Below are 72,089 nucleotides of genomic sequence, written 5' to 3'. Positions count from 1 at the left end.
TTATGTATTTCATTAGTGACTTTTGCTAAGTAGCTTCCATATTATAGTTTTCTGTTCAACATTATTCTCATTGAAATAATTCTTAATGTATGGATTCTTACAGTTCATCAAAAACTGGTAGTAATATCCCATAGAAAATAAGCAAAAGGAGTTTGCTTTTAAGAAATCCAAGACCAAGGATGAAATTACTTTCTTAATGCTTGTTGTTGGAAAGCAGCCTGAATTTTTCCTAATTCAATTTAGACATGAAACAAGCATTGTTCTGGGCCTAAGTAAAAAATAGCCTGGGTCCAAATGAAAATCGTTTCTTCTAAAACTACTCTTCTATTTTTAAAATGATTTTCCAAGAAGCATAACTGTTTGAGTGAATTTTAAAATGTGCTACTGTATCAGAAGTTCTGGTCATTATTTTAAAATCTCCTTGAAAATTAGACACTTGGAAAGGACCAAATATAATTGTGAAAAATTATAGTTAGGAAATTCTACACAACAAATTCTTCTCTGCAGTCCAGTAAATTAAAACATTTATATTAAATACATAATTGTATTTAATTTCAAAGTCAAAGAGGTAAATAGAGAGACGCCTGGGTGGCTCAGTTGGTTAATCGGTTAAGCCTCTGCCTTCAGCTCAGGTCATAATCCCTGCGTCCTGGGATAAGCTGGGGGGGCTCCTTGCTCATAGGAGAGCCTGTTTCTCCCTCTTCCACTCCCCCTGCTTGTGCTCAAGTGCTCTCTCTCTCTGTCAAATAAATAAATAAAATATTAAAAAAAGAGAGATAAATAGAAATTTAATTTAATATGAGACTTTTAGATCCTACATTTAATAGTCACTGGATTTTAAAAATATGTATTTTCACTATTAAATACTGTGTTTTTAATTTTTAGATTCCCAGGCCCCTCAAATCTTCATCATTTTAAATAAAATATATCAGTGATTTACATTCATGTTTTTCATCAGACATATTTACATGTATTATATTTCTTGTTTCAGGTAAAAGAACACAGCATGTTTGTATTTTTGCTTGGATGGTTCTATCAAAGTACCACAAACTGAGTATGCAGCTTAACAGAAATCGACTATGTCACAGTCCTTGAGACTTAGAAGTCTGAGATCAAGCTACTGACAGTTGATTTCTACCGGTGGCTTATTAGGGAGAATCTCTCCATGCCTCTCTGGTAGCTTCTGGTGGAATGCTGGAATTTTTTGGCATTCCTTGGCTTGTTAATGTATCGTTCTGATATCTGCCTTCATGTTGACATGGTTTGTCCCTGTATGCATGTTTCTCTGTGTCAAAATCTTCCCCTTGTTTGTAAGGTTACAGTCATACTGGATTAGGGCCAATGTTAACGGCTCCTCCTAACTTGATCATTTGCAAAGACCCCATTTTGAAATAAGGTCATAATCACAGTTACTGGGGGTTAGGACTTCACGTCTTTTGAGGGGGGCACAATTCAACCCATAGCAGTATTTAAAAACGACTAATCAAGCAATCAGTTAGGAGCACTGTCTTTAAGAGCTGTAGTAAAAAGAAAAATATATATAAAATGTGACCCTATCACTTAGCACAATTATAATCTGAATTTGAAGAGAGGAATTGTCTGCATGTAAAATGAGAAATCAGGGCATAATGACTTAAAGTCAGTGGGAAAAAAAGTTGGGGGTGGAGTTGCTTCTGTGTCTTTCTACCTGTCTTAGCTTCCATAAACTGATGTTTACTTACAAATGTAATGCAAATAATAAGAGCACCAGCCTTATTGTGCTGCTGTGAAAATCAAATGCATTAAGCATGCAAAGTTTTTAGCAATGTGCCTGGGACATACTAAAAGGTTTACTAAATAATAATAATAATAATAATAATAATAATAATAAAGTAATGTTAAATCAAGAGAAACCCACGAGTACCAAATTTTAGGTGGTTAAGTCATTAAAAATTAGACATCAGTGTACAGTGGCATATTTCACCAAGACTTCATAGTAAAAGGGGTTAGGGTATTAATTGTGTTGATAGTTACTAAAACCAATACAAATTCAGAATCCAACCTCTCTGCCTGGTTTTTCTCACACACTCTGCTTTGCTTTTGAGTGCAGCAACCTATGAATCATCCTTACAAGTTAACAAGGTTTTCTGATAAATCACTGAGGGCATATTCCCTTTGAAATACTGCTGCTCATATATGCAGCTAGTTTATTTGGATCACATAAATTCTTTGGTCTAATTGGATAAAGGGTGAAATATTACTCAAAATCAGAAGAAAAAATGATTTTTTATGCATCAAAGAACAAAATTCAATGTGGTATTCAATATAATGTTGAAACCAATTTTACTGATAATTTGAAAGAATATTGAATGTACTGTAGGTGAAGAACTCATTAATCCATCAGTTCTTTATCAGAGCAATATTATAACTTTCCATCTGTTTAAATTTGTCTTTTACTCAGACATATTATCTAATTAGTTAGCAATTACACTCTGGTCTGTGGTCTCTAAAATGCCATGAAAAAACTTTAAATAATTCAAGTTCAGTTGTAAAATTGCAATAAACCAGGGTAGATTTTAAATTTGAAATTCAATTTCAACCTGGTCACAGACTGTAATAGAGAGCATAATGGAAGTGCTATGGCACCAGAGATGTTTTATTATTTATCATGGAATGTAAATGACATGCTGCACACCATCAACATAAGCAATTCACAGAAACTGTACTATGGGCTTGAGAGTTATTTATTAGAATAGGTGTTGGACCAGCATTGAAGGGTGAGAGTTTGCACTGTTCTATGAAATTTTATTTATTCCTTCTATCCACCAAGGTCACTCCACATGTTCACTGTTTTCAAATGACTTGTTAGTATATAATACACACATTTCACTAAAATGTTGATTTTCCTCCTGCCTCTCCTTTGCACACATCCTTTACGATGAAGTTTCTTTTTTTTTTAAAGATTTTATTTATTTGCGAGAGAGAGAATGAGAGACAGAGAGCATGAGAGGGAGGAGGGTCAGAGGGAGAAGCAGACTCCCCGCTGAGCGGGGAGCCCGATGCAGGACTTGATCCCGGGACTCCAGGATGATGACCTGAGCCGAAGGCAGTTGCTTAACCAACTGAGCCACCCAGGCACCCACGATGAAGTTTCTTACAGTGCTGGAATCAAGTTTGGTGAACCATCCCTGGATCTAGGCCACCACACTGAAGTTTGAAAAGGCACAGTAGTAAGTTTAAATATCTTGTGAGGAGGACTAGAGTTCACTCCAAGTATGACACAGCCTTTGTACATGTATCATTTGTAGTCTGAACAGTAGTATTTCTATAGTCTAGAAATGATTATGCTTGGGGAGGAAACATAGCAATAGAACGCACTAAGAGACTAAAGTACATAACTATAATTGGTATTTCATTCATTTAGAAGTAAAAATAAACTTTTCCACAAATTGCAATTCTTATATTATCTCAATTGGAAGATCTTTCTAATGTTACTACAAAATGGAAAACCAAATAATAATTAGCAGGATTCTTACAAAGCATCAATCTTACAAAGCATCAAGAGTAAGAAGAAACGATTACTTTAGAGAAATATTCCACTCAGGCAATTATGAATCTTGTAAAGGTAGTTCTATCCTTTTTCCTGAGAACACAGTGTCTCTTTACCCTGAATTTTAATGAATAAATTGTTCACTTTTGACCTGAGCCTTCTATTTTCTGATTCATCCTGACAATCTCTTTTAATCACATATTAATTTTTGATTCAGGGTTTAATAGGATAAATTAAATTTCCCCTTGTGATGTTATTATCATACTCTAATTGTACATTTTTAAGATTAAAATTAGGTCACTTTGACTAGAGTTTTGGAAATCCAAGACTTTTAAATTTCTTTAATTTAGTCAATTGGATGTCTAACCACATTGGTGCATGGATTTTAAAAGTTTAAACCTCAGTGGTCATCTCTTACCTATGTAACAATGAAAATATTTGTCTGCAGGACCACAGATTGAGTAAAAACAAAATGTATTAGAAGTCCAAAACCTTAAACATAATGAAAATTTTAATGTGTCCTAGGATACCATAAAAACACAAAAGCCCACCAGAAGATTAAAACAAAGATGAAAGAAATAAGAATTTACAGTGCAAGGCAACACAACCTCTATGATTATAAGATTTAAAATATCCAGGAGTTTATGATAAGTGACAAATTAAATAAACATAATTTCACTTCTGAAATAATATCATAATGGAAATTCAGATTCAGTCATGTTTGGATTAGGAATAGAGAAGTCACTCAGAAAATACATCCACACATCAGAAAATGATTATTATTCCTTAGGATATTATATATTAAATTTGTAAATTACTAGATCTGCCATAGTCTTTAGGACAGATTAAAAAACAAATTCTTACTGCACTGGATAGAAGCAACAGCTAAAACATTTTAATTTTTTTTTTTTTTTTTTTTTTTTTTTTTTTTAAAGATTTTATTTATTTATTTGACAGAGAGAGAGAGACAGCGAGAGCAGGAACACAAGCACGGGGAGTGGGAGAGGTAGAAGCAGGCTTCCTGCGGAGCAAGGAGCCCGATGTGGGACTCGATCCCAGGACCCTGAGATCATGACCTGAGCCGAAGGCAGACGCTTAACGACTGAGCCACCCAGGCGCCCAACATTTTAATTTAAAACCATCTTTTTCATCATTCTTTTGAAAATTTTCTTAATGTTTTAGACAAAAAGACTTCCCACAGTCATCATATACTTTCTTTTTTAAACTAAAGTTAAGCATCAAAAGAATCTCAAATCTTTAGCTTAAATATCAAATTACATATACTATATTTTTTATTACATGCTCATGTCAATGCACATACTTAAAAATATATATAATATTAAAACATATGTTACAGTGAATATGGTAGGCATATGATTATGGAACAGACAAGAAAGTAATAAAAAATCCAAGTGTGGGTTTTTTTTAGATTTATTTATTTATTTATTTGAGATAGAGACAGCATGAGTGAAGGAGTGAGCAAGGGAGGGGCAGAAGGGGAGGAAGAGAGAGAATCTTAAGCAGGGCAGAGCCTGACATGGGGCTCGATCTCATGACCCTGAGATCGTGACCTGAGCCAAAACCAAGAGTCAGACCCTTAAAAGACTGAGCCACCCAGATGCCCCTCATGTGTGTTTTAAGGTAGCATTATATTTAACATAAAGAGAGGGGGCATTCTACTTTAGAGAAAACTGAAAGTAACATTTTATGGCATAGATATTTGATCATTTATAAATAATACCAAATGTAGTAATAGCTGAGGTTTTAAAAAAATTATATTCTTCAATATCTCAAAGCAGTCCTTAAGTCAAGCTCCCTCTTTCTGTGTATATATAAAAAATTTTTGACATAGCAATATATATGTGAATATATATATAACACAGAAACACATATTTATAACATAACTATAAGTGTATGTTAAATATAGTTTATTCTCTAAACATTAATATGGAATAGTGAATTGATTTAAATAGTTCTACCTCCCTACCTCTAATTCCTATGCCCCAATTTGCTGTATAGATAAACCGTGGATGGTAAACCATGAGTCTACTGTTTCGAACTGACAAGGATGCTAAAGACTATTTAAAAGTAGATGCAGTGCAGAAATAATCTTTCTTAATTTGCTCCATCACATAGCAAGTAGGATTAATAAGCTATGAGCCTTTGCATTTATTATAATGCTCTGACATTCCATCTATCACATTTGAGTTTCTTCAGGAAGGTGAAAGCAGCACATCTCCTTCAATTTATCTTGTGATATAGTATAAGATGGCAAGTTACTATTTTGTTCATTAATTTATAGGAGTTAAAATTTCTGTAAATAGAAACTATAATGAATGTTCAAGATCATTTACCATGCTGAAATGAACCTGCATCCCAATAGCTGCTCCTCCTCCAGATATCACTAAAACTTTGAAGATTGATAAGGGAAAATACTTGAAGTTTTTTTTAAAGTATTTTCTTCTCAGGTTAGGGCATACCCATTAATTAAGAGCTATGTACCATGCTCAATATGAAGTAAAAATGAGAAAATGAGTAGTAAAAGAACTTGGTTTCATGTTTAAGTAATTTATTTTGTTTTTATTTCACTTATCTCAAAGTTTAAAAAAAAAACACTATATTCAGAATTAACAAGGAATAGAAACAGAACGATACCAGCTTTTGTTTGTAAACGGATTTCCAAATTTCTTTTTAACTAATTTATGTATCATCAAACACATATTAAGCTTTTATGATGTGTTAGGACAGAATCTGGCCATACACTGACACATGCAGTAAAAAAGTGTAATGCATGCCCGGGAGCCAGAGAGTGACCAGAGGCTGTGAGTGACCCTGTCGTTAAGGTTGTCAGAACAGCTCACATTTGAGCAGAAGCCTGACTGGAGTGAAGGAGTTGGAAATGAGACTGTCTGCCATGAGAGTGTTTTGAACAATAAGAAGGGCAAGGGCAAGGAGGGGGTAGGGGCATAACTGACACATTTGAAGATCAGCAAAAAGCCAATTAGGGCAAGAGTGGGAAGGGATTAGACTAGAGAAGTGGCTTGTGTTTTGTTACCACAAAATAAATTTTCTGTCAGATTTTAGTCAGAATTACTCTGTTTTGGATCAAATAATTTTCCATGTCAGCTAGTTTGGAATGAATAGGATATAGATAAAATATCCGAAAAGTAGATTGTTATAAAATTGCTTAACCCAAACAACCTACCCATTCAGTGACTCTAGGAAGCTTGACAATTGATCTAATAGACAAAAATTAAAAGTGGAGTAGGATCAAATCAGTAAGAAATGAATTTTGCTTCATTCTTGAACTAGTACAGTGTGAAATGTCTGAGTTTGGGGGGGAGATTATAAAATTATAAAAAGTCAAGAGCAATCATCGCACTACCCTCCTTAAAATCCTTCAGGGCTGGCATTCTCCTTTCTCTCAACTCCCTAATCTCATCTCACATCTCTCACACCATTTTTACAAAATGCTAAGCTCAAATATATAAGATATATCAATGTCCTTAAAAAAACGGATTATGAGGAACACCTGTATTTGAATATAGTGATATTTGTTCATTCATTGCTATGAGGGCGATCGCACACCTTTCCAGTAACAGTCTTTGCTTACATGGTAATTGTTTTGTGTTGTGGGATTTTTCCTAGGATTTAAGAGAGTGGGGCTTTGCCCTAGATTGGATACTATCAGGAAGTGGAGATAATGCTATTAATTGGCATCTTAATATTTCTTATCTAGAAAATAGGAAGAACAATATGAGGCTAAAGTTGTCATTGATAAAGAAGCAACAGTAATTTGTATTAGCCAGAAATGGGACTGTTTGGCTATTTTTGTAGTTTGGACAATATTATTTATTTTTCTAAATTTATACATGAATAGGGAGTGGTCTTGCTTTGTCTTGATCCATTGAATTCCCGGAGGGGCCTCGTCTGAATCTGATGTTAAATTTTTTATGAAAAAGAGTGCTATGGTGTACCTGTGGGTGCCATGCAAGTTCTTAGCAACACCAAAGCCTTGTTGAAAGTACGAGGCTAGCTCCGGGCCAGCTCCTGGCTCTCAGATGCTACTTTTCTATTCTTTTATTGTATTTGTCAGGTTTTGGGAAATACAAGTGTCTGGCTTCATGGAAATACTCAACAATTCTTCCCATTTTCTAAGAGACTATTTAAGACCTATAGTAAATGCTTAGAAGAAATCATTGAGGGAGACATTTGGGCCTGGATATTTATTTGGGGAAGGTTTTTTAATTACAGATTTATTTTCTTAAAATTAGTATTGAAAACTCAAATTTTCTATTCTTTTAGTTTTTAAAACTTATGCATTTCAATAAATGTGTCCATTTCTTCTAAATTTTCAAATTATTGGAAAAATTGTTTCAAACACACTATTGTATTTAGTACACATTTGTTATATTTTGGTGATATTTCCTTTAATATTTTATATCATTTTTTTCTTTCTTTTACTTTTTCCTCTGATCATTCTATTAAATAATGTTTTCAGTCTTTTCAAGGAATCAGCTTTGGCAGTGTTGTTACTTCATGATATGTTTGTTTTCTATTTTGTTATTTCCTTCTTCTAAGTTCAGTGGGTGGGTATATTCCCCAGTTTTTTGTTTTCTAACTTCTTGAGATGGCTATCTAGATCATTTTTCAAGCCTTTTGTTTTTTTACATCTTATACATTAAGGCTATACATTTTCCTCTCGGTTTACCACAAGTTTTGATTTAATTTTTAATGTTTAATTCAGAGTAGTTTATAATTGCCATTGGGTTTTCTTCTTTGAGTTATTTAAAAGTGTTCTTAATTTCAAGTATTTGGTGATTATTCATTTAGCATGTAATAAAGATCTGGATTAATTTCTCTATCGCCATTGACCCTTTTGTCTTCAGACTTTAGATTTGTTGAGCCTTATCATCTACTATGTGATCACATGAACATTGCCAGTTGCAGTGTTTTACATATGTCAAATAGAGTTTGATTGTGTTATTCAGAACTTCTATAACTTTGATGGGGTTTTTTTGTATTTGTTCTATCCCTCCAGGTGTGATGTGGATTTTGTTCTTTTTCTACTTTTATTTTTATTGATGTTTTTTCTTAATTATTTTTGAGATTGTGATAAGGTGCATGCAAATTTTAAAATGTTTTCCAGATTGATTGATTCTTTTGCCCTCAAGCAGCTTTCTCTACTTCTGCCATGCCATCACATGGTCTCTCTATTTCTAGAAATACATTGTGTCTTAAAGTCTTTATCAACTTTTCTGCATATAGTGATTTAATGAAGTACATTTCTCTGTCCTTTATTTTCAAACATTCTTTATCTTTACATTTAAGATATGTATCTTGTAAGTAGCATATATTTATTTAATTTATTTATTTATAATTTAAATTCAATTGGCTAACATATAGCACATCATTAGTTCTTGGTGTCGTGTTCAATGATTCATTAGTTGCACATAATCCCAATGCTCATCCCATCACATGCCCTCCTTAATGTCCATCACCCAGTTACCCCCAGCCCCCAACCCCCTCCCTTTCCACAACCCTCACAGTTTGTTTCCTGTAGTCAAGAGTCTCGCATGTTTCTTTTAAACCAATCTGAAAATCTTAGTTTTATAATACCTGTTAGTCCATTTACATTTAAAGCAATGACAAATATAATGGGATTTATATCTATCAATTTACCACTGATTTTTATTTGGAGCCTCTATGTCTCATTTTCTTTTCTCTCTTAACGAGATTAATGGAGTATTTAGTTATTACCAAAATTACCAAATCATGCTTGATTTAGTGAAATCAAATGCATAATAGATTGTGGTTGATAGAGTAAAAGATAGTAATTACCAATTCATTTTCTTCTCTTAAACACACGCCATTCCATACACCTAAGTGTCGGTTTGGCCTGTCCTAGTGACTTAGTTTACCGTGCAATGTGGCGGGAATGACACTGCAGTTTCCAACCTACCTCTCAAGAGCACTGTGAGATTGTACCTTTTTCTCTTAAATCTGGAACACTGACAACACCAAATATTGACAGGATGTAAAGCCACAGGTATTCTCCTTCATCACTGGCGAGAATGGTCCAGCCACTTTGAAAGAGAGTTTGGCGATTTCTTACAAAACTATATCCACTCTTACCCGATGATCCAGTAATTATGTTTCTTGCCAGGGGTTGAGCGATAAAAGGGCAGAACACAGAGGATTTTATTATAGTCTGTATAATATTATAATGATGGGTATGTGTCATTATACACTTGTTGCAACCCATAGAATGTACATTATCAAGAATGAACCCTAAGTTAAATGATGGACTTTGGATAATTATCATATATTAATGTAGGTTCATTAACCATAATAAATATAGGATTCTGGTGAGAAATGTTGATAATGGGGAGGGTATGCATGGGCAGGGGCAGGGAGCATATGAGAACTATCTCTACCTTCTTCTCAATTTTGCTTTGAACTTAAAACTGTTCTAAAAAAAAAAAAAGGTCTTTAAAACTTTTTGGAATGTCTATAAAAGAGAAATGGTTGAAAATTAATGGTGGGTCTTTTTTGGTACAGTAATCAACACAGTTAAAATATAGGAAAAAATTCCCCCCAAAGTAGGACAATCTAGTCCCCTACATATTTTCCATCAGACACTAAATGAATATCTGTCTGTGGTATTGAAAAGGGATCCTATATTTAGTGGCCAGAGGCCAGAGGGGTACCAGCAAAATCCTTAGCAACACAAACAAACCTTCTCAATATTGATTTATCTCTATATAACAAATGTGTAGTATAATTCTTTCAGCTAGAGTTTTTTAATTTTGTCTGGAAGAGATTGGTAAGTAAATAAGAAACCATACCAAAATGCAGAATCATTTCTACAAATGCGTCGCTGAGATATTTTTAACTGTGACATTTTCATTAATCTATGCTATAAATTAAGCAAAGGTGAGGTATAATGAATTTTATACAGCATGATTAAGTACCAGGATTCAGGATTAAACTCATTAAATTAAACTAATAATTTAATAACTGTTAATATAATTTCAAAAGAAAAAACTTAGTAAGATTCACAATTTTAGCAGCACACAATTTAGATAATGTATTTTAATACATTAACATTTTCTTTGTAACAGTTCTAGATAGTCATTTATATACTTTTTCACATAACACACTGTAATTACAGTAGTTCGATTTTTGTCTTCAATCTGTTCTTTCTTGTATTTTCACCAAATATTTTTAATTGAAATATAATATATAGAACATTAGTAATCATTATTATGTAATATTAATAAAGCAAAAAATGTTCATAATGTTTTATCAACTATCTACATTCAATTTTACATTCAGCTTAAGCGTAGGGTGAGTTCCACATTCAGGTTTCTATTTTTACTTATGATTTATATTTGGGATGTAGAAAATCTTAACTCACAACTTTGGATCACTGGTAAAGATAGAAGAGTGAGCTGACACCATCAGGGGCTCTGGATCTTTAAATCAAACTGATAGTAAAATTATGGAGAGATTTGTTCTCTCACTTTCATCAAGTAGTCAATCTTTAATTCAAGCAGTATGATTTACGCTTGAATGTTTTAAGTTGGGAAATAGCAGGTAATGGATTTTTAATTAAATTTTTCTTTGGATCTAGAAAATATTTATTTTCTTATACTTTATTGTAGAAATAGCATATATTTGTTTAAGATGCCTGAGAACATATTTATGAGTATATATATATATATATATATATATTTTTTTTTTTTTTTTTTACCTCCAATGCGGTTAATATCAAGTACTGGAAACATTATGTGTTGTATTTTGGATTACTACCTAGTTTTTAAAAAAAAAAAATCCTGATATCTTATCTTAAAAGTTCAAGTTTTCTAGATATTGAATATATTTCTGAGGTAAGATACCTGAACAAAATTACCTGGAATCACATTACATATATCAATTTTCAGTCACAAACTTCTGGTGTGTGAAATGTAATTTTATTTTTCTCTCTACCTTAGGGTGCTTTCTATCTTGAGCTCCTATTTCTCTTAGTTTGATATTTAAATGATTCACTTTCAGAAAAAACAAAACCAAACAAAACAAAAGCTGATTTCAGTGATCGCAGTAATCTTAGGTTTATAAATGAGTCACATTCAGGTATAAAACTCATGTTTTCTGGACACCTGGGTGGCTCATTCGGTTAAACGGCTGTCTTCGGCTCAGGTCATGATCCTGGGGTCCTGGGATAGACTCACACATTGGGCTCCCTGCTCTGTGGGGAAGCTGCTTCTTCCTCTGCCTCTCTCTCTCTCTCTCTCTGTGTGTCTTTCATGTCTCTCTCTCTCTCTGTCTTCCATGAATAAATAAAAAATTTAAAAAAAAAAAGAGAGAAAGCCAAAACCTGTTATTTAATTAGGACAGGGGTTCCTTTTCCTTGAATAAAATGAAATCAGGAGAAAGGCAATACAGAGCTAGCCTGGCCCTTTCATGATGTCTAGGATCCAACTTCCTCTAGACTTGCCGCTGCACCATTCTTCCTGTGTGGCCTTCCACACTCAAGGCGGCATCCTCATAGCTGAAAATAGCCATTATGATTTTTGCCATAATGTTTGTATTCCAGGCAGAAGAAGAGAAATGTGGAGAGGAGAAAAGAAGACCTTTATATAAATAAATCCTCGTTTTAAAGGACACCTGGAAACCATACCTGACTGCATCTGCTACATACTATTGACCGGAACCTAATCTCAAGGATAACCACATATTCTCAGAATCTCAAAAATCTTGATTTTCCAGCAAGGTACATTGCTGCCACAAATGAAGTTATGGTTCTGCTAGTAAAGACTTTTCTCCTGAACACCATACTTTATATCCATCTGCCTATTTGACATTTATACTTAAGTACAGTAGATATTACCTTTGCACATGTATTTGTAAAACAAATGTTTAGTATTTATTACTTGATTAATATATATCACTTAATATATCCAGAGCAGAATTTGTAATCTTTCCTCCCAGGCTTCTGTATCAAGTGTTTTATATCTCATCAATGGGGAACGCCATTATTCTAGTTGCTGAAATTAAACAATGGGGAGTTATGACTGAATTATTCCTTTCACATGCTACCTTTACTGTGAACCTCTTGTTTGCTTGACCTCAGTATATATCCATATTCTGATCACTTTCATGAACCCTAATGCTAATGCCCTAGCCAAAACTACACCTGGATTTTACAGTAGAATTCTAACTGGTCTATTCTAACTGCTGTATTAACTGGTTTATTATCAATATATCAGCCTAAATGTGTAATCCTTTTAAAGTGCAATTCAGATTATGTCATTACACAATCTCTCTTACTACCCTGCCCTCAATCATTCTGCTCTCAGCACTCTGTCTTCCTCGAAATTCTTTCAATAGGGTTTCAACAGTATCTATAGTGGAAGGTCTTCATACTGGCCAATCCTTCTACTTGAAGTCTTTTTTTTTTCTTCCCCTCAGATAACCCATGGTTTATAGCCCATATTCCTCAAGTCTTGGCTCTGATTTTAATTATCCAGTGAAGCCTTCTCTGACCACCCTAATTTTTTTTTTCAGGAAAAAAACAGAACAATTTTATTCATAGTATATTCATCTAGATTGCTGTACCTTTTTTTCCTGGATCTCATTTTACACTTAGGTTGAACCATATGAAATTAATATTTTCATAGTTCAAAATGAGTCAATTATTGGTAATTTCATATGGCTCAATTTATTTTTTATTTTATTTTTTATTATGTTCAGTTAACCAGCATATAGTATATCATTAGTTTTTGATGCCGTGTTCAATGATTCATTATTTGTGTATAACACCCAGTGTTCATCACAACATGTACCTTTCTTAATACACATCACCCGGTTATTCCACCCCTCCACCCCTCCCTTCTGTAACTCTCAGTTTGTTTTCTGGAGTCCAGAGTCTCTCATGGTTTGTCTCCCTCTCTGATTTCTTTACATTCAGTTTTCCCTCCCTTCCCACATATGAGTGAAACCATATGATAATTGTCTTTCTCTGCTTGACTTATTTCACTTAGCATAATCCCCTCAAGTTCCAACCATGTCGATGCAAATGGTGGGTATTCATCCTTTCTGATGGCTGAATAATATTTCATTGCATATATGAACCACACCTTTATCCATTCATCTATTGAAGGGCATCTCAGCTCCTTCCACAGTTTGGCTATTGTGGACATTGCTGCTATGAACATTGGGGTTCAGGTGCCCCTTCTTTTCACTACATCTGTGTTTTTGGGACAAATACCTAGTAGTGTAATTGCTGGGTCGTAGAGTAGCTCTATTTTTAATGTCTTGAGGAATCCTCTCTAAAAGCAAGAGAAACAAAAGCAAAAATAAACTTTTGGGACTTCATCAATATAAAAAGCTTTTGCACAGCAAAGGAAACAGTCAACAAAACTAAGAGGCAACCCATGGAATGGGAGAAGATATTTGCAAATGACATTATGGATAAAGTGCTGATATCCAAGATCTATAAAGAATTTCTCAAACTGAACACTCGAAAAACAAATAATCCAGTCAAGAAATGGACAGAAGACATGGACACTTCTCCAAAGAAGACATACAAATGGCTGATAGACACATGAAAAAATGTTCAACATCACTAGCCATCAGGGAAATACAAATCAAAACCACAATGAGATACCACCTTACACCAGTTAGAATGGCCAACATTGGGACACCTGGGTGGCTCCATTGGTTAAGCGTCTGCCTTCGGCTCAGGTCATGATCCCAAGGGCCTGGGATCGAGGCCTGCATCAGGCTCCCTGCTCAGTAGGGAGTCTGCTTCTTAGTCTTTCTCTGTCACTCCCCCTGCTTGTGCTCTCTGAAAAATAAATAAATAAATAATCTTAAAAAAAAAAAAAAAAAAAGAATGGCCAAAATTAACAAGACAGGAAACAACAAGTGTTGGCAAGGATGTAGAGAAAGGGGAACGCTCTTACAATGTTGGTGGGAATGCAAGCTGGTACAGCCACTCTGGAAAACAGTATGACATGCTATTTCCCTGAATGACATTTTCAATTCCTCTCCCTTTTTCCCCTTCATTTCACTTATCATTATTCTATACCAAAATTCATTATTTATCCAGTTTCGAGTATGTTTACTATACTGAGAAGTGAGCTTTATGAAGGGAAGGGTTTTGTGTGCTAGAACCTCAGTGCCTATATTGCTTATCTCATAATATGTGTTAATAAAATAGTTAATGAATAAATGGATAAATGAATAAAAGTGAACAGATAAAGAAGAAAGGAATAGTGGATATTGTATAACAGCTACCATTCAATGCAACAGTTGAAAATGTATTTGAGATGCCTGTCAGACATGAAGACGCTAATATTCTAAATATGGGCCTAGACTCAAGGGGAAAATTGGTGTTGGAATATTTTAGTGCGTAAGTGTTATTCAAAGTAGTTGGTTAATAGTAAATGCATGTAGAGTAAGAAAATTTACTTTTAAAAAATCTAAACACATGCAGCGCCCCATAACTCCTGAGAATTCTATTTAAAATCACTTATGTATACAAAGGCAAATATATATAGTTTTGTGTATCCAGGAAAGGAGTTTCAATCAGGTTATATGTAAATTCCCACTCAAGTTTCTAAGTCTGTATCTCCAACAAAGACAAATCATCCTCTACCACCTGGTACTGAGGCAATTCTAATCTCTTAGAGACATGTTTTAAAATTCTTATTATTGACAATGTGTAAAGAATATTTTCTTGGATCTTTTCCAAATCTACAATTATATAGATGTGAAGTAATAATAGAATATTCCAATAGTTGGTGTTTTACCTTTCAAATTCATTCATTTGAAAATGAATATAAAATCAAAGTAACCATTTTTAATTCAGGCTTCTGAAGGAGTAGTCTCACCTTTTCTAAGAAAGTCCTTAGAGTTAGAGGTTTCATAGGCTATGCGACTATGGGCCCACTCTCTAAAGTATTTATTAATAGAAGTATTTTCACTAAGCAGTAGATATAGCCTTTTCTCTGGCCAGTAGGCAATTTTTATTAAAAATAAAATAAAATACAGAACAATTTTCAGGATTTCTGGCATATGCTAGAATAATCTTACTGATTTTACTAAATTTTATTTCTCTTTCCTTCCCCTCAGAAATACAGTCTGATAAACGTTGGTTGGATATTGCTCTGCCTCATATATTTGATTTGGATAAGTCTGTCAGTTGACTTGTGTACTACAACAAATGGCTGCAAGTACTGACTTGGCTGATTCAGAGGTAAATCTTCCACATCTGTGATACTTCCTCATTACAGTTTAAACTGCTGGATTCATTTAATCAAGTTCTTTACTATTTCATCTGCGGTTGTATTAAAGTTATTTCCCTCCCAAGATACTCCTGGTGGGGCTCTGGTAATTTTTCTAATATCATCAATAACAGTTTCTCAAATATAACTAAAGGGACCCAGAATCAGGATCTTTGTTGGATTCCTCTATCCATCACCGGGAGTAGATAGGTATAGTACACTTTCAGGAGTGAAAGCAGAGCAAGAGTGGCAATGGCCCAGAGCAGCTCTAGCTGTATCCTATTAAGCCTGCTTTGTGTATATGTAAATTTAGCTTTGATTGACATTTTAAGAAAGATTTTATTTATTTATTTGACCCACAGAGAGAGAGAGAGAGAGAGAGAGCACAAGCAGGGGGAGTGGCAGGCAGGGGAGAAGTAGGCTCCCTGCTCAGCAGGGAGCCCGATGTGGGGCTCTATCCCAGGACCCTGGGATCATGACCTGAGCTGAAGGCAGATGCCTAACCAACTGACCCACCCAGTGACTTGATATTGGGTTGACATTTTTGATCGACAGCTAGTGGTTATATCACATTTTGGCCTCTGTGCATGTGCCTACCGGTGATGCATTTTGTGATAATTGTATTTATTTATGTATTGTATATTTATGAGTGTCTAATGAGCTTTTGTTGTGACATTAAAGGTAGTTAAGAACAAGTTGTTCCTTTTGTGCATATGCTCAGCTCTTGAAAGTCCACATGTGGCTTTTAAGCCAGCTCTGTGGCCAGGCCTTTCCTGTTCTGTTAGCTCTCAGAGGTGGCTCTGAAGGTGTGGCTGTTAACCTTCAGGGGTGTTAACCAAGGTGTGGCCAGCACCTGCTTTATCCCTCCTAGCTCATGCCTAATTAACTGCCTAACATATCGATTTCAGATTTCTTTATCAGTCAAAAACTGCCCAGATTTATTATTCTTTTTTTTTTAAAGATTTATTTATTTATTTGTTCATGAGCGAGAAAGAGAGAGAAGCAGAGGGAGAAGCAGGCTCCCAAGGAGCAGGAAGCCTGATGCGGGACTCGATCCCAGGACCCTGGGATCATGACCTGAGCCGAAGGCAGACGCTTAACCATCTGAGTCACCCAGGTGCCCCAGATTTATCATTCTTAAGCTGGGAACGTTGAGTATTTTTTTTTTAATTTTTTAGAATACTATCAATAATTTTGAAAACTTAGATTTTTTTTTTCTGGTATCTTGTATGTATATTAAGATCCCAAGTAGCACAGAGAAACATAATTTAGAATGTATAATGGTGACAGGGATGGAAAACTTGTAAGTCATTTAGTTTATTATAGAACTGAATGCAGGCATCATTTCCATAACTTTGCAGACACTAAGCAATCAGCCTTTTTTTTTTTCCCCTGTCATGAGAAACAGATGGTAACAATAGATTTCATGCAATGAAACATCATTGCAAAACGAAGCAAGTTTATCAGGGTAAGAACGTAACAATTGTGTTCATAATCCTGACTGGACAATAAAAAAGTAGGAGCTTGTGGATCCAAACTATTTCCCTCTTATGTGAGTTTCCAATAAACCATTTACTTAAGCTATTTGAACCTAAATCATATGTTTGTGCTATACACTTGCACTTGCTGCTGATACTTGATGTTTCATATTTTTCTACTCCAGTTTAGTTTTGTATCTTGTGTACGTTCATTTTATTATTAGCAATGTAAATGCAGAATTATGCTTAGCCCCCAAATTACCAAAATTCCACCATTATTACCAGTCTTCCATTTGTTTATCCTTTGATTTACTTGTTTCAATAAAATTTATGTATAATGTTTATTAATGCTATACCTTTATTGTTAAATTGATAGCTTTTACGACTATTCAGAATGGAGTTTATTTTCCACTTCTGTTTCAAGTTGGTGATTGCCAGAATAGGAATAAAATAATGATTTCTGTGTCTTTCTCTTGCATCCAGCCACTTTATCAAGTTACTTTATTTATTCCAGTAAATTTTTAAAAGTCTCTTGAAATTTCCATATCTCATTAGCATGCAGAGATATTTTTATTTGTTATTGTATAATTTCCTAACTAAATTCTCAAAAATTCATTTCAATATTGAACTTTCATTTCAATATTAAAAACATGGTAAGAATACATGTCAATGCTTATTCCACATAATCTTGAAAATGATTTCAGAATTTCTCTGGTCATATTTCTTGCTGTTCCTATTGCAAATAGTCTTTATCATTTGATAATCCCTTCTGTTTTACTTTAACTTAGAATTTTTATTAGAATGGCTGTTGACATGATTCAACTTACATTTTAGCACCCATTACCAAAATGATAGTTTTTATTTAATGTGTTAATATAATGAATTTCCCTTCTACATTTCCTAATATTGAAACCTTTTCCTGTTTTTGTACTGTTGATATAAAACTCTGCTTGGTCATAGGGTAGTTCTTTGAATACATGATACTAAATTTTCTGCATATCTAATTGTGGCTGAAAGCCTTCTATATTAGTTTTTCTTGGGGGAGGGAGTTATTAAATAAACTTATTTTTCAAGAATTGAGGAAAGGCTATAATTTTTCTAGTTAAAACTAAAAGTTGGCAATCATTTCCAAAAATCCCTTTACTAATACCAATACTAATGTTTGAGTAAATAGTCCAACCCAACTCTATGTTTCTACATTTGAAACCATATAGTCACATTGCTTCTTTCTATAGGCACAGACCTCTAAATCTGAATACATACATCAAACTGTTTTCTAGTAAATTTTTAGCTGAGCCTGTATATTTGAAATATATTACTATTATTTAATTACCTTTATTCCTTGTATTACAGTTTAAACAGTATATTGATTTTTGGTGTACATAAGTATAGTTTATCAATTAATGAGTTTTATTCTAAAATAATAAAAGGAGCCTTACAAAATAGGTGGTATGAAAAGTAGCTGAAATAAGTTTTTGGGAACAAGGGACTTGAACACATACAAACACACACACAAACACACACAAAACCACACATATATGGTAGTCACATATAGGACTTTTTAAAACAGTTTTAGAATTAATATTATTCTAATGTATACAAATAATTGGGGGAAGTTTTCATTTTTCTATGCTGTGAAATCATTTAAATAATTTTGGGAAAAACCTTCTTTTCTCAGTTTTAAAGCATGTGGTCCTGGTATCTTTGTTTCAGTAAGTCTGTCCAGTCTCTTTTGTTTTATTTGGATGTTAAAGTTTCCGCTTCTTTGGGGATTAATTTTAGTGATTTACATTTTGCTTATAAATATTTATTTTCTCTAGATTTTAAGAGATGTGCCCTGATAATTACATGCAGTATTTTCTTATAATCTTTCTAATGTCAGTTATATCATTGGTTATATTTAATTTCTCTTTAGAAATGAACTTATTTTTATCTTTTATCTCTTTCATTTATCTTTTTAAATATTTTCTGATTTTTTCTTTTCACAGCATTATTTCAAAAGTAATATACAAGAGGAATAGAAATTTCTAGAATGTTAAAGAAATGGTTTTATTACTAGAAAGTCTAATGACAGCCTGCTTAAATTTATTTGCACTCTTTTGTTCAGCAGTTAATAATTTCCCTTTTATCTTCTTTCCATGGAACTTTTGATTTTATATTTCTAGTTCTCAAGGGAAATGCTTTAAGATAACAAAAACTCATAAGTTCAAAAGGAACTGACCACAGGGTCTTTTGTTTTGTTGCTCTAAGCTTCTTTATTCCTGTTTCTCAAAGGCACAGGATAGGGGTGTGTGTGTGTGTGTGTGTGTGTGTGTGTGTGTTTCTTAACTCAGACACTATTTCTTGTGACTTCTAGTGCAGATTGACATTGAAATTCAATAACCATCAGTTAGGTAATCATTTAAGCAACAAAATATAAAATGCTTAATTTGAGGTTTATTTCATCCCATATAATTTCAGAATCTGCTAGCAATTATTATATTCTGAAATTCAGATGAAGGAAAAAAGTTATTTTCAATAATCTTACATTTACATTTAAATCTATCGTGGATAACATGGTTTCATTAAAAATGGCAGTGATTTTAACTTCATTTTTGTTTTTGTTTTTTAATTTCATCAACATGACTAGTACCTTACTTTTGTGTCCTTGCAACCAGATTTGATATAATGGCATAAATGAATGTAAATCCACCATCAGATTTGTTGAAAAAGTGTTTCAGTACATTGGAAACTAATAGAAATTTCCATGATGCGTCTTCTGGGCGACATTTTAAATATTGACAAATAAGGATGAAGTAAAAGAAGGACTTAATTTAGAGCAATTGGATAAGTTGATCAGGGACTGGCAATCATTTTCTGTAAAGAAATATCTGAAAAATATTTTAGGTTTTATGAGTTTTAAGGTCTCTGTTATAACTTCTCAACTCTACTGCTATAGGATGAGGGCAAGTATAGAGATCACTTAAAGAAATGGTGGGCTGTGTTCCAATAAAACTACATAAAGAAACAGACTATGGACCAGAGCAGATGACCTGAACAACGTTATTACTGAAACAAATGAATTGCTGGATTGAAAAGGATATCGAACAAGGACAACACGATGGAATTATAGAGCACCAGTTCCCCAAATTAAGAGAAATCAGAAATCCTGGAGATAAATGTTAACAGAGGTTTTGTTTTTGAGAATTTCTGAAAAAAAGCTATTGTTTTAAATTTCCCTGGACTACTGATCTGTTTTTTTGTTCTATTTCACTTCCTATCTTCTAAAGAAAGTTTTCTATTGTCATCATTATATACTTACCTATTCTCATATTCTCTCCTTGAAATATTTCAATTTTTTTCATTCCATTATGATGAATCTTTCCTTGTGAAAGGCACAATGACCTTCATACTGCAAAATGCAAATGCCATTTCTCTGTCCTTATCAGAATTTTTATTTTAGCAATATTTGACAAGAGAGGTTCATTCCATCTTTATTCAAGCACATTTTCCCCTTCCCCTTGGGACATCCATGCTTCAACATGACTGGACTGTCATTGTCTTTTCTTCATGACTCCTCTGGAACTTCTGAGTGTGGTTGCCTGAGACCTCTTTATATTCCTTATCTTATAAATTATGTTGAAGAAATCCCACCTAATTTCATGGATTTAAAATGCTATATACAATCTTACAAATGCAAATCTTTGCTTACATGGATTTCCTTGCCTTGACTTTACTTTCTACATCTAGTCAATATCTCTGTAACTTAAATTCCTAATAGGCACATTAATATTACATGCTCTAACTATGAAAGTTTACTCCTATGCAGTGCATTCCCACAGACACTCACTCACCTTCCTTGCTGTTCCCTCAGTCTTCCTCACAATAATCTCCACTCCTTAACCAACCAGCCACTCAAACAAAAACATAAAACATATTTTTGATTACCCTATTTTTCTCATACACATACCTGTCCATTAGGTTTGATTAATTTATCATATGCTTTGTGCATATACTATCCTGTCAATAAATATTTGCAGTATTTTGTATAATAATTCTGAAAATTGAGCAATACAAACCAAAAACTCAATTTAATAGATATACTTAAGAAATGCTTTAATCTACAGTATAGACATTATTCACTTAACTTTGTACTTGCCATTTACATATCCTCCTTTTCTCAAAAATAATAAAACTTAATTAATTTTATAGTTAAGAGAGAGAGCTTTTATAGTAACCTGCAGAGCATTTGATTAAGAACACAGATTATGACACAAAATGAGTCTAATTACATGGATTGTTTCAGAAAGAAAATAACCTTAAGCGCTTACATGTCTACACTCAGCTAAGTATAGGAGGAATACTTTGCAATCACTTTAGAATGGACACACATTAGTAGACAAAAAGTTGAAATTAGAAAACCCAGGCTAACCATAGGTATTTTTCTTAATATATATCCTTAATATATTTATGAATACAACAATTTTTAAAGATAGCAAAAACAAATACATTTCTATATATTGGTTGAAATTAATCAAAACCTATGTTAAATACAGTACTAATGACCAGTTTGTCTAATATTGAAAATATTTTCAAAGTATGAGGCAACACTCTGTGAGGTAGAAGATTTGATAATTTATTTTATTTGAACTATTGCTAAAGGCATTTATTGACATTTGAATTGTTGCATAGTCCAATGAACTAATTGGTAGAATAAACTACTTATAGAATGCTGACCTATTATATTTTAATTTTTACATTGAGATTACAATTTTAAAATTTGTTTTTGATTAGTGGTGTTTCAATTTTCTTTCCTATGCAATAAGTTGGGGTTTTTTTTTTTGTTTTTTTAGAAAATACAATATCTCTTTAAAATATTTTTAATTTAAAATATGACCTAACTAATTGAAACAAAGTATAATGTTTCATGATATTTATCTATGCTATATGAAATTATTTTTATTTTGACATAATGAGGGACAAATTAGAAGAGCTTTTTTTGTCTTTAAAATTTTTAAACAATATAAAGATAAAATGTGGGATTTTCATACCAAACATAGAAACACTAAAAAGAAAGTGAAGGATCATGGAAACAACATATGAGGTAAAGACAACAACATTATTTTAAAACTCAGCCCTTTTCTACAAAACTTTTCAAAACTAACTTTTAGTTTAATTTTCTTCCTACTTATTTGCTCTACACATTTCCCCCCAAACTCTCACAGATGCTATCATCTTCCCAATGTTAAAGTATTGTGCTCAATTTAATTCTTTCAAATATTCCTCAGTGCTTTCCCAAGTTTAGCTCAGCTAACTTGTGAATCAATTATCTAATGTTTTCTAATGTGCAAAACAGAGCCTGGAATTGAAACAAGCGATCGCTACACCATAAGGACAAAATTCAGCATTTCTTGAGCTATAAGAGCCCCTTTTTAACCAAATGAAGTTTTTGATTACTTTAATTAGAAAAGTAAGTTGGTCCAAATTTATGTATACCATGCATTTGAAATACAGATGTCTGTTTCTCACCAATGTGGAAAGATTTAGTTTCGTGGAAAGCTCCCATAAAAAAGAGTAAATTCCAAAAAATAGTAATCATTTGATGATTCTGTCTCAAGATTCTCAAATTATCTGAACCTCCCTAGATATTATTAAAAATTAAAAATGTCCTCTCCTCCGGGCAGATGAGCATGAGGCAGCCTCTGCCCCCCACTTTCAGGAGTCTGGCCTCCCCGCTCCCCACACCTTGCCTCCTGCCCTCTTCCAGCATCGCCCCCTAAGCCCGGCTAGGTCTCGCTCTCACCCGCCTCGTTCTCCTCACGCCCGGCCATGCTCTAGCCCTTGGCCTTCTGGCCGCATGGTTGGCGTCCCTGCGGCTTCCTACCGGCGGCGCGCTTCCGAACCATATTGCCCAGCAACAAACTATTAACACTGTAGAAGAGCCCCTGGATCTCATCAGGCTCAGCCTGGATGAGCGAATTTATGTGAAAATGAGAAATGACAGAGAGCTTCAAGGCAGATTACATGCTTATGATCAGCATTTAAATATGATATTGGGAGATGTGGAAGAAACTGTGACTACTATAGAAATTGATGAGGAAACATACGAAGAGATATATATAAATCAACAAAACGTAATATTTCAATGCTTTTTGTCCGGGGAGATGCGGTTGTACTAGTTGCCCCTCCATTAAGAGTTGGCTGAAACTAAGAATTTATCATGTATGGAATATAGGAGCTTTTGTATGATTGCCTCTTTAAATGTAGAAGACACTCAAAAGAGAAACCTGCATAAATTTTGATATTAAGAAATGACCAAGGAGGGCGCCTGGGTGGCTCAGATGGTTAAGCGTCCGCCTTCGGCTCAGGTCATGATCCCAGGGTCCTGGGATCGAGTCCCACATCAGGCTCCCTGCTCCTTGGGAGCCTGCTTCTCCCTCTGCTTCTCTCTCTCTCTCTGTCTCTCATGAATAAATAAATAAAATCTTTAAAAAAAAAAAAAAAGAAATGACCAAGGATTCTTCCACTCCTGAAACGAATTGATTTGTGGATAACTAAAAAATTCTTAAGCTAAAGGGCATTTTAGTTTTTTTCCAACTCTTTCAATAAATGTGATCACCAAGATGCAGAAAAAAAAATTAAAAATGTCACTTTGGAAATACTGCATTTAAGCAATATCAAAATTATAGTCCAGAAAAATTATCAAAGTTCTGTTAGAAAAGTGGGAGAAAGAATGGGAACAAAACAAAAACAAATTATTTCACAGTATTAAAGAGTCTCTCTAGCTCTGTTAACTTTCCTTATTATTTGAAGGAAAGAATCAACCCATTTTAGAAAAAATAAAACATTTTGTAAACTAAGGGTTTAAACAAAAATACTTCCCAAAGACAACAGATTTTGATGTCATAGCTTAGATGAAAAAAATTATTTTTATAAACCAAAGGAATAACTATCAGAAAACATCTTTTCACAACGCATACTGTGGAAGGATAAACACATAGCCTTCTTTAAATGAACCTTCACCACTTCTAAATTACTTTATTTCTAAGGATTTAGCACACAGAAGTTAAGTGTTTACTATGTTCAAGAATGGGAACCAAGTTCAAAGTAAATAGAAATTTCATAGGGGAGAGAAACGAGCAGAGAAAATAAATGATATATGTTGAGATAAAGTCAAACTAAGGGACGCCTGGGTGGCTCAGTTGGGTGGGCATCCACCTTTGGCTCAGGTCATAATCTCAGGCTCCTGGGATGGAGCCCCATGTCGGGCTCCTTGCTCAGCAGGGAGTCTGCTTCTCCTTCTCCCTCCGTGCTCTCTCTCTCTCTCCCTCTCTCTCTCAAATAAATAATGTTTAAAAAAAATCAAACTAAGAAATTGCAGCAGTAATACTAGAAAAATCATGAATAGCCTTTATACACATTCACTCGTTGTTCATATTTGGCCGTCCAAATATAGTATAGTACATATATAACACAAATAGCCCTTCTAGTTGAATCACAGCATAGACCCTTAGGACTTGGGAGCAAATCAGGCCATTTTCTGGAGATAACTACTCTCCTTTTGAGAAACAGCTTTTGTCCTCTGGCCCTTAGTAGAGAATAAAATATTAACTCTGAGCCCCAGTTACCTTGTGATCTGAGCATTATGAATTGGGTGCCATCTGACACAGCTAGCAATAAAGTTTGGGCACGCACAGCAACACTTCATCAAATACAAGGGGGTATAATATAAAACTGGACTACAGCAGCCTCTGAAAGCAGAAGTCAATTACTAAGAAAGTGGCCCAAATGTCCATGTCATTCCTGCTACATTACCTTCTCTCTCCCAACCTGCACATATAGCCTCAAGGAGAATTCCCTACAATCAATTGACTGAGGAAGAGAAAACTTGGCAGGGGTTTCCAGGTAGTCCTGTGGGATATGCTGGTACCACCTGAAAGTGGAGAGCTCTAGCACTATAAACTACTTCTTGTGACATCCCTGAAGGACAGCGAGGAAGGAAAATCCTCCCAGTGGGCAGAACTTTGAGCAGTGCACATGATTTCTTGTTTTACTAGCAAGGAGAAAATAGTCAGATGAGCAATTGCATACTTACTCATGGATTCAGGCCAAATGGTTTGGCTGGATGATCAAGGTCTTGGAAGGAAAATAATCAGAGATGACAAGAAGGTCTAGGGAAGAAGAATCTGGAAACACATCTCAGAATGGGCAAAAAATGAGAAGATATTTGTATGCCACGTCAATGTTCACCAAAGTGTGACCTCAGCAGAGGAGGATTTTAATAATCAATTTCATAGGGTGACCCATTTTGGGTATACAAGTCAGCCTCTTTCCCCAGGCCCTTGTATTATTGCCCAGTGGGCTCAAAAACTAAACGGCCATGAGGGGAGGTTATGTATGTGCTCAGTAACAGACTTCCATTCACAAAGGCTGACCTGACCTGATAGCCACTGCTGAATGACCAATCAGCCAGCAGTAGGGACCAACACTGAGTCCCCATTATGGCACCTTTCTTCAGGGCAATCAGCCAGCTACCAGATTTGCAGGTTAATATCTTTGGATGCTTTCATCATAAAAGAGACTAGTTCAGTCTGGATACAGGTTTATCCTCCGTACATGCAATGCTTCTGTCAAGACTACTGCTTGCTTACATGCAGAATGGCTTACCCACTGTCATAGTAGCACTGCTTCTGCTAAAATAACTCACTTCACAACAAAAAAGTGTGGCAAAAGGCCTATGCTCATGTGATTCCATGGTCTTGCCATGTTGCCCATCATCCTGAATCAGACGGTTTCATGGAATGGTGGAAGGGCCTTTGGAAATCTCAGGGCTAGCATTCCTAGCTTTCTGTGAAAAAGTAACCAATTTAAGCACTAATGTATAGGGGTCATTTTTGGCCCATTTATATAACAACTCCTATCTGAGTTTCCAGGGTGTTGGATTTGCCTTACAGATTTTAAACCTACTAGCACCAATAATCACATCACATTAGCCACATGTGTGTTTCTGTGTGTGTGTGTTCTAAGGCCCTTGTGTCCTATTACCTGCCCTGACTTTAATCACGCATAATAATTTCCCTTGATCCTTTGTCTAAGTGAACTAGCCTTCTTGCAACTTGAAAACGTGCCAAGCCTGATCTTGCCTTAGGATTTTGCACATGCTGTTCCCTCTGCTAGTAATGCTCTTCCTACATATATCAGTATAGATCATGTCCTAACTTCTTTCAGCTCTCCCTTCAGGTCTTACTAAATGTTTGCCTTCTCATGAATCTTCTTTCAACACACTCCCGAACCTTATGCCTTTTCCTTGCTTTATCTTTTCTTCCTTAGCACTTATGTTATCACCATAAAATTTTCTAGTTTATCTCATTTATTATGTGTCTCCCTCATTAGAACACAAGCCCAGGAATCTTTGTATATTTTGTTATTTTCTGCTTCCTAGAGCCTTGAAAGGTGCCTGTTACATAGTTGATCAAAAATATTAATTAAATTGTACATTTTTACAGCACCTTGCTGATTCATCAAGAGTTGGTTATTTACATGTAATTGTAACAAAAAAAAAGAGGGAATTAAGAGGGATGAGTTAGTTGTATGGAAATTATTAAGATGAGAAATCATGGAATCTGTAATAAATGAGAAGAAAAATGTTTGCAGGGAAGGGCTGATAGAGAGTCATAGAACTGAGTTGCTATGAAATCCTTGAATTTTATGTATGAGGAGAACCAAGGTCCACAGTTTTATTGCCTTGCTAAAGTTTATAGATGTAAGTAGGGATAGGGTGGAAAAGTGACTTTTGTATCCTGAATCCTAGGACTAAAACTTAAACTGTACAACCTCTTAGTTTCCATGCTCATTCACCTCTATAAATATGAGAGATATAAAAGAGAGAAGGTGCCAATGAGAAAGAAATTTCATTCAGGATTTTACTCCTAAAAATTAATAATAAAATCAAATTATCTTGCTATCATATGGGCTTAAATAGCAAATTAGATATTTTATATTAACTTTTAAGTCAGCATCAGTTCTTAGAGGATAATGTCCATATGCTTTTATTTATTTAGGATCATAAGACCAAGAATATGGCATTAAAGTTACATAAAAACAAACGAATTGTAGAATTTTTATTTCCTTTTGCCCATGTAGGCAGATGCAATATGACATACATATGCTTCACCTTTATGAGTTCTCTGTATTCTATATGTAATGAAATTTTCTTAAGAAAGAAAGTAAAATTGCAGGATTTTGGAGACGGAGAGTAAGTTCTTTGTCCCTCTTATTTTTTAAAACATACATCCCAGTAGCATCTTAACTGCTTTGGAACAGAGTACCCTCTGTGTGAGGAGGGGTAGAGGGTCGGTGGTAGAGGTCATCTATCATATCCTGGATTTCTGCCTCTCTTCATTAGAAGGCCATATTTTCCTTGAGTGATAAACAGAGGACATTTTGCATATTTTTCACCTTGTCTTTAAACCATTTACATACTCTAAAAAGTAGTGTGATGAAATAGTGGTTTGACAGAGAAGTTCTTTTAAAATTGACAGCTTTTGGGCACCCGGGTGGCTCAGTCAGTTAAGTGTCTGCCTTTGGCTCAGGTCATGATCCCGGGGTCCTGGGATGGAGCCCCACGTTCAATGGGGGGCCTGCTTCTCGCTCTTAAATAAATAAATAAAATCTTTATAAAAAATAAAATAAAATTGACAACTTTTTCTCAATAAGAATATCGGACCATTGGTATAATTTTGGCTCTTATTTTTTCTATTCTACTGTATATTAACATGAAATATTGTTTATTCAAGTGACAGTTCAGTATCCTAAACTTCCTTAATAAACATATGATCACTAGTACCTAAGTGACTTGTAGTAATTCCATCTCTAAAATATGAATGGTTCCATTGTGCACTGAAAGAGTTAATATGTCTTTTCAACTGAGTTACTTACTCCCAGAGAGTAAATTATGGGGTCTATTAACTTCAACAAGATTACAAATGAACAAAAGGAATTGACCTGCCTTGTTTGAAATATATCCTAATCTGTTCCATTTAAGTAGGAAGCATGAAATAGATTTGTGTGTAATTTATAGATCTCAAATTATCTGCATTTAATCAATAGTTATAGAACACCTACTATGTGAAACACATGAGATAGTCGCATTGGAGAATACAAGTATATAAAACACACTGTCATTCTCCTAGATAATTTATACAGTTAGATTTTTTTCAATAATGTCTGGGAGTTTACTAGAAAGGTGTAAGAAAACATTAATTCCAAAAGAAAGAGAAGGGAAAAAGGAAATAGACAATGCTAAAAGCACTGAACTAAGTATTTCAATGAACAAAAACATAATACATTTAAATATCCTCACATTTTATGGTATGCTTATAATTATACAGTACTGTTTAAGTTTGTATACACTACTGTAAAACATTGAACTATATGCATTTTCCTAACATATAAAGCGTACCGATAATGTAATGAGTTTTTTTGGGGGGGACGTGAAGAAGGAAGGAGGTGAGGGGTATAGTATAATGAATTTTTGATGAAATTTATTTTCTCTCAAATCATAATAGTGAATAAACGCTAAGTGAATTTACAACTATTTTAATACACACTAATATTTTAGGCAATTCCCAACTGTGTAGATCCCAATATCTTGAAAAATAGGTAGCAGTTAGGGAAGTTCTATCTGAATTTTTATTCCATCTTTAAAACTGAATTTATACTATGATAGTACATCTCCAAATAAACTATTTTTTCCTTCTGTATCTCTGGTATTAATTTTTAATATATTTTATCATGTGAAACATATTCTAATTTCAACCTTTAATGATTTCAAATATCTTATTCTTTCTAGATATTGAATGTCTTGCATACTATATATCTCCTTTCCCTGAAGTTGAGCGGAGTATACCAGACCACACTGAAATGTACAAATGTAGTTAATTTAAGAAACTGTTTAATTTAGAAGTTTAAAGATCAATAATATTACTAATATTGAATTATAGTTATTTTAGAGCTCCACTTCAGGAAATAATATTAATACAAGTTGGCTGTTGAAACTGTAGGAATTATGGAAATGTTTAAACATATAGAAAAATATTCATAAGTCAACAAACCCAAATTATGAACATTTACACCTTTCGTTCCAAGTCTTTTTTTTTAAAAATTTATTATTAGCATATTTAAGACCACCATAGAGGTTTATAATTTTGTTATATCATTTGATCAGTTTTAATGGTTTCTAGTCATTAGCATGCTATTTCATAATCACCTTAAGTCAATATCCAGCATAGTACTCATTGAGAAAACATTTATATCATCATTTATGTGAGAACCAAGTAAGGGATTATTGCTTTTATCAATATTATATAATATTTGTTTGTAAACTTTGGGTTGAGAAGAATATTACATCCTTCTAGTTCAATTTGGAAATTGCACATTTAGAAATAAATCCATAGAAAGTAATCAGGGATGTGCAAAGATTGGTTTATCATACATACTAATAATTCAATCTAGATGGATTGTCAAAGAACTTGTTTAGTCAGACTATGTAATGACAATTATGCAACATTAAAAGACTAAAGTCTCAGAGCATATATATTAATCTATTATATATTTATGTTTCTATATTAATGTATTGACCTTGAGACATGTGAAATAATGTGATTAGCAGATTATCAATTATAATAAAAATAACAAAGCTTTATTTTTAATTAGTAGCAAATAGTTTGATCAAGACAATAGCTCACAAATTTAACATATTTTAAATATAGTATATTAGAAATAGATTAGTTACTAGGACATGGCAGATGCAATTAGAGGTCTGCTTTCTTTGTGGTATGGTGTATTTCTGTTTCAACTAGATTAGCCATTGGTCACACAATGTACTGTCTTTTCCTGGAATACTGAAAGTCTTGGGAAGTTACACTCAAAAGACAATGCAGGGCATGAGGTCTATTACATAAATGCAGGATTTGCATTAGTAAAATACTGGAGGAAAACTGTAGTAGTCAGCTCTGTGTTATTTGTATTGATGTTTCTTAGGTTTGAGGTGCTTTTTCATATTTAATATCAATAAGAATATGTGTGGGTCTTCTTTGAACTAAGCTATTTCATAATCCTGTTGTGTTCAGGAAATTAGTATTACAGAGAGTACTAAAAATAAAGTTAACTTCTTATGTGCATCTACTAAGTTTTACTTTACAGATTTTACAAAATTAAGTAATATTTTATTTATCTTCATTATTAAATTTGTTTATTCTAAGATTTATTTGGTGTGATTTCATTTTAAAAGAAAAAAATGGACTTTTTTCTGTGATAGTGAGATTTTCAATTTGCACTCATTTGTTCTCATTTTTCTCAGACAATTCCTTTTCCATTATATATTAAATATTGTCATACTTTTTTTTTGAAGAATACTCAATACAGGTACTCAAGTAACTGATCTTCAGCTTCATCATATTCTGTCTATTTTTATCTCCATGTTTTATCTGTTTATTCTGGGAGGGATTTATTTTCTGGCTTAATTTTCTTCAGGCTCCATTATGAACTTCATTCATACAGTGAATTTTATTTCTACATTTCAATTTGCTGCCTACCTTATTTATCTTCCTTTTGATTGATTTTATCCCCTCTCTGTTTTGCTTAGAAATTAACACTTCTGCCACTCAAATTATAATTTTCTATCATTACTTCAAAAATCGGTACTGTGTTTGCCCCCACTATTTGCTGTAAATATGCTTTAAAATTGTATCACTTCTAAATCATTCTATGTTATCTAAGAATGTCCCTCCTTACCCAAGGAACACCTCCAAAGTCTCCATTCTTGTGCTCGCCATGGATAGCCGGTGCCCAGTCCTGTTGCACTTTTCTGTCCATGGAAGTAACACTGTCAGCTCTCCAGGGCTGGAGTCTTCTTTTTCTGAACAAATTACATATTTTTCCTGTCTTATTTCCCAATTTTAAGGATACAGTGTCATAAATATGCTAAAAATATTTGCATCTTTAAAATCTTTACATGTTTAAACATACACATGGGCTGAAATAAGATTTTTCCCCAAATTTGAAAAGTAGATGAAAGGAAAAAGGATTCTACTTAGACACATACACATTTTAAAATATTGCATGTATAAAGAAAGTAACACAAAAACTTTTAAAGTAAAAATTTGAAAAATCACATAAAAGAGAATGGGAATTACAAAGGCAATGAGAACAGTCAATTAAAAAAACTGTAAACGTTGAAACATTCTTACAACCAAATAACAAAATAAATTGTGTACTGAATGATGAGGTTAGAGGCAGAATTTGTATTCCAATCATGAAAGATGATATGTACACTCCACTTTGTGTATAACTTTAAGATAAGATTGAAGTTTAGTTCCCAAATACAGTGCACATATTACACAGCTTACTCTACATGGGGCCCTATATGAAGTTAAGATCTAAGAATTGTTCACAAATCCTCTCCTAATCTCTTGGCATTATAAACTTTCCCTCTTTAATTCCCTGCTCCAATTTAACATCCCTAGTGCTTTCTCGAGCGAAGTCCCCTGAACCTTGACTTGGATAACCATAGTCATCATACCGAAAAAATTATTTTCAGCCTGAATGATTTCAGTGGTTCTGCCACATTCATCAGTCCCCCTGTGCCAGTCTTACTTCCTCTAACATATTTCAAATCACTGGAACATAAGCATTTGATTCAGAAAACAAAACTAATAATAACCAGCAAACTTGCATGAAATCTAAGCATGGCAAAGCAGTTAAAAAATGACAGTTTCTAAAATATATTCTATGAATTTAACACAAATTTCAAAAATTTCTTTAGTACTTTGTTTTGGCATCATTGTTTTTTGTTCTTTGGTGTTTGTTGTCTTTTATACCTAGAGTACCTAGAGTAGATAATCCATTGCCTAAAAATTTAACAAAACCACTCTGTCAAATAGTCATACACTCTAATGACCTCCCTTTGACTGAATTTTTAGAAAAGGCTTTTCTCTAATTAGTGGTAGGTTATTCATTTTTACAATTTTTTCTTGTGTGCAAAGTATAGACAAGAGTACTTTATTAGATACATTTTTATGAGTATTCATTAATTTAACAAGTAATAATTTCAAGGCTTTCCCTTCCTGAAAGGTTTGATGATATAGCAATCCAAAAAAGTACACATTTTAAAATAATTCATAGCATTTTAAAAACAGGAACTATGCCACTTGCTGGGAATATTAATCTGAAGTCTTGTCAGTCACAGATTATTCTCCTCCCTTCATTCCCAATCCTTTCCACTCTTTCTCTTCACTCCCTTCACTTGATTCACAAATGCAGCTTTTCATCACAAACTTGGGAAACTCAATTTAGAAGTTTTTATATAACAGCATTCAAATTCCTAAGCTTCAGTCTGTAACTTATAATTATCTGCCTATTTAGAAAGTATTAACTAACATCAAATTCAAAGTCATCTACATCATACCTGATCGTCACTCCATCAGATTAGACTTTTGTATATGTAAGCTTAATTTTTGTTGACAGGGCTAAATTGGAATTTAACTTGTAGCTGTAGCAGGAGAACATCGAAATGTAAATTTACTTTTTCAATGATAAATTTTGAGAACTTAGCCTGAGAATGTGAATCTAATCAAGGTATCTGTACACACAATTTCCTGTGCAAAACAATCATGGGACTAAATTAGCAAGCATGTAATGCCATCAGGTTGCAAATATCTTTAATACTATGTCTATAGGATTCACATGAAGTAAACTTTGAATAAAGAAACATGATAAGGAGAAACAAATGGATATATGATGCAAGTGTCCTGGAGAAAAAGCAATTTGTTTATTTAGCTATATGTATAATATAAACAATATGCATATATACAGTATCAATCTCCAAATACAAAGCCACCATCAAGTCTGTAACAGATTAAAGAAAATATGATTTGCATTAATAAATGACATTTTCCAAAAATACTAATTTTGGTGTTTAGAAACATCCAAGTAAAATGAAGGGATATGATCCCAATAATGATTATATACTAATGAATTCTCTGATAATTTGCCATTTAAATTTCAGCATACAAATTAATTCAAAATTATGAACTATAACAGAAACAATAACACTAGTTAATATGTTTCTATACCACCCCCAGATGATTAATCTATACAAATTTAGAAATAAAATATTGAGAGGTGCCTGGGTGGCTCAGGTGGTTAAGTGTTGGACTCTTTATTTCGGCTGTGTTCATGATCTCAGGTCGAGAGATCCAGCTCCACATCAGGCTCCATGCCCAGCATGGAGCCTGCTTGAGATTTTCTCTCTCGTCCCTCCCCCCATGCACATGCACTCTCTCTCTCTCTCTCTAATTAAGAGAGAAAGCAAGAAGGGAATATTGAACACATCATGAATGGTTTTGTCTATTGAATATGAGTAAAATTATTTGGACAGAAAATGCATATATGGTTTATTAGTTCCTGGTTTATACTGAAATTATATACTGCATTTCTATTTTAATTTAAATATAGGATCTTGACTTTTATCAGTTTAGAATAAAAATAACCAGCGATTGTTCAATTAAATAAAAATTAACAAACCAAAGAAACTACAAATCTCATTTAATGTCACAATGATTCCTCACAAAATACTAAGCATTTTTAAACTCTTGAACAGGTGATTCCTTTTTTTTTCTTTAAAGATTTTATTTATTTATTTGACAGAGAAACAGCGAGAGAGGAAACACAAGCCGGGGGAGTGGGAGAGAGAGAAGCAGTCTCCCTGCTGAACAGGGAGCCTCATGTGGGGCTCGATCCCAGGACCCTGGGATCATGACCTGAGCTGAAGGCAGTTGCTTAATCGACTGAGCCACCCAGGCATCCCAAACAGGTGATTCCTATAACAAAGATAATTCACACCATTTTATTAAAATATATTTGAGAGTTACACTAAAATTTCCAGCTTTGTATAGTTCTATCTAGCTTAAAATAGAAAAAAATTTCTCTACTAATATCCATTAATTTTCTATAGCTTTTTCAAGAACTAAAATTTAAATTTAGCACACAAAAGATGACAATAAAATCTCCAGAAAATGATAAAAATTGTAAGTACCTCTTATCAAGAACTTTCTTTCACTAGATCTTACACAAGATTTATCAATAATTCTGTTCAACCTATAAAGACAACAGTGGATCAATTTTGAATATTGAAATTATGAAAAGTCTCCTGCCAAGTCAGTTAGTTCGTTAATATCAAAAGAACTCTTTCAAATCATTACCACAGAGAATGTAATGAAAGCAAAGGGCATGGATGAACAATTTACAAGGAAGAAATACAGTTAGGCGAGTGTGTTTATTTGTATTAATGATAAAAAGAGTAAGTGACACGTTAATATTTTGGAAATATTGAAAAACAAATGCTTATAAAATTAGGAAAGATGGTTGATTAGTCTTGAGCATAGCTCTTGGGAGCATATATTTCTAAAGCTTTTAATTTGCGAGTGTACAGAACATTAAAAATTAAAACTCATGAAAAAATTAAGACAAGAATGAAATAATTCTTGTTTGAGTTATTAATCCCAAAGAGATATTTAAAAAAAATAATCTATATTTATAATATTCTTCACAGTAGTATAGAGAATGGTGAAATCTTAAAATAAAATTGTTCAACAATAAAGAACAGAGAGTAAATTATTTCATATCAGTATGGTACTAAATAGAGGTACTATTCATTGTAAACTGTGAGGGTGGAGCTTACCTGGTTTCTCTACTTCTTTTCTTGGTTTTCAAAAATATTTCTCTTACATCTATTTACTAATTTTCTCCTGTGTATGAGCCATACATTCTGGGTTTTTGGCATTTCTCATAAGTGTGTTGTGGTTGAATACTGTACATTTTTTAAAAAAAAGATTTATTTATGAGAGAGAGAGAGAGCATGCAATGGGCGGATAGGGGTAGAGGGAGAGAGTCTTCAAGCAGACTCCCCACTGAGCAGGAAGCCCAAGGGGGGGCCTCCATCTCAGGATCCTGAACCTGACCTCAGCTGAAACCAAAAGTTGGCTGCTTAACCGACTCAGCCACCAGGTGCCCCTACTGCACATTTTAAATAAAGTGGCAAACTGTGCATATCAGATTCTTCCCACCCTTAGGTTTTTTGTTATTGTTGTTGCTATTTGGTATTTATTTGGTTAATAACTTTTCTGCCCTAATTATGTTAAGTTTATTTTTTGTCATGAGCAGTCACTAAAGTCTCAGAGGAGGTTAATGGTCAACTAATGGCTGAACAGATACTCTCTAAATGTGATTTTCTTTCCATGCTTTAAATACATCTTCCGAGCATAAACCAGTATTCATTCTCAGATTTCAGATGACTTTCTCTGTATTCCATCCCAAAATGACTTTATGGAGCACAATTTTCCTTGCCACTGTGATTCCCTCTAGGGCTTTGAAAAGAACTGGATTGCGGAGCGCCTGGTTGGCTCAGTCGTTAACCGTCTGCCTTCGGCTCAGGTCGTGATCCCAGGGTCCTGGGATTGAGCCTTACATCGGGCTCCCCGCAGCCTGCTTCTCTCTTTCCTACTCGCCCTGCTTGTGTTCCCTCTCTCGCTATGTCTCTCTCTGTCAAATAAATAAATAAAATCTTTAAAAAAAAAAAAGAAAAGACCTGGATTGCTAAAAACAGGGTAGAAAATTGAACCAATAGCTTCTGAAGACTGTGCCTCCACCATCCAGGCCCAAGGAACAGAGCAAAAACTGAATCTAGGGCCCAAATGAGGCACGCTCTGGGCCATCCACAGTCGTAGCACCCAGGCATGAGCCTCAGGAGTCCCAGCACCCAGTTTCCCAGAAACCTCCCAGGGCATCCAAATTTCCTGGGAATAGTAGTGGTGGACCCCACTGACTTGTTCCCTTTACAACCTCCCATACCCCCACCCTTCCGCACCCCCCACCCCCCCACCGCCGCATCTAGAATAGTCCTTTGGAAAAAAAAAAAAAATCATACCACTGTCATCTTGATTTAGACTTCAATTGCTTTCCACTAAACTTAGCCAAAATCTCTACCAAAATAAAAATGACCTCTTTGAAGCTTTCAAGTTCTTCCTGTTCCCACTTTAATATGTGTGAATCCCATCTCACTTCCCCTAGATTCTCCTTAATACTGTTCCTAAAACAATCAATACAGTGCCTTTCTTAGTGCATTTCCACTTGATATTCCTTAAGCCCAACATCTTTACCCCACTACCTTCCCCACTGCTGATTCCATTCGTTGACGACTCACGAGGCCTAACTTACTCTGAAAATCCTTCTCTTAATGTGTGAAGGTCTCTTACCAGCAGTTACTTACATACCTACACATAATCCTGCATGATTCTGTGTCTGTATTAATATTAGATAGGTATTAATATGAATATTATTCAAGCACATACTGCTATTTAAAATTATTTTGGTTATCCTTTTACTTTTTCACTTAACTTGCCCTTCTAGTATATGTATGGTTATTTAAGCAGAGAAACTGCTTTTATTCCACTGCTTAATCATTAGAGTCTAGTTCATAGTAAGTATTCAATGATTGTTGGCTAAATAAATTGGAACAAAGTTTATTAGAAAACTACATACTGGAAAGATTTCTGCGTGAAGCACTGGGTGTTATTTGCAAGCAATGACTCATGGAACACTACATCAAAAACTAATGATGTAATGTATGGTGATTACCATAACATAATAATAAAAAATAATTAATTAAAAAAAGAAAGATATTTGTCGATCTAAGTGACTTTACTTGTACGTTTATTTTCCATATATTTATAGCTATGTTTAAAAATCACTATAGATTTATATTGAAGCAAGTGTGATAAGCGGCAGCCTTCTACTCAAAAGTATTTAAAGAAAATATTAAATCCAACGTTGTGTAAATAAGAAATAGTATGTTACAATATGCAGAATTTTTAGAAATTTCAGAAATATAATAAGAATATGGGATGAGATCCATAGATACACATAACTAAAGTAACTACAACCTAGTAAATGTTCTGAAAAGAGAACTATGGAGATGAGAGTTGGTTCCATTGTTAATATTAAAATTTAGTAAGCAACTGTACTTACTGTAATATATCAGTAATATAAAACAATAGGTACAAATGGAGGGAACACAGCACAACATTCTGGTGGTAGTGAAGATGGCACTAGAGATTTTATTTTCTACTCTGTGTTTTGTATTTTAAAATGTTTATCTTTTATAATAATTTATAATTTAAAAATATATTTATTAAATGGTGCTATGTTTAAACAGTTTAAATGACATAAGACAGAAAAAGGGCCCCTTGAACTTGACCAATTCAACAATGTCACTAGTAAACTATGTCCATCAATCCATTTCAATATTATGTGGTATACATGCCCCCAATAAATGACAAGAATAAACAACCTGCAGTCATTTGCCCTATAATGAACAACTCTTTAGCTGAATTAATGTTGTCCTCATAAAACAGGTATCACTCCTACATCCTGATCAAAGAAAAATGAAGAAAATTTAAGGATGCAATGAACCTTCTGCTGTAGTGTATCTTAAGTCTAGAAAACCAGTAAATAAAATTACAGTTAACATTATGTAGAATATTAACATTAAAAGGAAAAAATGGTTGTTTATTAAGCGGTGAATAAAACCATAGTTAATATTATATAGAATATTATAGACTATGATAGGACAGTTAATGCTTTATAAAATAGAGGTAATATGATAGGGAAATTTTTTTTTTTTTTTTTTTGACAGAGAGAGACACAGCGAGAGAGGGAACACAAGCGGGAGAGTGGGAGAGGGAGAAACAGTCTTCCTGCTGAGCAGGGAGCCCGATGCGGCCGGCGCTCGATCCCAAGACCCTGGGACCATGACCTGAGCCGAAGGCAGACACTTAATGACTGAGCCACCCAGGCGTCCCCAGAAAAGATTTTTCTTTATTATTAATACCTGTAAGAGAGCCATTAAAGGTCAAATTCAATCCATTAAAAAAGTAAAACAAATGATCTTTTATCCTTGGATTTTCATTCAAACTTGGCCAACAATAATAAAGCATTAGTGTAATCATCAATAATACAATAAAACAGATACCTGAATTGTTTCAAGGATTATTAAAACCTGAAACGTTTAATATACTACTCCCAAGCTATTTCTCATCAATTCCTTTTTTATTATTTATGATGAATAATTTTTTTTGATGATGCATGAAAAACAAAGTAAAAATGTTTCATTCCATTATCGTAGAGTTTAGATGATTTTAACATAGATTTTTCATATGATTTTGGTATTAAAGAAAAATACTGTTAAGTAAATTTACTTAAATAAAAGTTTTACTAAAGTAAACAATAGTTTATCTGTCCCTCCATTTGAAATGGCTTTTTGTTTTTCCTTATAATGGTCTAAAATTGCTTACCCACCATTCAATTCTGTTTCAAGTTTCAAAGCTACTTTAAATCCTACTTTACTTTGGTATTGATAAGGGAGGAAACTGAACTTTCCTGTCATTTACTTATCTGTTGAGTTTCAAGAATGTAGATATAACAAAAAAATGCATGGATTTATTGGGTTCGTTTGCTAATACTATATCAATAATGACTCTACTTTACTTGTTATTAACCAGAACAGCAAGTTCTTTATTAGTCTAACTTACATTTAAATGCAATGAGATAAATATAGCTGTTTATTTTAAAGGGTGTCTGCATATAATTCCATAGAAACTAGAAGACATAATGATATTTAGAAAATATATTTTTAAGATTTTATTCATGTCATTCTTTTAACACATTTTATTCATACCAGTCTTTTAAAACATTAAAAAAAAAACAACAACAACAAGGAAATCCTGCCATTTCCAACAACATGGATGAACCTGAACCTGGAGTGATTTTACTTGTATATTTATTTTCCATGTATGTTTATTTTCCATGTATGTTTATTTTCCAGCTATGTTTAAAAAAACATTATGGATTTATATTGAATCAAGTGTTATAAACTGCAGCCTTCTACTCAAAAATATTTAAAGTTAAGTGAAGCAAGCCAAACAGAGAAAGGAAAATAATGCATGGTCACTTACATGTAAAGTCTAAAAAAAAGTAGAAAATTGTTTCCAGGGACAAGAGAGTAGGGGAAATAAGGAGAGGTTGGTAAAAGGAAATAAACTTTCAGTTGTAAGATGAATAAGGTCTGAGGATCTAATGTATAACATAATGACTATAGTTGATAACACCATGTTGTATAATTGAAGTTTGCTAAGAGTAGAACTTAAATACTCTCCCCAAAATATACAGAAAAATATATATAGAGAGATATATAGACACACACATACATATGTATGTGAGGTGATAGATGTATTAACTCAATGGGGAGAATCCTTTCACACTGTAAATCAAATCATCACATTTTATACCTTAAATATCTTACAATTTTATGTCAATTATACCTTAGTAAAAAATGAGATAAATACATAAATATATGAACTTCATGAATACATACAACATAAATACATCTTATATGTGTATTTGAAGGCCATATAGCAGTTAAGATTAGGGCTTGGGAAACAGAGTATCGAAAATATTTTGGGAAGCAGAATATCTAAAAATATCGCTGTAAACTGGATTTAAAAGAGCTATAGCTGCTCAGGTTAAATTACTAGCACCATGAACTGTTAGAATCCTGAATCTGTCATTTCCTAGTTTTGTAATCTTGGCATATAGCTTAATGTCTCTATTCCTTAAGATTTTTTCAGATGTCAAATTAGGATGGCAACAATGCTCATATCATAGGGTTATTTTGAGGAGCGATGAATTAATAGAAGTAAAATGACTGGAACAAATAATAGCAAGTGGTAATTGCTCAATAAATGTTAGCTGTTTTTTGTATTAATATCAATATTATTATTACAGAATAGCTTTCTTAAAGGCAATTGAAATAGCTTTGACTTCACAAATAGGTGGAATCTGTGAGTGTCTAGTGAAGGATTTGCAGCCAGGAGTAATGACTTCATGACAAGTCTTGCAATTTTACCCTAAGAACTTGTTCCTCTGGATTTGAAGCCTCCAAATCTATATTTCCTTAATAACATGTCATGTATAAAACAACATAGAAAATTATCAGTTATCCCTTTACAGGGATTAACTGAACAAATTACCCAAATCCATATGTGTGCCAGGGGAGGACAGGCATATTGAGTGCCTTGCAAGAGCCCTGAGGAGTGAAAGGGAGCTAAAGACAAAATTAATCTAGTTTTCAATTTTGATTTGAACTTTCCAGGATGGGTAGAGTCTCTCTAACATTGTACATTTTTTCAAATGAACCTGCAATTTTTCAAAGTACCAACAGCTCAAGTTCATGTTCGATTCTCCTTTGGTCAACATTGGTGAAAGATCCCTAGGCTTCATTACACTTATGAGGGCTAAATGACAACTGGCCAAACAATAATTTCATTAATTATCTGCATCATTTGCTCACAGAATTCCAGAACAGCAATTTCCTTATTAGTTTAACTTATATTTAAATGCAATGAGATATATAGCGGTTTATTCTAAGGACATGGATTTCTTAGATAATGCTTGAGTTTGCATTTCAGGAAAGAAATGGTGAGTAGGAGTGTTGGTATTAATGCAGTGTATAAATCTCAAAGTCCACTTTATTTCTCTTAACATAGACCTACTTCAGCATTATGAAATTCCTTTTCCTTCCTGAAGTACAATAGTAAACATTTAATTTAATCAAATACTCAATTATTTCTATATATTAACTTACACTGATTGCCACTCATCCCTGGAGAAGCCAGTCCTCTGGATATATAACACTTAAAAAACAAAAACAAAAACAAAACTGCTTTTGCTTTGAAAACTTCATACTTTTTATCAGTTCATGCTAAGTTCACTGTATTTTTAACTGAACTTATTTTTTGCAGCAAGCCCATACTTCAGGGCTATGACTACCTGCCTGGCATCAAAAGCTTAAGTAACAAGTAATAGTGGTTGAGTTGCAGAAGCAGAAAATGAACATAGAGCAGCTAAAGTATTAACATAAGCTGTGGGTAAAGAGCTGAACATGTTCAAGTTGAATTACTTGTATCATGACTTAAAGCAAAAGGATAAATCCTACCTAATTTTCACTGAAAGCAGCAATGATAATATATGACCTGTATTGGAAAGAGTCTGTAGTTCTCATGAAAATCAAGCAAGCACAAGAAATTGAAGGAATTAACCAGAAAAAGAGAAGAAGTATTTCATTTCTAGCTTATAAAAGATTGTTTTCTCTATTTGAGCAATTAATGAAAATAAAATAATTTAAAAATTTTTACCAAAATAAGGCAAGCAAGAAGAACATGTCTGATTATTCTTAACCAGGTTGGGAATCATATTACATTCATGCCTTCAAACTCTTTCTTTCCTCTCATCTGAAAGAAAGTTAGATAATCTTTTCTCTTCCTTTTTTATATCTCAGACATACTTACAGAAAGGAGATTTGTATAATTCTCAGATGTGCTTGAATGGGAAATATATTAAGAATTATTCATTAAGTGGTAAGATCTGAACATAAACTCTGTGATGTAATAATAGATTTTATTTATTTATCTATTTATTTATTTATTTAGATGTTATCTAAATAAGAAAAATATTAAGATATTATTAAATTTCAAGTTGAGAATTTCCTTTGATAATTCTTGTATCAAAAACATAATTTTCATATAGCACCAATATGTAAATGCATGGGTAATGTCTATTTTTACATATAAAAACAAAAAAATAATTTTCAAAGTAGAACAATTTATAAAGCAAAATTCTCCATTGGCATTATAAAATGCAATCTGTTAACAAATAATGTTAATACCAACACAAATTAATAACCATGCATTGATATAAATTACTGATATTCTTTACAATGACTTACTTATTACTTATAATTGCTTACTTATTTTCCCTTTCACATAGCTTACCCTAAAGACATTTTAAACAGCTTCTCTGACCATACAGCAACCAAATTGTGCTTTTCTACTGTCTCTTGTCTCATTACCATAACCATAACCGTAAGAACCTCAGCCATCATCTTCACCACCATGTTTATTTTTTCTTAAAAGGGTATCATCCAAGGGTCATATTCCTTTTAAAAAATTTCTTTCACTAATGTTATATACTAAATCATGTCCCCTTCAAACTCGGATGTTATAGCTCTAACCACTGATGTGACTGCATTTGGAGAAAAGGCCTTTAAGGAGGCAAATAAGGTTGGATGAGGTCATAAGAGTAAGACACTAATCCTATAGAACTGGTGTCTTTATAAAACTGGAAGAGGCACCAAACATTTCTTTGTCTTCACACTTGGGAAGAGGGGAAACACCATGTGAGGATAGAGTGAGAAGGTTGTCATCTGTAAGACAGGCCACAACAGAAACCAACCTGATGGCACCCTGATCTTGGACTTCAAGCCTCTAGAACTATGTGAAAATAAATTTCTGCCAGCATGCTTCAGAGTGTTCACACAGGCTTAAAACCAGTAGGAGAATGATGGATTCTAAAAGAGGCAGTGATAATTGATTTCACTACATGTACCCCTAAATTTAAAACGTATTTGAATTCTTTTCCTTTTTTCTTTTTTTTAAATTATTATTATTATTAGTTTTAGAGAGAGAGAGAGGAGCAGAGGGAGAGGGAGAGAGAGAATCTTAAGCCGACCCCACACCCAGCGGGGAGCCTGATGCTGGGCTCAATCTCATGACCCTGAGATCATGACCTGAGCTGAAATCAAGAGTGTGGTGCTGATGCTGCTTCAGCACAGCCATGTGTTCTGATTTGCATATGGTTAGTGACAGCACTATGGTACTCAACAGTAAACACTAGTAATCTAGGCAAATGCGGGCAAACATGTTTTAAGTTACATGTTCACCAAAAACTTTATTGAGCAGTGGAAATTCAGGTCTTAGTTTTTGAATAAAGATACATGTTTCTCTTTATCAGCTCAGTGATAAAAAAGAAATGGCTTACTGCAAAATAAGAGTGAGGAAACAATAAAATACCCCTCCCCCAACACACACACACACACACACACACACACACACACACACACACACACACACACACACACACACACACACTGCACAACTGATTGCTACACCAAGTGGCCAGATAAGAAAGAAGAGTGGAGTACTTTTAAATAGACTGGAGTTCCATCCACATCGTTGCAAAAAGCAAGATTTCAAGAAGTCTCCAGCCTCTGTTGGGGGCACTCTGTTTTACCAGTAAGATCCGTGTATGCAGTGCTGGGGGAGATGGCAGTTACGGTGTATCTGAAAAGGGTCAAAGAGAAGGTTATTCCTGTTGGTCTTCCTCTTTCAGTCACCTGTCAAAGTTGAGAACATTATGAGCTTTGCACCTGTATTCATACACCATCAGGGACACCGGGACAGAAACTGGAACCAAAAATGGAGCTCTATCTAACTCACTCTGATTTATTTTAAGGCAACTCTTAATAGCAATAATAGTAATTATAATAGTAAAACACATTAAAAAATGACATGCTTGGACTTGGGACACAAGGACTAGACTGGCACTGCCCTGGACAACTGGAGAAATATGAGCATTTTATTAATAAATGACATTGTATTTTGCCTTACTGCAAATGGATTCTTTACATTGAAATCCAATAACTTTAATAGAATTTTTTATGTATATCATTCTAAATTATTTTTTTTGCTGAAAAATACTTTGCCCTTTCAAGCGTTTCTAAACCTTGATTTAAACTTTAAAAAATGCTTGTATTATAACGTGTAAATACTTGTCATTTTTCATTTTTAAGTTTTTATTCTTTGGGAGATACCTTGGTAGGGATGTTGGATGAAATTTTCATGTACATATATTTGTTCGTTTACAGAGTTTATTTTGTTCTTTATTATTCTTCCTTTTCCCTGTATTTTTAGATTTCTCTTACTGTGTTTTCATCAGTACATATTTTTCCTTTATACCAAATTTTTCCTTTATTTTTTTAATTATTCTTTCCACATCTTTTCTGTACTCTGTTAAGACCTGTATCACCCTGTTTTCCTTTATGTTGAATCTTACATCTTTCATGAAATTTTTAAATAAAAATTTTAAAATAAAAAATAAATTTTAAATAAAATAATTTAAAAAATAAAAATAAAAAAATTTAACTATATAAATTTTTAAATATTTTAACGTACTAATTTTTTCACTGAACCAGTAGCAATATTTGAGGAAGGGTAAGGCTAATGCTTTAGCATTTGCACCTTCTGTTAATCCTCCATGTTTTTCTCTATTTTTGCATACATACCATTCTCTTTTCTATTTAATTATCTTCTTAGAAGAAGGTGAGCATGTTTGTATTCTGGAAGAGTGATTTAGAGCAAATTTATTTTGTAAATGAACACACACAATAGTGTTCAAAACTATATAAACTATTCTCCAAAACTCGGGTTTTTTTTTTAATGTGAATTTCTTTAACTGTTGTATCTCACTACCAAATGGAGAAAGAAACTGAATTTTTCACAATGGGAAATTTCTTTTGTGCCCCATAGCCACTGAGAAAGCTTAATTCATGCACATGTGGCTTGATAAATGTGTGATTCTATGTAGATCTAGGGAAGTATCTGCTGTCAGCCTTGACGTTCCATTCTTGCTGTTAGGAATAAGGATTTGGATTTTGCATCTGTGTGTATACCATTTAAGTTTGACATGTACTTTTTTCGTTCTTTTTATGATTTAAAATCATAAATTTTTCTTTTAGCCGCATACTTTTGACATCTTTCTGTTTGGTTTTCACTGCTTTCTGAAACTTTTTAAGAAAAATTTCCTTTGCATATGGTGTTTGTTTTCTTCTAGTTTTCCAAAATATAGTTTGTACTTTTATTTCTTGTTTTCCCAATGTTTTTGGTTTATATTCATGAACAGAAATGGAGAATTCTGGCATTATTCCACAAACCTCTAACTCATGTCCTTATTTTCTTGTTGTTTCTTAATAAAATGTCCTTAAAAATATTAAAACAAAAATCCTTGCGTTCTTAGGGATTGTTGCTAAATGGTGATTCTTACAATTGAGAATTGCCACCCAAGGTTCTGAGGAATATCTTCCAGTAAGAAATATTTGATACTTGCTCTTTCATGTCTACCATTTTATGAGTTTTTAAAATTATGGCTCCTTGGAAAAAGTGACACAAATATGTGCATACAATCTAGATCCAGAAGGAACTCATTCATTGAGGAGTGGGTAGGAGAAATTTCAGATAATGTTAAATATTATTAATAATCTAAATATAGTGTACCAGCACTTGTTTTATAGTAAAGCACATCTTTTACTTGAATACTATACAGAGATAATTGGATTTCAAAAAATGCATAATCAAGTTTTATTTTAATTCTTAAATACTGACAATTTTTATAGGATTACATTTTTCATATTATGTTAGATTAAAATCATACAGTAAATTTCAAATTCCATGGATTTTATAACTTTCAAAATAGGGAATTTTGAAGATAATATTTTCCTTCTCTTTCTTCATGCAAGGTATAATTAGAAATAAAACTTAAAGTTTATTTTGTTAACTTACATTCCTGGTGTATCATTCTTTGCTATAATGAATCTTTCAAACTCCATTGTTCTTTTGTGTTCATAATGATACTCCATGATCATCAAAGGCTCTGGATAAATTCTGAAAGACATCTATTTAATAATTTAAGCTGAGTTTCTTTGGTTTGCAAGATTTGAGCCTAATGAAATATAAAAATAGCTCAATTGGTTGTGTAGCTTTAAAACTAAACACTCTTAAATATCATGAATATTTGAAATAAACATTATTCTCACTGTCATACTATGAATAATATTTTAAAACTGTGAAATTTTAAACAGTATTATGTATTATGTTGATCATGAAAACAGTGGAAATGTGGAATCTAAATATAATGTCTTCACACAAAATATATGTATGCATATACTTGCTTACCAAAATTATTATTTAGTCATATAATTTTTCAAATTCTGTGTAAAATATGGCATTAAATTATGGTTAGCATATAAATTTAGTGTTAAATTACTCTTAGCATACTAAATTCAGAGAATACAAAATATTCAAACACGCATTAAATATAGAGAACATAACTTAAATGCAGTGAAATCATTATGTCATTATGTATAGAAACCTTAGAAATAAATTTTAAAAAACTTGTTTTGCTTTATCTAACCAGACACACAGCCATATTATAAGGTAACTTACTATTTTACTAATTGGGAATACCCATGTCGTACAAAAAATGAATTTATGCTTGACTAAAAAGCTGAACTGAAATATCTGTGAAATAGGGTTTTTTTTTTTCCACTCTGTACTTAAAACATCCACTCTTAGCTATATATTCAAAGAGATGGACAGGCAAAAAATATTTACGAAGTTATGTGGTATACAAAATAGATACTCTATTATAAAAATACAAAGTGTATTATTCTACACTTAAAAATCTTGACACTTTTACACATGAAACAAAAAAACAAAAGACAGTATATGGAAATCAAAATGTATAATAAAATACTTTGTTTTTAGAAAATATCAAAGTAATAATAAACATTCAAAGTTACATTTGGTCATTTCTTCTTTTTCCTTTAATGATACTTAATTGCTTTTTATTTATTTATTTAATTTATTTATTTACTTTTTAAAAGATTTTATTTATTTATTTATTTATTTATTTATTTATTAACGACTGAGCCACACAGGCGCGCCAAATGATGCTTAATTGCTTTTTAAAATGTCCCTTAGTCCTATTTAATTTCATCACTAATATTCAATAGACTTTAAATTCACCAAAATTTATATATCTCTCTTTTTATTCATTGTAATTGGAATAAGAAAATTGAGATCTAAAGTAAAAGACTCAGTACTTGCCTATAAAATATTTGTCACTATATCCATATGGAATAAAGATACTACAACTTCATCGGAGTCATAGGATATAAAAATTTCATTGTTTTGTAATATATTTATATATGTAGGGCAAGTGGCCAATCTTTCAAAGTCAAAAATACATGTGTTTATCTTTCTGAAATATTACCTGCAAAAATGAATGTGGCTCTGTGCATGTCTCCTTATTCTTCCTCAGTTTATATCTACCTTAAAGATAGCCTAGGCCAACCTATAATATTATGTCTCATCTTTATGATGATTTCCTGATTTATATACATCAGGAAACTTGGATGATGTTGTAGTAAACCTAGTAGTGCTGACAAATATTTGAGTTAAGCAAGACATTTGCTTCTGAGGGTAATTTTATTATAAAAATGTTAAAATTTGACAAGTATATGTAGGAACTGGAAACCTCATATACAGCTGGTGAAAATGTAAAATAGTGAAGCAACCTTTGCAAATAGCCTGAGAAGTTCATCAATTTTTTAAACATAGAGTTATCAGCAATTCTACATTTAGGTATACAGACAAGATAAATGAAAACATACATCCATGCAAAAACATGTACACAAAAATTTATAGCCACATTATTTATGATAGCCAAAGAGTTGACACAACTCAGTAATCAACCGATGAACTGATTTTAAAATGTGGTATACCCCATACATTAGAATATTATTCACCAATAAAACAGAATGAAGTCCTCATACATGTTACAGCATAGATAAATCTTAAACCCAACATGCTAAGGGGAACACACCAGTCACAAAAGACCACCTACTATATGACAATTCCATTTATATGAAATATCCAGAACAGGCAAATCTATAGAGACAAAAAGAAAATTACACTGATGAATAAAGGAGATGTGATACACACACACACACACACGCACACACACATACACACACACTGAAATACTACTCAGCCATAAAAGAGAATTAAGTTTTACCAATTGTGACAACATGGATGGACCTTGAGGGTATTATGCTAAGTGAAATAAGTCAGATGGAGAAAGACAACTAATACATGATCTCACTTATCTGTGGAATCTAAAAAACAAAACCCAGATTTATAAATACAGAGAACAGATTGGTGGTTGCCAAAGCCAGGTGGGGGGTGAGTTGGGCAAAGGGAATTAAGAAGTACAAACTTCCAGTGATAAAATAGATAAGTCAGGGATGGGTCACTCAGTTGGTTGAGTGTCTGCCTTCGGCTCAGGTCATGATCCCAGGGTCCTGGGATCTAGCCCTGCATTGGACTCCTTGCTCATCAGGGAGTCTGCTTCTCCCTCTGCCTGGCACTTTCCCCTGCTTGTGCTCTCTCTCTATCTCTCTGACAATAAAATATTTAAAAAAATAGATAAGTCATAGGGATACAGTGTACAACATGGTGAATAAAGGCAGTAATATTATATTAACTTTGTAGGATGACAGGTGGTAACTAGACTTATTGTGGTGACCATTTCACAGTGTATACGAATGTCAAATCACTATGCTGTACACCTGAAAATAATATAAAATTGTATGTCAATTATACCTCATTAATATAGAAAAACATAGTAAATTAAGGGTTGCCTAGGGCTGGGGTTGGGGATCAGGGGGGATTAGATAGGGAATAAGGTGCGAATACTAATGAGTATATACCCTCTTTGAGGAGAGAGAGGAGGTTCTAAAATTAAATTTGGATGGTAATTTCACAACCCTGGGAATTATTTTAAAGGAGAAAAAATCATTAAATTGTGTACTTTAAATGGGTGAATTGTATGATATGTGAATTATATCTCAGTAAAGCTAATAAAGATATATGAATATTTTCCCTGGAACCATTTATTTTCAAAATCATTATATTTTATACTTCATTTAATATTAGATAATATATGAAATTCTACAGAGGGTTAAATCTTCTTTGAACATATGGTAGATGATAAATGAAAGACATTTAATCCAATACCCAGTTAAACTGATGAAATTAAAATAAAAATTCTGATACATTCCACATATTGCAGTCTTTAATAGGTGAGCTCTCTAATACTGAATTTATACTAAAATGGTAGAAATACCAATTCAGAATTTTTTTATGAAATATACCTATTATACTAGAATTATTTAATGTTATTATGATCAATACTTTAATCCATTTTAAAAATTAAAACTAGTCCTCAAAAATATTAGACCCATCCTTACCTGCAACTATCAACTAACAAGCTAAAATCATATAGGTTTGATTTGTAGTTGGCTATGCATAGTTACCTATACCACACACACAAAACGTCAACAATGCAATTTGAAGTCTTACCGTTGATAATTGAGACATGTCTCACATTGATTCAGGAAGTACATTGCCTTATCATTTAACATTTTCAGCTTGATGTAGCAAAATAAGCATTCAATAAGCTGTTCACCTAAACAGAGAACCATGCTACTTCAATTACACTCAAGTTGATTGAAACCAATTTAACGGTAATTAGTAATTTACAAGGTCAAGAGGCTCACACTTCTCTAACTCTATGCTGGTTAAATGGTCACAGCTCATATGCGGGTGAGAATGCCAAGTGAAGTAAACATATGAAAACTGTTTAAAAGGGGCCAGTTTTTTATGTGTCTAAGTCAGTAAATTAAAATTAAAATTGGCTGCTTTTCATAATATTCAAGGATTTGTTTTGGTTATTGACACGTTTTGCTTTTATAATTATTTTTAAACATAAATTCAAAATACCTCTGATTTATTTCCAGAAGAGCAGAATCCATACCTTTAGTTCATTTTTGGTCCTTATAACTCTGCTCTTAGATTTGGTACTCAGTTTCTTTTTTAAAAGCAAAGAAATCATACGACTTTCTGTTGTATAGATGTTTTCTTATCTATAAAGGTCTTACTTAATTGTTGATTTCACCACTAAATTACCCAAAGACCAAAATGTATTTATATGTAAACCCATTTATTTCAAAGTACCACATAAAACTCAGAAATCTTAAAAAAGAGTGAGCATGGGATGCCTGGGTGGCCCAGTCAGTTAAGCATCTGCCTGCGGCTCAGGTCATGGTCCCAGGGTCCTGGTATTGAGTCCGGCATTGGGCTCCCTGCTTAGTGGGGAGCCTGCTTCTCCCTCTGCCCTCAACTCCCCCTGCTTGTGCTCTCTCTCTCTCTCTGACAATTAAATAAATAAAATCTTTTTTTAAAAAAGGAATGAGCATTACAAAATGAAACAAATATCAAGGGAAATTAAGTTGTCCAATGTCACACAGGGAGTAACAGAACTAGAAATAGAATTTAGCTTCTTCATTCCCCTTTATGTTATAACAAATATTAAATATGTAGTATATTATTATAAAACAAAACAGTCTATCTCTCTTTTCTTATCTCATATGTACAGTGAACACATATACCTACATACACATTCAGGCACATAATATTAGAAATCATTCAAAATGATTCTTTAAAATGGTGTGTATCATCCAGCATGTTTCAATGACAAAAATGGGTACTTACTTCAATTTCGTCAATGACAATTTTGCATTGCATTATCAAAAATATTGTTAGTGAGATAAAACTTTTCATTTGAAAAAATAGGACATAAGCAGGTGCAAAATGCTTGAACATAAAACTTTCCTTCAGATGCTATAACACATTTTTAAGTATTTTCTAAGTTATTTCTGAAGAAGCAAATAGGTTTCTAAATTTCTATAGCTTTGAATGACATTTGAAGCCAATTTGACTAATTGGACATTAGTTAGTCTTTGTTGCATATCTCACAAAAATGCTTAGTGATAGAAGACTCACTCTGACCTGATGATTTTAAGTACAAAACATTTAGCTCTCTTTAGGCCACCGCTCCATTTACAAGCCTTCTTCAAATTCAACAAATCTTAAGTTCAAAATTAGCCCAGCCTTGTAAATGCTTGGAAATCCTTTCTTTAAAAGTTGTTTTAAACTCATCATTTCAATCAGAAGACTAAAATTTTCATCCAAGATTCCTTGAACATGAGATACATATTTGAATTCAGATTTGCTGTCCTTTCCTTCACAGACAGACCTGAAGAAACTTTGGGCAGGAGATTTGGGTGTGAACATAAAATGTAACTATAAAAGGGCAAATATTCCCACTCCAAATAGGAAATGTTGACTTACTTTAAGCTGTGTCTGTGAACATGTTACCTAAATATTCTTTTCTGGGAGAAATAGGGGTTTTAAAATCACATAAGTTACAAAAGAGATATATGGAAGATTTGGGGAAGAAAGTATTTTTTTATCCCAGCATATTCTTATTATTAAAGAAAAGAAAACAAGTACAAGCTTTGTAAAAAGAGTAAATATTCCAGACTTACTTTTCTATGTTCTTTATTAACTAGACTACAAATTTCTACAACAGTACTTTGGTTCTTAGAAATAAAGACACTAAAAGAAAAAAAATGTTCTTTTATAAAGATTTTCCTGTGATTAAACATGAATATAGAGAAAAGAGAAGGCAGAAAATATCTTGAAGTAGAAAGTCAAAATGGAAGCATTCTTCTAAACTGCTTTTGTTTTATAATTAAGCATTGAGAGATAAGCTTTTAAAATTTATTGTAACAGAACTGGCAGATAGAAGCATACATTGAATCATTTTCCTTTCTTCCCTCTAAGCGCAAGGATTTTACCAGTTCAGATTTTCAATGGTTATTACCTCAACTTAATTTGAATAATTTTTCATATCAATATATATAATAAAGTGCATAGAAACTTGTTTAAATGAGTATTTGATGAAATAAAGAGCTTTTAAAAGAGTAATAATCCCTATACACCATCTTTAGAAGTGGTCCATGGGTAATGATTCATTCTTAAAAAGGAACACATTACCCAACAATTAGTTAGGTAACGTGTATTATAAGTTACAACATGTAGCATATTATGAATAATGAATTGAAAGCAGTGAAATCTAATCATATTTATTAGCTTAATTTTCTTGCATGTGTTATAGGAATTCTCAGCCATGCAATACATGACAATTGAAGCACTAACGCCAGGAGTCCCAGTGCCTTCTATCACAGATACACTTCACTAACAAAGGGAATGGCGCTGCTAAGAGAATGGAAGGACAAACCACCGACTGGGAGTAAATATTTGCAAATCATACACCTGATAAAGGATTTATATCTAGAATATATAAAGAACTATCCAACTCTATTAACAAAAAAGCAAAGAACCCAAAAAATATACTGGGAAAACATTTGAACATACACTTCACCAAAAAAAAAAAAAGAAAGATTTCTAGTAATATATCACAACATGGATGTATTTCAAAATATGATGCATAAAAGAAAGCAGACCAAAAAATTTACTTACTATATAATTCCATTTATATTGAACCTTTGAAAATGAAAACAGATTTATATTGCCGAGAAATTCAATCAGTGGTTGTTCAGGGAAACTGATATTACAAAGAGGCATGAAGAAACTTTTGTGGGGAGAAGAGAGTATGTACACTATCTTGATTGTGGTTATGGTTTCACAGGTACATAACTTATGTCTAAATTTATCAAAACAAACCATTTAACTATTTACAATTTTGTTGTATGTGGATTATGCATTAATAAACCTGTAAACATGTTTGGGAACTACAAATTTAAAGTTCAGTGGGTTTTTCTTTGTAGGAATTTTTAGAACTTATAAAATATGTTTAGAAAAATCTGACTGGAACAAAGTCAAAAAGTATTTTCACTGTCAGGCTTTTCAGAGTTTATAGATATCAATATAAATAGCAAAACTTTATGCAAACGGCTATTACATAGATGATTTTATAAACATTGAAATTATTTTTTATTCATGAATTATTTTACAAGACAGGATCCTTGGAATATATTTTGGAAAACACTATATAGTAATGATACCCAAAATTGCTAGTTGGCCTTATAGTGTCCTATAGTGGCTAAGATAGACACCAAGAGATGACCAACTATGCATCAAAGATATCCCATTCAAGAATGTAGTGGGAAGGGAATGCTTGACCTGACTAGAGATTACATTTTTAGTTTCCTTTGCATCTAGTTGGAGTCCATATTACAAGTTCTTGCAATTGGTATGTAAGCATCACATCTATTTATGTGCATCACATCTGTGAAAAAGTGGTTAAGAAGGAGTATCCTTTCTTCACATTTTTTCCCCTGTCCATTAGCTGAAAGAGAAGGTCTCTAAACCCTAGACTATGACCCTCTTAATTTCTAAATTGTAAGTCTTAACTCCAGTGAAAAATAAGTTCTCTAAACTTTTGGAGTATCAATATTACCATAAACAATAGTAAAATTTTGTCATTGAAAGGATTTAGTTCTCATTGCTCAACTTTTTTTTTTTTAAAGATTTTATTTATTTATTCGAGAGAAGAGAGAGAAAGAGAGCATGAGCGGGGAAAGGAGCTGAGGGAGAAGGAGAAGCAGACTCCCCGCTGAGCAGGGAGCCCGACGTGGGGCTCGATCCCAGGACCCTGAGATCATGACCTGAGCCAAAGGCAGACGCCCAACTGACTGAGCCACCCCGGCGCCCCTCGTTGCTCAACTTCTATTAATACTTAGAAAATTTTGTGAAGGTGTTACACTACCAATTACTGTAGTACAAGATTTTTTACTCTATATATTTTATGTACCTATTTTCCTCAGTATGCAACATCAGAATATAAAAGATAAAAAATGTGATATGTAACCCCAATAGGATTTGTAAAGCTTAAATTCCAATCAGATAATTCAATTATTTATAATCATCATATGAAGAGATAAACCTTACTCAAATCCAGCTTCATATCTTTGTCATTGTTTCTGACATTGATTTTACACCTTTCATTAAATGTCCCTGCTATCTAGACTGAGATGTACTTTTTTTTCAGACTGAGATGTGCTTTAAATCAAATATACATTGTGCAAGACACCCATTACAGCAATATCTCAATGAGCAACATGAATGCTAATCTGTTTTAAAATGGTCCTAAATATTTTTCTAAATAGTATTTTTCTTTGCATTATGTAATTACTCTCTCCCCCACTAGTGAAAGTTTGATAGCTGATTTGATATAAACCTGATAGCAAGACTTTTTTCCTATTATTGTTAGGAGACAATGCTCATCAGAAAGCTTTGGAAATTACATATTTGTATAAATAAATAAATGTGCCATTCATAAGACTAAATTCTTATCCTCCAAGTTTTCATTACACTATACAACTTGAACACTATGGCCAAATTACTCTTAAATTTCCAAACAAAACACATTTATTTTTACTTTTGCTAAAGGTAATATTATAAATATTGTAATTTAAATATTGTAAATTTTTACATTTGATAAATATAATTTTGTAAATTAGGCTTCACATTCTGAAGCCTAAATTAAGACTCATACATATAGAAATGATCAAATTTTGATAGTGAATATTTTTTTAAAAATCATACTTGCTTTAACGATGTCAGACAGAGTTCAATAGTTAAAGACATAGAGGATCCAAAATGACAATGTTTAAAAATCTGACATTTATTGCAGGAAAAGACACAATGTAGCAATAGTATTAAACTAAGGATACACATCTCAGCCTCAGGCTGCCCCACAGTAAGGGTTCAGAGGCCACAGCTGAGCTCCTGTCACCTTCTTTCTCTAAGGGACTTACGTGGACAAGGTTTCCCTTTTGGACCAGAAACCATCACCAAGTGCATGGAATACCTCAGAATCCCTCAGAATCAAGAAGTCCAATGTGGAGTGTTTGATGTTTATTTGATGTTTATGGTTCAATCTCATCACATATTTTAATTCCATATCTTTCACTGTAGGAGAGACTTGATAGGAACACCTACATTCTTAATATATGAATTCTTTTAAGGAACCTCATTTACATTATTCTCAGATCTTCCATTCTGCTTATTTCAATCCAATCAAAATTACAAAGGTAAACTCAGTTACAACCTACAACTGAAAACAGAGAACTCTAACAGCTTTGCCTTCATGGTACATACAGTATGTACACATATTATTATAGGAAAACTAGCTCAGTAATGCTACATATTTAAAACTTCACTTTCTTGAGGGATAAATTCCAGATTCCTTAAATTGGCAAATCAGTTCTTTCACAATCTGACTCCAGTCTATTTTTCTACAAGGGCAAAATCAGATCCAACCAAATAAAAATCCTCATTACTGTATTGTCAAATCTGTGACTAAGACTTCTTGTTCTTCGAATGAGCCACACACAGAGAGTTGTTCATCTCATGCACTCCTACTTACCCTTAAATGGCATGTTTGATGCCAGTTCCCTCTGATTCCTCCCTAAGTGTCCCTGTATTTCTAGAAATACCTGGAATGTAATCATTGTAACCTGCAACACAGTGAAATCCTAAACCTTACTCAAGTAGCAGTGGTTTTGAAAAATTCATGATTCACCTGACCTGTATCGGGACTCAGAAATTTCCATTTTTAACATGTATTCCTATTTTGCTGTTGCTTTTATATGTTTTGGGTTTTGTTTGTGTTTTTCCCCTGCATACTTTAAGAAACATTATTTAAGTAGGTTTGCTTAAAATTAGTATTTGGGTACTAAAACCTTCAGGGAAATTTTCAGTAAGTGTTCATACATTCTAAAGAGCTAACTAAAACAACATGTAAAAAGAAAACCCTATAATTAGGAATTCCAAAAAGACTAGTAATATGTTAGGTGTATTCTTCACTATTAATAGATATTGTATAGTTCATTCTTGATTTACTTATGAAAATAATATTGACGAAGGATAAGTTATATGCAATATTCACTGGTACTCATTTTAAATTCCCCAATGCTATAAAATTGTCAATTTGGCTAAGGAATTCCTTCTCTCCTGGCTCAATATGGACGACTGCCTCTTTTTTTCTTCAAGATGCGATGATCCTTTCCTCCTGTATAAGCCACTCTTGTATTAATCCCTCACAGCTGGGGAGGAATTTACTGTTTCCCATTTCACTCCCAATTTTGTTTACAATTTAGCCAAGGTCAATGAATGTAGTCCATGTGAATGAATACATTTGGAAATAAATGACTGTGATGTGATTATCTGATTTGTATAAGAATAACCCAGGCTTTTTTTTAGTTAAAATGCATATTTGATGACTTCTCACTCTCCATCTCTATATTCTTTAATAATGCTTTAATTGTTCAAAGCTTTTTTTTGACACTATTTTTTGTAAGCCTTCATTTAACAATCTGTTACACATATGTTTTGAATGCCCACTGGAGGGCAAGGAAACTTGAAAAATTATTTGATCCAAAAACTTCAAAAAGCCATTTGATCCAAGGGTAGTCTAAATCTAGGTGATTCAGTTCACCATTAATTCAGTTTGTCAGAGATTTATGCATGCTATTATTTAGCACACCATATTAGTTTGTAGAACTGCTGTAACAAATTCCCACGGAGTGGCTAAGAAAAACAGAAATTTTTACTTTAAAATTCTAGAGGTCAGAAGTCTGAAATCAAGGCCCTGTCAGCAGGGCCACACTCCTGAAGGCTCAGGGGAAGAATCTTCCTTGTCTCTTCCAGTTTCTAGTTATTTCAGGCATTCCTTGGCTTCTGGCAACCTAACTCTCATCTCTGCTTCGTTCTTCGTAAGGCCTTCTCTGCCTCTCATTTCTCTCTGCCTTTTCTTATAATGACATCTATCACTGGATTTAGGGCTTATGCTAAATGCAGGATAATCTCATCCTGAGATCCTTAATTTATTATATCTGCAAAAATCCTTTTTTTTTTTTTCCTAAGCTCACATTCTCATGTCCCAGGGATTAGGATTTAAACATAAAAACATGGGGCGCCTGGGTGGCTCAGTCGTTAAGCGTCTGCCTTTGGCTCAGGTCATGATCCCAGGGTCCTGGGATCGAGCCCCGCATTGGGCTCCCCGCTCCGTGGGAAGCCTGCTTCTCCCTCCCCCACTCCCCCTGCTTGTGTTCCCTCTCACTGTGTCTCTCTCTGTCAAATAAATAAATAAAATCTTTTAAAAAAATAAACATAAAAACATAATTTTGGAGGCCACTGCTCAACCCACACCTACACCAAAACATTCCAAATATGAAGGCTCCCTGAAATATTTTTAACAGTAATTATTCGATTTATTGAAGTAAAGCTACTTTACAATTGTTCTCTCATCCACCCCTTCACACACACACACACACACACACACACACACACACCATTCTGTTATTTTCAGAAACGAGATTAATCCCATTGCTTTACTTTTACTTCACATATCTAATTAACTCTGTTTTCAAACTTCAATGATTATCATGGAAATAACAATTAAAAGATGCAAGTATTGGGGCGCCTGGGTGGCTCAATCGTTAGGTGTCTGCCTTGGCTCAGGTCATGATCCCAGGGTCCTGGGACTGAGCCCCACATCGGGCTCCCTGCTCAGCGGAGAGACTGCTTCTCCCTCTGCCTGCCACTGTGCCTATCTGTGCTCTCTCTCTATCTCTCTGTCAAATAAATAAATAAAATCTTAAAAAAAAAAAAAAGATGCAAGTATTTAAAGGGACCAGAAAGAAAACTCCGTGGCCAGGGGCGCCTGGGTGGTTCAATTGGTTAAGCGACTGCCTTTGGCTCAGGTCATGATCCTGGAGTCCCTGGATTGAGTCCCACATCGGGCTCCCCGCTCAGCGGGGAGTCTGCTTCTCCCTCTGACCCTCCTCCCTCTCATGCTCTCTAACATTCTCTCTCTCAAATAAATAAATAAAATCTTAAAAAAAAAAAAGAAAACTCCATGGCCGTGATGGACAATAGCAGAAATGTCTGAAGAACTTTCTGTAGTGACTGGCAATTCATGCGTATTTCCCTTTTATGTTCACATCAACTGTAAAAGAGGAAGAGCAGGCATTTGAAGCTCCTTTTCATAGGAGAGGAAATTTAAGTTCATAAGATCATAGTTTTAGCAAGATCGGATGGCTGATGCCGTAGAGGGCATAACAGAAGGGCATAAACAAGTTCTAGTCCAGAGTTATACTTCAAGCTGGATCACTTCACTAGCAAGCAGAATCTTGAGATAATTACTATTCAGAGTCTTGCTTCCTTCACCCCCACCCCAAACTGTGCTGGATCAGTCCATTTTTATCTCAAAGACGTTGCCTTTTCTTGAAAATCTCCTCCTCTCCTTCCGTATGGACTCAGATGGTGCGCTGTGCCTGAGCTTCTGGAATAAATACACTCTCCAGGTTTGAAGTTTTTCCTCTTTAAAAACTGAAGTCTCCTCAAACATAAAAAATACCGTGAGTTATTTCAGACTTGATCCTTAAAAGGATAGGTGGTTTCAGCTGAAAAGATTTCGGCTGATAAGAACAGATAAGAGGAAGTATTAGGGGAAAACAGTTTCTCAAAAAATAATACCACTGATACATGCTCCCAGGGTAATCTTTTCTTGAATTTTTTTAAATATAAATACTTTTATTAACATCCAATTTAGATGTATTTCCTTTTTTTAAAAGATTTTATTTATTTATTTGACAGAGAGAAGGAGATGGGGAGAGAGAGCACAAACACAGGGAGCCACAGGGAGAGGGAGAAGCAGGCTCCCCACTGAGCAAAGAGCCCAACACAGGGCTGATCCCAGGACCCTGAGATCAGGACCTGAGCTGAAGGCAGATTCTTAACCAACTGAGCCACCCAGGTGCCCCTAAATATATTTCTTTATAGCTCTTTTTAAAGTTATTTAGGTAGACTACTCTCTCTCTCTTTCTACACATATATATATTTACATATATACATATCTTTATATACGTGTGTATATAAAGTGATGCATATCTTAGTAATGTTAATACCAGAAGCTATTATCTACCTGTTTGTTATGAGGATTTTCAACTGAAAGAACATATTTTAAATTTAATTAGAATAAGACTCAAACCTGCCTGCAGGTTTATACTATTTGAGAACTTAGGAAGATTTTCACTTTGACATTCAGTTACCTAAATGGAAATAAGCATGTACAATTTGGAGACAGACAGACAAAGACACAAAGAGACCCCCAATTTTCAGAAATACCACAATTTGTTAAATATTACATTCTATCTTTTGTCTTCTGGAATTAATTCAATAAATGTTAATAAAGTCTCAAACTAAATAAAAGCATATTTTAATTAAATAAAACTAACACACAAGCATTTATTATCACATCAATAAATAAAAGAGTTTAAGTTGTATCCTTTAAATGGCTATTACTTCACTTAGTTAGACCTGAGTATTTTACTAAAGGGAAATGATATTTATTGGAAGGTATTTATATGACAAATTAAATTTGTCTCTCATAGATCATTTTTAAATATATTTTAACTTCATGAAATACATATTACTTTGTATAAACAGAGTACAAGTAGCTATTTGATGAACTAGTTTACTAAATTAAATCAAGGCACAATGTGAAGGATGTCAGAAAATGTTACCTTCTTGAATTAAGTGTTTATAAATCATGTACTAATTTAATACAATAATAAATTAAATAGGTAAACATAGGAATTACTTTTTTTCTGACCAAATAAATCTGCTACTGAAGCTTTTATTTAAGTTATTTGAAAATAATGCACAAAATCTTAGCCAGCATATACAGCAGGGTTTTTGTAATAGAATATGGCAGAGATTTAGTTAATAGATAGACACCTTTCATATAATTTGAAAAATGCTCTCTTTATGCAACAAGCATTCATAATAGAAAATGGTAGACAATCTATTATATAGCTTTATATAAATAAGCTTAGTCATAATATATTTCTCTAAATAGGAAGTGAAATGGAGGCATTGATAGAGTCATAGTTTAGGTTTTCCTTAGAGGATGTAAAAGGCTTTACAAAGCAGAAGCTATATAATGCACATATAAATGTAAAAAATGATGATAATTTTGCATATGAAAGAACATATATTATTAAAACATATTTAGAAATCATTATTACTTTACAGATTTACTTATTTATTTGACAGAGAGAGAGAAAGTGGTGGGCATGGGCAAAGGGTGAGGGAGAGAGAAACCTAAGCAGACTCCACACTGAGCATGGAGCTGGACACAGGGCTGGACATGGGGCTCCACACGGGGCTTGACTCCGGGCTGGATCTCATGACCCTGAGATCACAACCCTGAGATACCAACCTGAGCTGAAACCCAGCATGGCATGCTTATAGGACTGTACCACACAAGCCCCCTGGTTAGAAATCCTTCTTACCATGTCTTTCAACTTCACATAAATCCAAATGCTGTAAATAAGTTTTCAGTTGAGTCCGAAATAAAGATAAATCAATGACCTGGAATGGAAATCTGAATTTTCTTACATTATTTTAGATAAAAATATCTCCAAACCCTTTCCTATTACTGTCTTCTGTGATTTTTCAGAGTAGATTGAGATACACAATCTAATCTGTATAATGTACACAGGATGCACATTTTAAACTAAGGACACAGAAATGTTGAAAATAAAAGTATGGAAAAAGTTATTCCTTGAAAACACTGATTAAAAGAATATAAGATAAAGCTAAGATAAAAGAGTATCACAAGGAGTAAGAAACGACATTATGGAATAGTGAAAATCAATTCAAGACAAAGATACCAAATTCATAAAGTTTTATAAACATACACATCTTCAAATTTTATAAGACAAAAGTTGATAAATCATCAAACCTATATTCAGACTTCAAAAACAGAACACCTTTTGAACCATAACATAACTCTCAAAATGTTTTAAGGATTGAAATTACATGTGTATGTTGTCTAAGAACTATGACATTAAGTTAGAGCACAATAATATAAAGATAACTAGGAAATCCCCAAATGCTTGAAAAGTATTCAGCACTCTTTTAAATAACTCAAAAAAAGGAAATTATAATGCAACATATATTATAATCTAACTTATAATGAAAATATAGTTACCAAAAAATCATAGAATGTGGCCAAAGCACCTTGAAAAAAATCAAATATATATTAAATCTAAATTTATGTATTAGAAAAGAATATTGAAAATCAATTATTTTAGCTTCCCACTCAAAAGCTATAGAAAGAAAAGCAGAAGGATAAATTATAATGAAAGTGGAGAATAAAAGCAGAAATTAATAAATATAAACCCAACCATAAAGTAAAGAAAATCAAAAAGACAAAATTGATTTTTGAGAGAGACCAGTAAAATTTATAGAGAAATAGTAAGACTGATCCATGAAAAGACATATCCAATAACACAAATTTTCAACATCAACAGTGAGAGAAGTGTCATTATTCTACATTTTCCCAACATTATATAGGAAATTAGAGTATATTATAAAGAAATGTATGTCAAAAAAGTTTTTAAATACATGAAATAGAAAATAAATTAAAAAATACAACTTATAAATATTAATACAAGAAAATATAGACAATCTGAATAATTCTATATATGTTAAAAACTTGAATTCATAATTAAAAACCTTACCAACAAAAATATCCTGGACCAGATAGATTGACAGGTGTATTCTTCCAAATCTTTAAAGAAGAAATACAATTAATTGTAGCAATTTTTCCAGAAAATATGAAAAGTAAGACCATTCCCAACTCATTGTATTTGGCTAAACATGAGGGTGACAGCAAAACTTTGCCAGTACATTTCAAGAAAAAGAATTTTTTTTCTGCACCAATATGTTTAATGAATTCAGACATAAAAATTCTAAACAAAATATTGACAAATTTAATACAGAGATTTCTAAAGAAGATAATATGATCAAGACTGGGTAGCATTTATTCCAGAAATGCAATGTTGATTCAAAAACTTGAAAACTAAGCAATGAAATTCATCATATTAACAAAATAAAGTATAAAACAATGTAGTAATCTCAATATATTATAAAATCATTTGAAAAAATGAACACAAGTTCATGAAAAAAATAACTATCAACAAACTAGGACTAGGAAAGAAAATCTTTAATTTAAACAAAAAACCTTCAGAAAACCAGTAGCTAACACTTAATAATGAAATATTGATATCTTTCCCTTCAAGACTGGGAACAAGGATATTTTTTATCAGTGCTTTAATTCAGTAGTTTGTTGGATATCTTTGGCAGTGTAATAAGTCAAAAAATGTCTTAGTGAGTCTTATGATGGAAAAAAGCCCTCATTTTTATTTTTTCATTTATTTTTATTTTTATTTTTTAAATTATGTTCAGTTAGCCACTATATAGTACATCATTAGTTTTTGATGTAGTGTTCAATGATTCAATAGTTGCATATAACACCCAGTGCTGATCACAACACATGCCCTCCTTAATACTCATCATCCAGCTACCCCATCCGCCCCTGCCCAAAACCCAGAGTCCAAAGTCTCTCAAGGTTTGTCTCCCTCTCTGATTTCCCATCCTTCAGATTTCCCTACATTCCCCTATGGTCTTCCATGCTATTCTTCATGTTCCACATATGAGTGAAACTATATGATAATTGTCTTTCTCTGCTTGATTTATTTCACTTAGCATAATCCCCTCCAGTTTCATCCATGTCGATGCAAATGGTGAGTATTCATCCTTTCTGATGGCTGAGTAATATTCCATTGTATATATGTACCATACCTTCTTTATCCATTCATCTGTTGAAGGGCATCTTGGCTCCTTCCACAGTTTAGCTATTGTGGACATTGCTGCTATGAACATTGGGGTGCATGTGCCCTTTCCTTTCACTACATCTGTATCTTTGAAGCCCTCATTTTTAGATGACATGACCAGGTTTATAGAAACGTCAAAGAATCAACACGTTATTTAAAAAAATGTAAAATTAGAATATTTGCTGAATAGATCCAACATAGAGAAATTACGTTTTCATGTACTAATAGCAAATAAGTGAAAAATTAAATTTGAAAAAAAATGTACAATAACATCAAAAAGACAAAATACATGGAATAATCTATGAAAAGATGCAAAAGATCTCTCTAGTAAAAATGACATATATTACTGAGAAAAAGTAAAAAAGACATTAATAGATGTGGGGATACACTATGTTCATGGATGACTCAATACTGTCCGGATTAAAATTCTTTTTTTTAAATTAAGATTTATTTATTTATTTTAGAGAGAGAGAGCACAAGTGGGAGGGGCAGAGGGAGATAGAATCTCAAGCAGACTCCAGGATAAGTGTGGAGCCTGACATGAAGCTTGACATCATGACCCAAAGATACTTTTGTGAAAACTTACAGATTGATTTAACAACATATATGGAAATGCAAAGAACCTAGAACAGTCAAGCAAGTTTGAAGAAAAAAGAATAAGCCAAAAGAAATTTCTCTTTATATAAAATTTTCTATGATATAAAATAGAATTTTAAATCTATACCAATTAAGACAGTATGGCACTGGTGCTTGATAGGCAAAAAGATCAAGGTAATAGAACACATAATTCAGAAACAAACACTTATCCGTTTAATCAATTCACTTACAACAACTATCTCAATGCAGTTTAGTGAGGAAAAAGTTGGAGTCAACAGATAATATTGGGTGACAGATATGCATATATAAAAAAGTCAACCTTGACACTTACCTAATAGTATAGATAAAAATTAGTTCACAATGAATTACATGATCTAATTGTAAAAAATTATTTAAAAAGTACACATTGGGGCACCGGGGTGGCTCATTTGGTTAAGCATCTGCCTTCAGCTCAGGTCATGATCCCAGAGTCCTGGGATGAAGCCTCGCATTAAGCTCCCTGCTCAGCGGAGAGTCTGCCCCTCCCCCTGTTCTTTCTCTCTCTCTCTTTCATACACTCTTTCAAATAAATACAATCTTAAAAAAAACCCACTCATTTATAAAAAAAATAAAAATTACACACAAAAATAGATGATAGATAAATGACAATAGATTAGCTAGATACAGATAGAGATCCATCATTTCTGTTGCTTCATATATACCTCATAGTAATGCAGATGCATATTCATTAAAACATTTAACATGTCCACAACATGATTTGTAATAGACCTATGTTGGAAAAAGACCAAACATCCATATAGAACAGAATGGGTTGATAAATTGGGGTATGTTGATACAATGTCAGACATAAAAGAGTCCATGTTTTATGACTCAATTTATATTATGTTCAAGGTAAAAACTATATGTTCAGGCAAAACTAAACTATATTGAGAGAAGATCTAGTTTAAAGTGGAAAAGTTTTAAGTGAAAGAGTCTTGTTATTTGGTTAATACTTAATTGAAAATAACTGTTTTGATAGGAAAGTGTTCTTGACAAGAAACAAATGTTATGGTTTGATTTAAAATGATTTTATTGCTATTTTATAAACTTACATATAAACTTCTATAAACTCATGGATTCTATAATTCTATAATTAAATGTGAGTCACTCAGTAAAAAAACAAGATCATCTTAAAATTTTTTTTATGTCTCTGGAATGGTACTTTGTGAGAGTTCTTTTAAAATTTTACTGTTAAACTAATATGTAAATAAAATAATTTCAAGTTGGAAAGAAATATATTTTTATGTCAAATATTTAATTATAATTACTTTTAATAGAACATTTAAAGCTTTTTTCTTTTGTTTATAGTTATTCTTTAAACATTTTTATTTGCATAATTTTGTATAGGATTGTGATTTTAAAAATTCTTATATATTTATATACATATAAACATACATATATTCAGAGCTTTCAATGAATGAAATTGCTACATATATTTCTCAATTTGTTACTTATTTTTGTTATTTTTGACACAGTAATATTTAAATTTTATACAATGTAAATTATCAATCTTTAGTTCCATATATATATATATATATATATATATATATATATATATATACTCACCACAGCCTTACCCTGAAAGCAGAAAACACTCCATATTTTATTCTACCTTATTTGTCCATGGTTTAAAAAATATTGATTATGATGGCACCAATTATCAGTACTTTATTTACAAAATATAAGGAAACTGCTAAATTTCATTATTAGCTAAAATAAATACCTGTTTTTAGTTCTATCCCTTTTTGGAAGTAATTAGTTATCAAGCACTCCTAAACATTCTAATCCCTTTCAATTTAATAGGCAAAAAAATAAATTATTTTTTTCATGCTCTCGGGTATTCTTTTTTTTTAAGATTTTATTTATTTATTTGAGAGAGAAAGAATGAGAGATAAAAAGCATGAGAGGGAAGAGGGTCAGAGGGAGAAGCAGACTCCCCGCTGAGTGGGGAGCCTGATGTGGGAGTCGATCCCGGGACTCCAGGATCATGACCTGAGCCGAAGGCAGTCGTTTAACCAACTGAGCCACCCAGGCGCCCTAATACTCTTGGGTATTCTTGACCAGCTTCAAAGCAAGTGAGATTGTAGCAACACAATACTATAGGCAAGAGGGAAGCCAAGATAAAACATAAAAGAATATGAAATATTAAATCCAAGGGCAGCCAAGAAGTCCAACGAACAGTATCCAAAGGACCTGAAATCTTAAAGTGCTCAAGGACAATTATAACTTCATGACCTGTGCACAACAATGGTAGTTTCCAGTCCAAATGTGATATCTAAATTCAGACTGAAATTAATGATTTGGTTCAATGTCCTTTGTCAATTTATAGAAATCTGGCCAGTGATGAACATATATTATACACAACATTTAATTTTTGTGAGTCAGAAAAAGCAGGGGTGTTTACTTTTGAGAGTTTTGAAGGAGAATCTGTTCCATTCCTATTTCCTACCCCTCGGGACAACTGGCAATCATGGGCTTGTAGATGCATCCTCCAATCTGTGCTTCCACCTTCATGTGGCATTCTCTCTGTATCTCTGTGCCTTCATGTGTCTGGTTTCCCTCTGTGTTTCCTCCTCTTCCTATAAGGACAACATTCATATTGGATGAAGGGCCCACCCACCTTCTGTATGACCTTGTCTTGACTGATTACATCATCAATAATCCTGTTTCCAAATAAGATGATATTCTGAGATACTTTGTGTTAGAGCTTCAACACATCATTTTTGGGGGGGGTCACGATTCAACCTATAACAAAGTGTTTCACTTTGTGTATTTTGTCTTGATCTTTGTTCCAGTTGAGTAATTATGTTTTCTGCTCTTTAAACATGTCAATTACAGTTCTTGAAGTTACTTTTGATTTTGTTTTAATAGATTCTAATTCTTCAGTAAAATTCTCCATACATTTTATCATTTCTTCCCATTTTTCTTCTAATTTTTTACACATATTGTATTTATTTTAAAGTACTTGCCTGCTAATTTCAAAACATGGATCACGGGCACCTGGGTGGCTCCGTTGATTAAGCAAACACCTTCTGCTCAGGTCATGATCCTGGAGTCCTGGGATCGAGTCCCATATCAGGCTCCCTGCTCAGCAAGGAGTCTGCTTCTACCTCTGACCCTACCCCTTCTCATGCTCTCTCCCTCTCTCATTCTCTCTCTCTCAAATAAATAATAAAATCTTGAAAAAAAAACATGGATCACATTTGTTCTCTGCTTTTGTTTTGCTTTTTGGTTTGTATCATACCAAGCCTTGCATTTTTGGTGATTTTTTTAAAAGATTTACTTACTTATTTATTTATTTTGAGAGGGAGAAGGGCTGAGGGAAGGAGGAGAGAGAATCTTAAGCAGACTCCCCACTGAGCATGGAGCCTAACGAGGGGCTTGATCTCACGACCCAAGAGATCATGACCTGAGCCAAAATCACAAGTCCAATGCTTAACTGACTGAGCCACCCAGGCGCTCCTTGGTTATTTTTAATAAAATCCAGAACACTGTAAAAATAATTTTAGAGTCTCTCTTAAGGTGAGTTCTCTAGAAATAAAGCTTGAAATAGAGTGCCTGTCAAGAAAATCCCATAATGAAAGCAGTACATAGGATAAGGAAAGAGATAGCTGAGCAAATATATAGCTTTCAATGGTGTCCAATCTTATTTTAGTCTATGGGGGTTGGTCTCAAAAGTATATTGTCTAGTACCATTGGACCTACTTGAGGAAACAGGCCTGCCTTTTGTACATTTGTAAAATACAATCATTGGCTATGTTTTGACCCCCTCGTAAGGGAAGGTAACTTCCCAGAAAAGGAATATCTCATTAGCCAGGGGAAATACTTTGGAAAATTCTTTGGGCTTTCTCTTAATTATTAGCAAATAATCTTATTAGCAGCTAGGGATGTGAACATCTTGTTGAAGATGATGTGACACCAAAATATCACCTATTACAGAGGCTAAAGGCTATATTATTATCATTCAAGGACAGTTTATTCTTTTCTCTACAAGACAGACAAATTGGGGTCAAGTCAGCTCCGAGATCTAGCTGAGTTGATTTTGAAATTGCAGTTTTGATAAGTCTCAGTGTATCTCCAGTTTGCCTTTTTCCTAGTGCCTACACTTTAAAAGATTCTAGTTGGGACCTTTACTTCTGAGGGTCTTACCTCTTTGTCTAGTCCTGAAGTCAACTCTTTGTCTCCTCAATACAGTCAGACTTTAGAAAGCCTCACTTTACTTTTAGAAGTTTTAAGTAAAAACTTATATCTCCCAGTCACATGACTTCAGAATTTAGCAAATATCTTAAGAAGAGCATGTAACATGACATATTGGAATTCTCTAAAATTCCTTTTACTTTTCTCTCTAGCCCATGAGATGAACAAAGCCCTGAATGTTGTGATCGCCTACAAAAGTTCCACTCTGCCCAGGCAAATTTATATTTTAAGCTTCTTGAAAATGACACAGATTCACAAATACCCCCAGGAAAAACTGTGTCTGAAGATTGTCAGCTCATCACTATACGATTCTACACCTCCAGAAACTTAATTTCTCTCATCCTCATTACTTTTGATATCTTTATTTAGTTTTCTAGTTTTTCTATTGTTCATGAGAGGAGTATTGGTCTGCAGCAAATTACTCCATCCTATCCAGAACTTACGGTGCTACATTATATTCCCTATTTTATCATAAGACAGGGTAAATTAGTAAAATAAATAGCAAAACAGAAATACTATAGAGTTTCAGAAGACAGAGATCAGTTCTTACTTAAGGCAAAAGAAAAGGTGACAAAAACTAACATTTGTCTCAGCCTTTATAGGTTTGGAAAATTTCCAATAAAAGTAAAAGTAAACACTCTAAGCAAAGAGAACAGTAGAAGCAGAGCCATAAAGGTTAACATATAGAGTTATGGATTTAAAGAATGGATAAGCAACAATAAAAGATAAAGCTAAAATTTGGTGGAAGGATTAGACTGGCACCAATAATTTAATCATGTTAAGTAGATAAAAGTTTGCTGAATATTTTGTAATACTTCTTAAATATAGTCAGTATATTCCAAAGTTATCCTGTAGAAAAATTAACCAGCCCTAAGTATTCAAGTAGTTTAAAAAATTATTACAATATCCTTGATGTCATTAAGGAAGTCTAGAGGATTAGAAATGATTAAAATGTACAAGTAACCTGTAGATAGAAGGAATTAAAATCGCTTATACAATGTTTGTTTAAGAAAGAAAATCATTATATTACTCAAAATTTTCTAATTTTATATAGCACATTGCTAATGTCCACCCAAAATGTGTTATTCCTTTTGTATGTGATATTAGAGAATTGTCAGGGCATATGGTCACCCAGCTGACCCATATTCCCTGGTCTCTCTTGTGCATAGCTTTTTATGGCTATTTGTCTAAAATCTAATAAATAGAAAGTGAGGGGGAGTTTTTTAACTTTCTTGGTTTCTTCTTTGAAAGGAAATTGCTTGCCCTAGACTTTCACTCTCTTTTTCTTCCTATAGATTGAATGACCAAAATAATGGTAATTATTGCTCAATCATGCAAAGGAAGAATTCCTCCAGCTCCAGCATGAATGATTACATGGAACTGAGCTTCCTTAAGAGCCTGAACCACTCACCTCAGGGCTTCTAACTAAGAGTGAAATAAAATTGTGTCTCATCTAAGCCAGGGGCTCTATGTATAGCGGCTTAACCTGTATTCTAAAATATACAAGGGTAACTGAAGAAAAAAAAAGTTTCAATTTATAGAATAGAGATAGATAACAGAAAAAGTAGAGAAGGTTGATATATGGTAAAGAGCGGGGTAAAAAAAAATGGATCTCACAGCTCGGGTTTAAAGATTGATGTTTATGCACACACAAAAATCCAAGTAAAAAGTAGTTACCAGATGATGAATGAGAATAAAAAAATTACGAAAAAATTGGAAAACAATGTAAAATTCAAATGGGAAAGCCAAATTCAATTAAGAATTAATTCTATGTTTATCCACATGATGTATTTTTACTTTTAAGTAATTATTATATTGAGTTTAAATCATAGCCTCAGCAATAACAAGCAGAAAGAAAGACTGTAATCTCTTTTTTTAATTAATTAAAAACATATTAACCATGTCTTATTTTCATTTTTCTGTTCTTTGTTTTTTTGGTTTTTTTGAGCCCAAAGGGGACTTTTTGAAACAAAGATATTTTACCTTGGCCTTATGATGGCTATATTTCATGACAGATAAACATTTTATTAGAAATGAGAAATAAAAGGATTTTCTTTACATTCACAATAGTTGATTAATGTCATTGTATTAATATTTGTCATTACAGCACAATAAAAACATCAGAAACATTATGAAATATTAATTATTTTATCTCTATTAAGACATTCTAAATATCTCTTTGTTCTAGAAATATATTTGAAAATCTGAAATTTTCTATAGATCACTTCATAAAACATTACCCATTTTTATGCTACTATAAAAAGCATTTTATTCCACAATATACAAAAAGAGTACATTTTTTTGAGAGACATTATTTACAAATTGTTGAATCTGTTGCTAAACAAGCCATTTAGGAATTACAGATACCAATGTCCTCTGATAGCATTGACAGACAGAACAAACTACCTCAGAATCATCCCTTGGGCTGGAAAGATGAAGCTGTTTTAAAAATGGTCTGCAAGATAAAAGCTTCATTATTATCTATTTGAAATAGAACTGTAGTTTACACTTTGATAAATACTATCCAAGATATATACTAAATTTTAATGTATACTTAATATTAAACATACAGATGGGTCATATTAATATAAATGGAGTAGAAAAAAGAGAAAAAAGTGAATATCTTGAGGCAAAAATTATCTTTTTATTCATTACATGTTCTTGGTTGTAAAAAAAAAAAATCCTCACTCTCACTTTTTATCAACCCTGAAAAAAATTCGGTTATCAGAATACTAGTTTTTAAGAGTTAACCCAATTAATTATGCCTGAAGGAAATACTAGAGCAGTGCTGTAATGGGGACAGCTGTTCCCCCGAGAATACACTTTTTTTGGGTGAACTCCTTGTAGAAGACTTTTGCCTAAGGTATTGGACCCACACTCCTCTAGGAAATAATTATAAAAATCCCAAGAGAAAGAGAGAATGGCATGATTATAGAGGTCAACAGCAGACTGGGGATAGCTCACATCATTGTTAAGACTTACCCTATCTTAAAATATTCTAGCATTTTCGAAAAATACATTAACTGGTTTCCTGAGAAACAAATAAGGAATTTCGCCAAACTTCCTACATACTTTTATCAACTTTTGCCAAAACCTCAGTGTTTATATTATAGAATGATAAGGTTAAAAGCTGAAAGGAACCTAACAGGAAACATCATATTTATTATTTTTCAAATTGTATTGCATTGAGCTACAAATATGCAAATCATATTTATCCTAAATTGTTTAAAGAACTTAATTCTACATAAAATCAATCAGTATATTATATACAATGAAATACTGCAGATAAAACATTAGTTGGCATTTATGTATAATAGCATTCTTCAGAAAATCAAGATCTCCCACAACAAGCAGAATATTTTAACAGATATTTACCAAAATATTTTTGGTATTTCTTGTTAAGTAGTGAGTGTGAGGGAAATGGTAAATAAATAATCACTGTAAATTTAGAGTAAAATTTAGTATAAGCAAACTAGAATAATGAGTTAAAAATCATATAAATCATAAGGTTTTAAGTAATTGGATGATAAGAGTATATGTTTATAAACTACCAAGTATAGTGCTACTAATAATTACCAGAGAAAAATAATGTATTAGGCATTATTTTCTTTGGAAGCTATTTGTTTTTTCACATATTATAAAACCAATAATAAAAACTTAGGAAATGTATGTTTATGGCATAGATTATAGTAATGTTTTTTTGGCAGATACCTATCTCCTAACACATCAAGTTGTATACATCAAACATGTACAGCTTTTTCCATGTCAATCACACCTCAATAAAGCAGTTTAAGAAAAAAAAAAACACAACTGGGTGACATCACTGAGATAGTGTCATAGGTCATTCTTGACTTTGCTCCTCATCACAAGAAAAACTAACAACCATTCAGGAATAAGACACCACTGAGAAAACTCTAGGACATGGGGGTGAGGGTGATGCAACCCCCATAACATAGAGACAAAGACTGCATTAGAAGACTAGGAGAAGCAAGTACACATTGACTGCATTGTCCTTATCCCAGAACAGCAAAGCAGCATGTGGGGACTTCTTCAGCTTCTTCAGTAGAAAAAGAGAATCCAGGAGGAATCCAGCCCCCTGCACCACATTGTGAGTTGCTTTGCAGGAGACCCTACTCTGATCTCATACCACAGGGATTACAGGGGAATCTTCAGGGCTGAACCACTAGTAGTCTGACTCTGATGGTGAAGGTGGGGAGGGACTTGAAACCCAACACACAAATCTTGTCAAACCATGTTTATACCTGTAAGGGCACAAGTAGCAATCCCAACCAGAGATTTTGCTTATCTGTAGAACAAAGATGGGAGTGCACTCTGGCCAGGGAACCCTGTGGTGTCCAGGTCTGCCTGATTCAGATTGCCAAATGGGGAGTTTTGCTGACCCTAGAGCCTGGTTTGCCATGCCCAGGCAAAGAGCTGAATCACAGCAAGTTAATTTAATAAATCACATTAGAATGAAAGAAAAGAATCATGCAATCATCTCAGTAGATGCAGAA

The sequence above is a fragment of the Zalophus californianus genome, chromosome 1, assembly GCF_009762305.2.
Source record: "Zalophus californianus isolate mZalCal1 chromosome 1, mZalCal1.pri.v2, whole genome shotgun sequence".
NCBI lineage: Eukaryota > Metazoa > Chordata > Mammalia > Carnivora > Otariidae > Zalophus > Zalophus californianus.
The sequence above is the reverse complement of the archived record's forward strand: the minus strand, read 5'-3'. Positions refer to the sequence as shown.